Below are 70,940 nucleotides of genomic sequence, written 5' to 3'. Positions count from 1 at the left end.
CTATTTCATCATGAATTTTCACTTTTGCATGCTTTTTCTTCACTTTTTCAATATATTCTTGCCTTGGTAAGCCTGAAATCACTCGACAAACACATCAAGGCATTGAATGGAATTAAAGTGAATTAAATTTAGCAAATTAAGGGTCTAAAAAGCATGCTTTCACTCTTAAGCATAGTTTAGGAGAAATTCACAAAACCATGCTAATTCAATGAATAAATATAGGAAAAGTTAATAAAATCCACTCAATTCAACACAAGATAAACCATAAAATTGTAGTTTATCAATCTCTCCAAACTTAAACAAAGCTTGTCCTCATGCTAAACATCAAGAAAGATACAAGAAAGGGGTATCAACATTTATTCAATGCAAACTATCTATATACAATCTATATACATGCATGCAACTATTCTAACTAATATGATCTAGTTATCTACATGTATCTACTTAGTCAAAATAAGTCAATTTTCGAGAATACATGTATAAACAACCAATGGCTAAAAGCATTAACAACCAAGTCAATTTCACAATTGAATTGAGTCATATAAAAGAATTTACAAACTTGCAAGATAAGAAATAATCATAGGTGAAAACATATAATTGGGCAATCGAACCCCTCACCGGATGTGTATACACTCTAATCGCTCAAGTGTATAGGGTTGTTCACTCAATTCTCATCTAATCATACTTTCTAAGGTTTGTTCTTCATCTAACAATCAACAATTATTCAATGTATGTATGCAAGTATCATGAGGACTTCTCAAGGTTGTAATGGGGCTAAAGGTAAAAGTAAGGATGTATATGGCTAAGTGAGCTAGAATTTGAATCTTTGATTAATCTAAGCTCTTACCAAACATATATAACAACCTATACAATTCTAATATCAAGCCTAGCTACCCATTATCTCACTTTTCACACACACTTATACATTCAATTCAATTCAATTCAATTTACATCCATATGCATTGTTCTTATTACTTTTCTTTGGGGCCTTTGTCTCCTTTTTATTATTTTTTTAAATATGAAAATATACACAATTGTCAATGCATATGGTTTACACAATTGGTGCATAAGTATGTCTTTAATTTCCAAGATGTTCAATACAAATACAAATACAAACCATACCTTTATCAACCAATGTTCCCAATTTTTCTCACACTTAAACATTACACATTCTCACTAGCCTAAACTAATCAAAGATTCAAATTAAAGACATTTATTGATTTTTCAAATCAGGCTGTTAATGTGCTAAATTAAGAACAAAAGAAAATTAATAAGGCTCAAAGTGGGCTGACAAAGGAAGATAAAAGGGTAAGGGTATTTGGGGTAAGTGAGCTATAACGAAACAAGGGCCTCAATCAAGTAAATGCATATATATACTAAATAATGGACATAGAGAATCAAACAAATCAAAGATTACGATCATAGAAAGAGAATGACACACAAGAATGAAAATAGTGGTTCATATAATGTAACCACACATTGAGGCTCAAAACTTCACAAGGTTGTGTGTTCTTAACTCAAAAATCATGTTCCACAATGTATAATTCAAGTAAGTTTCCATGAAAAATATTAACTCAAATCAATCTGAATGTTTATGCCCTATATAAAAAGGAGTTTTCTTAGAAATTTTATTAATTTAACTAAGTTTATTCTATATATGTAATGTGATTGGAAGAAAATCATCAAAAATCCTAATTTCATTTCCTAATTTTCAATCAAACCAATTCATCATGTATATAAGAAATTCAACTTGGTTCAATTATGCGCATTGTCCAATCACAACTAATCAACTACAACTATACCATGTATATACATGATAAAGAAATAAAAGACAAACATAAAGACCAGAATTCAAACTGAATAAAAAGATAAATTATAATTGAAAATAGAAATAAAAAGTATAGATTGAAATTGAATATAAAGATAATCACTCTACTTTCTACCTAATTTCTTGACGCAACAAGAAATGGACTCCTCAACCTAACTTATCAACGCCATAGTTTGGTAATTGAATCGAAGGGACTCCTCAACCTTCTACCCAATTCCCCAATGCAACAAGAGAGGGACTCCTCAACCTCAATTGTCCACACCATGGTTTCATCACGAAACCAAAAAAGGGGGATTTTAAAACCTCTAAATCATTCTATACTACGACTACAATAGCTAAGGAGGTATTTATAACCTCTTATTAGGTTTAAAAAAAGAAAACCCTAAAGCCTATAAACATAAGGCCCAATCTAATAATTAAATAAACAAAATTAAAATATATCATATTAAATTAAAATATTCTAAAAATGTAAACTAATATCTTCTAAATAATACTTGAACTCTTAATATCTCGAACATTTGAAGCACGTATCAATACATTAGCCAACATAAAAGAAGATAAAAAGTATGTAAAACTAAAATAGGAATCAACATTATGTAAAAGCAAAAATTAGAAGGTGCATTGACCCTTCGACGCAAGTTGTGACCAGGCACTTAAACTCCCCAGATTCTCCCGATGAGATGAGAATTGATTATGAATACATGCATAGACTCTTGGGGATGCGCGCTTAGGGACTATCCATGGTTCACTACCGGACATGTTGAGTTGGCTTGATAACCGAAAGATGAGACTCGTCAACCATAGGACATGCATTCATCATTTGCATATGTTTGATTTGCTTAGGTTTGCTTATTTGTATTGGTTTGCCTATATATGCCATATTATGTGATTATATGCTAGTTGCCTTACTTGAATCTACTTATGTATTACTTGTTTGCATTGTTTGTGTTTGTACAATTGAGAGGTCCCTCATGTTAGTGTTGGTTGATGCTGAGGGCTAGTGCTGGTTCTGATTATGGTTCTGTTTCATTGGAGAATTGAGAAAGAATGAGAATTTTTTACTTAGACTTAGAAATCCCTTATGATAGTTGTCAAGTTATGGATTAGAGAGAATTTAAGATGGATATAATGTTGTGTGGATAATTAAGATTGCATAGTGAGTTTGTGTTGCCTTATACAGTATTTATTTGGCACTTTTACTGTATTGGGAACCCATGGGTCGGGAATTCTCATTCCGTATATATCTCTTATTTTTTAGATGCAGGTCCATGCGCTCAGCAGTAAGCTGTACTTCATCTGAGAGATGGAGAATATCATTAGACTCCTGTTTTTCATTTTGTTTAGAATCTCTCCATGCTATTTTGGAAAACTTATATGTATGTATTTATTCCTTTTAAAAACTTGCCTATAGAGGTCTTTATCTATATGTTGGGAGAGATAGAAAAATACTATTGTCAAACTTATTTTAATTCTGTAACCCTAGCCGGCCTAAACTTTGCAGGTCACGACTAGTGGCTATTTACTAATGTTATATACTTATATCCTGTCTTTATCTTATTCTTCTTTATTACTTCATCTTAATCCTTGCTTTCCGAATGCTCTTTATCTTTTGTTTATCGATACGTGAGTGTTCTGATTCGCGATTTTATTTTACTCTTTTTCAGTCTTCTCGTATAATAACCCTTCAATTATATATATTATACAAAATAAAGCAAAATATAAAACTCGAGCTATCCTCCGCTTTGTCACCATCCGCCAACTCACCGAGGTGGGTTGCGACCTGCGTCTGAAAAACAATAACAACATATGGTATGAGAACCGGGGGTTCTCAGTATGGTGACAGTGCCCAATAGATAAGATATAAGGTTCCGGGAAGTCAAAGGTAATCCTAGATCTTCAAACCATATAAAATTCAACTTATAATAAAATCTTAAACCATAAAGGGTTATCTAACTTAAGGATTTTCTACTCTACAGAACACTGTTGTCCCACAGCCTTCGCCAACCTATCCTCCATGCGATCCCATTGCCACCGCCTAGCTACCAAGCCTCGTCAATCCCAGCAGAAAACAAATAATGCAAGTAAAACACAAGTAATAACATATACCACAAGTAATCCAATTAGAATGTAAACATGTTGTACAAGAATGCATATGATGAATGCCTATCCTATTGGCCGTGATATCACTTGTCGGGTCAACTGCCAACTTGACACATCCCCTCGGGATGTCACCTTTCTGTCATGAATATATAATTGTGCCCTGAGATATAATGCCCTAACACACTCTTACGAGATATAGTGTTCGAGCACACTCTTGTGACCAGAAAGGATGCGAGTGGAAAATACTGCCTCAAACCTCACATCTCAATGTAAGCAGGATTAACCACCGTCCCTACACCGGCGCCGCAATATCGACAAGCGGGATTAACCACCGTCCTCGCCAGGCACACAACGACTTACCAATCATAGTACAAAAGAATATGTATCTAATTCAGTGATCACTTCTTATAAATCGCAAGTCCTTTAACTTTCATTTCGTTAGTGTCAACAACCTCAATCTTTTATTTTTCTCAATTTATTACCAACGCAACACTCCACCAATCCACTCAAATTTCATCCACAAAAATTTCCATATCTAAGTCACCGTCTCTAATCTCCTAATAGAAATATATCCAACTAAGTCCACTAAAGGTACTCTCCCTTGTCCCAAAGTCTAAATACTAGCTAAGGGATCCTAAACAGCAGTTACAGAGGTTTACTAAGCTAGAGGAATACTTTAAAACTCAAAAATCACATTTTCAACACATGTGTATGCATGCCCGTTTTCCATATGCATGAGTGTTAAAACAACAATGTCGCGTGATAAACTACTATTTTATGATTTATATTGTGTTTAATTGAGTGGTTTTTATCAAGCCATTACCTGGTTATTCATATGAATTGCATGATTTTATAATTCCTTCCTAGTATTGTTTGTGGTTGAAAACTTGCTTCCTAGAAACCTTTAATTAGTATATTTTTACTCTCCTTTATACCATTCGTACCGTGATCCGTGTGTTAAGTGTTTCAGGCTTCACAGGACAGGAATGGCTATGAGAATGGAGAGGAAGCTTGCAAAATTGGAAGGAATACAATAAACCAAGGAGATGACCAGCGAACACTGACGCGATCGCATGGCTCATGCGAGCGCGCGAAATGAAGAAATTGTAGCGACGCGAATGCGTGCCTGACGCAAACGCATGGATTGGATTCTGCACGAATGACGCGAACGCGTGGACGACGCGAACGCGTGACAAGAAAAATCGCTGAATGATGCGAACGCGTGGACGACGCGTACGCATGACCTGCACGATCTGCAGAAATTACAGAATACGCTGAAAACAATTTCGGGCCGCGTTTTAATCCAGTTTTCAGCCTAGAAACACAGACTAAAGCCAGGGAACATACAGAGACCCAACATGCATCGACACACATTCAGATACATTGATATGAGGATTACTTTTAGTTTTAGATATGAATCTAGATTAGGTTTACATTGATAGGTTATGCTTTTGCTTTGGGGATTTTGGGTGCTGAAGAGTCATTATCTCCGTTGAAGACATCACTTTAGTTTGTTTCCTTATTCCTTTACTCTTTTCAAGTTGATCATTGACCCTATTCAATTAAGTATGTTGCATTTTGAATTTATTAATATATAGAGTTACTTTTATTTTTAATTAATTTTAAATCTCTATTTTATTTTATTTAATTATGTCTTCTTATATTTTTATGAGTATTAAATCCATGTCAATGGAGTAGATTTTCTACTTGACATGGGAGTTGATTAAAAGGAGACACTTGAGTTGGAATGCTCAAGTGCTTAGTTAAATTGGGCGTTGTTGGCTAATTCTGTATCTACTAACGCTAGACCTTCCCAAGGAAGAGGACTAGGATTTGTAGATAAGAGTTAGCTCAATCACTTGACTTTCCTTTATTTATTAAGGGTTAACTAAGTGAAAACAACCACCTCTTTACACTACACTAGAGAAGATTCCAACAAGGATAGAACTTCTAATTAATCATTCCCCCCAGTCTAGGCCTTTTAATATTAATAATTATTTTTAGTTTATTTTCATTGCCTTAATTTACAATTATTTTAATTACTCATTATCCAACTCAGACTTTCTGGAAAATTTCTAATTAATAAATTAGCACTGTTTCCTGCAACTCGTTGGGAGACGACCTGGGACTCACACTCTCAGTATTTTTATTTCTAAAATTTGTGACAACTTTTCTAAATTGACGAGGCGGATCTTAGCTGGTTAAGAACTATACTCACAATGTATTCCATGTTTTGATTTCTTAATTAGCTGACTTCTGCCTGCCGTTCAATTTTTGGCGCCGTTACCGGGGATTTGTAATAGTGTGCTAAATTATTAATTAGTATACATATTTTTATTTTTATTTGCATATTTTATTTTTATTTCTGTTACCATGAGCTATATGTCTTTCTCATTGAATGACGCGTTCATTGCCTGATCCGAGCTTAGCCGCTTTTGATCTTGAAATTGAAAGAACTCTTTCACATATTAGGCGAGCTCGACGTCGGTTAGCCTCTGAGGGTGGTGAAGTGATTGTTATCGATTCACCAGTCTCATCTGAGGGCGAATCTGAACCGCCATCTGAGAGCGAGACAAGCTCATTTACTACTAATTCAGTTGATTCACGTGCAGGTAACATGGCAGAACCTGGGAGAATTACTCTCCAGACAGCCTATTCTACTGTTAGGCGTAATGGTGCAGATGAAACTTCTATTCTGTTAACTGCCTTCCCGTTTTCTCTTGAGGGAAAGGCAAAGGAGTGGTACTACTCCCAACCTGAAGCGACTGTTACCAACTGGGATACACTCAGGAGAGAATTTTTGGAAAAATACTTTCCAGCTGAAGTCACAGATAGACTAAGGAAAGAAATCTCCTGCATTGTTCAAGGAGACTCAGAGACTCTCTATGAATACTGGGAGCATTTTAAGAACCTTCTAGACGCATGCCCCCATTACATGATTGACAGACTAGTGTTGATCAGCTACTTCACTCAAGGCATGAACCCCCAGGATAAGACTACACTGGATGGTGCTAGTAATGGTTCTATGAAAAAGTACAGGACCGCAGATGAAGCATGGCAACTGATCAGCGACTTAGCTGAGTCCACTAGGAATCACAGGCAGAGGCACCGCCACTCAAAAGCTGTTGCAGAGGTTTTCTCGAGCATTGAGACTATTGCTCTTAACCAGAGTATATGTGAAATGACCAACCTACTGAAACAGATGCAGTTAAATCAACAACAAGCACAACAAGCTCAGCCTCTCCCACCACAACAAAGCCAACAGTTGGTTCCACAAAGAGTATGCAGGATCTGTGCTGATTATAGTCATTATACTGATGAATGTCCGCAACTCCAACAGGAAGACAACACTGTGGCAGCCACTCACAACTTCTATGACCGCCCGAATCAAGGATACAATCAATAAGGTGGCAACTACAACTAAGGTGGCAACTATAACCATGGATGGCAGGATAACTCCAACCAAGATTGGAGAGATAATTCTAACCATGGCTGGAGGGATAACTATAACAGAGGAGGCAGAGATAACAATGAAAACCAGAGGTGGAATAACAACAACAGACAGCAGAATCAGAACCAGCCTTACAGAGCACCTCACCTAAGACAATCTCAAGGATTCTAGCACAACCAACAACAGGTTCCTCAGATCACTTATTCCAATTCCTCATCAAATGACGAGATGCTCCGTTCTCTTGCACAAGGGCAGCAAAACATGCAGACGCAGCTGAACTCTACTTTAAATAGTCTGACTGCCACTTTACAAGCTCTCGTCTCCCAGTTAGATTCATCACCAAATTCTACCAATCAACCTTCAAGCTCCAGTGGAATTCCTTCTTAACCCCTACCTAATCCAAAAGGTGGCATCAATACCATCATTTTAAGGTCTAAAACCACATTGCAGGAGAGGAACCAAGAGGAGCCAAGCTCACCAGAACACGTCCCAGCTGAGGATGTGGTGGAAGTGGAAGATGCTGAAGAGGAACAGGACGTACAAGACACGGTAGAAGAAGAAGAAGTTCAACCACAGAATGAAGCACCAAAGGATGCAGAAGCTGCAAGTAGCAACCTTCATATCCCATTCCCACAACTTGCAAGGAAGCCCAGAAAGTAGATGGAACTTGATCCCAAAATAGTAGAAATATTCAAAAAGGTCGAGGTAACTGTCCCTCTTTTTTATGTTATTCAGCATGTACCTAAATATGCAAAGTTTCTCAAAGATTTGTGCATACATAAAGATAAAATTAATGAATTAGAAACTATTCCTTTAGGTAGTTCTATATCTGCTTTAATGGGAGGTATACCTGAAAAATGTAGTAATCCAGGTCCATGTATGGTTAACTGTACCATTGGAGGTGTGATATTTTTTGACTGTATATGTGATTTAGGAGCGTGTGTTAGTATAATGCCATTTTCTATATATGATACCTTGAGGCTCCCTCCTTTAAAAAGGTCGGCAGCTCATTTTGTGCTAGCAGATAAAAGCATTATTACAGTAGTTGGAATTGTTGAAGATGTATTAGTGAGCATTAAGGGGCTCACATTTCCTATTGACTTCTATATCCTGGAAATGCCCCCTAATGACTCAGGAAAACCATCATCAATCCTGCTTGGAAGACCATTCCTGAAAACTTCGAAGTTCAAGCTGGATGCATTCTCAGGAACTTACTCCTTTGAGATAGATGGCAGAGTAGTAAAATTCAGTTTAAATGAAGCTATGAAGTACCCTCCGGAAGATCATTCTATCTTCCAGTGCGACATCATTGATGAAACTGTAGCTGAGGTTCACCAAGAAGAAATGAAAGAGAAGTACATGGAGCAAGGTCCAAGTGTGGGGACACTTTCTGAAAATAATGAGAACACTTTACCATTATCACCAGCCTCGGATGATCCAGAGCCTAGCTATGAGCAGAAATTAGAATTAAAGCCCCTCCCTCCACACCTCAAGTATGCTTACCTTGAGGACAAGCAGAAGTTCCCAGTTACCATTGCAAGGGAACTCACTTCCCAACAAGAAGAGCAACTGCTCATGTGCTGAGAAAACACAAGAAAGTAATTGGATGGAGCTTGGCGGATATATTAGGCATCAACCCTCAAGTTTGTGAGCACAGAATATTCTTAGAAGATGGAGCAAGGCCTGTCCGTCAGCCTCAAAGAAGATTGAATCCCACCATCTTAGAAGTTGTCAAGAAAGAAGTAACCAGACTACTTGAAGCAGATATCATTTACCCCATCTCAGACAGTGAATGGGTCAGCCCAGTACAAGTGGTGCCTAAGAAGTCTGGAGTCACAACAATAAAGAATGAGCATGGACAACTCCTGACAACTAGAGTGCAGAATTCATGGAGAGTTTGCATTGACTATAGGCGTCTCAACCAAGCCACTCGCAAGGATCATTACCCCTTGCCATTCATTGATCAAATGCTTGATCGCCTGTCAGGTAAATCCCATTATTGCTTTTTAGATGGCTATACAGGATACTTTCAAATTCATATAGCTCCTGAAGATCAGGAGAAGACCACTTTTACATATCCCTTTGGAACATATGCTTATAAAAGAATGCCTTTTGGCTTGTGTAATGCACCTGCTACTTTCCAAAGATGCATGATGAGTATCTTTTCAGATCTTATTGAGAACTATATGAAAGTTTTTATGGATGATTTTAGCGTATATGGTGATTCATTTAGCCTTTGCTTGGATAGTTTATCTAGAGTATTAGACAGGTGTGTTAGTACAAACCTTGTATTAAATATTGAAAAATGTCACTTTATGGTAAAACAAGGAATTGTACTAGGACATGTTGTGTCTAATACTGGCATTTCTGTAGACCCAGCAAAGGTGGATGTTATTTCTAGTTTACCTTACCCTTCCTCCGTGAGGGAAGTCCGTTCGTTCCTTGGCCATGCAGGTTTTTACAGGAGATTCATTAAGGACTTCAGTAAGGTAGCATTGCCTTTATCCAGATTGCTACAGAAAGATATTGAGTTCAAGTTCAGTGTGGATTGTATGCAAGCATTTCATAAGCTGAAAATCGCCCTGACTCAAGCTCCAATTGTGAGAGGACCAGACTGGAGCCAGCCATTTGAAATTATGTGTGATGCTTCCAACTATGCAGTAGGAGCGATGCTGTCTCAGTGCAAAGGTAAGGATCCTTTTGTAATTGCTTATGCATCTAAGACTTTAGATCCTTCTCAATCTAACTATACTACTACTGAAAAAGAGCTTCTAGCTATCGTTTTTGCTCTGGATAAATTCTGAGCCTATTTACTTGGTACTAAGGTAGTAGTGTACTCAGATCATGCAGCTCTAAAATATTTACTAGCTAAAAAGGAGTCCAAACCAAGGCTAATACGTTGGACACTGCTGCTGCAAGAATTTGATCTAGAAATTAAGGATAGGAGTGGTAACGAGAATTTAGTAGCAGACCACTTGAGTCGCCTTGAGCACATTAAGGATGACTTCACTCCTATAAATGATAATTTCCCATTTGATAGCTTACATGCAGTATCTGAAGTAGTTCCTTGGTATGCACCTGTAGCTAATTATCTAGTTAGCCACACTTTTCCTCCAAATTTTACTAAGCATCAAAGAGACAAGCTGAAAAGCGAGTCTAAATATTACATATGGGATGACCCATATTTATGGAGGTGTGGTGCTGACCAGGTAATTAGACGGTGTGTGCCTCAATCAAAATTTCAGTCCATTTTAGAGGCCTGCCACTCATCTGAGAGTGGAGGACATTTTGGCCCTCAAAGAACAGCTAGAAAAATTATAGACTGTGGATTCTGGTGGCCTACTCTTTTTAAAGACGCTGCTGAATTTTGTAAATCTTGTTCCCCTTGCCAAAGGTTTGGTAATATATCCAAGAGGGATGAGATGCCTCAACAGATTATGCTTTTCTGTGAAATTTTTTATGTTTAGGGCATTGACTTCATGGGTCCATCTCCAAATTCTAATGGTTACTTTTATATATTGTTAGCCGTAGATTATGTTTCCAAATGGGTGGAAGCAATTCCCACACGTACTGATGATGCTAACACTATTGTTTTCTTTGTTAGAAACCATATTATTTGCCGCTTTGGATCACCACGAGCAATCGTGAGTGATCAAGGCACCCACTTTTGTAATAGGAGACTAACAGGATTATTGAAGAAGCATGGGATAATTCATAAAGTAGCAACAGCTTACCATCCCCAGACCAATGGGCAAGCAGAAGTCTCTAACAGAGAAATTAAGCGTATTCTGGAGAAGATAGTAAAACCTCATCGGAAGGACTGGAGTGCCAGACTACAAGATGCACTCTGGGCATATAGAACAGCGTACAAAACACCCATTCGGATGAGCCCCTTCCGCTTAGTATACGGAAACGCTTGCCACCTTCCAGTAGAGGTGGAACACAAGGCTTTTTGGGCTGTGAGGGAGTGCAACATGAATTATGAAAAATCTGGTACTGAAAGGAAGCTGCAACTAGCAGAATTGGAGAATCTTCGCCTAGAAGCATATGACAACTCCAGGAGATACAAAGAAAAGATGAAGGCTATCCATGACAAGCACATAAAAATGAGAGAATTCAGACTAGGGGAATTAGTTCTTCTTTATAACTCCAGACTGAGGCTTATGCCAGGTAAACTGAGATCAAGATGGGAAGGTCCCTATAGAGTAGAAAAGGTAGAGTCATACAAAGTTTTCCACCTGCGTCATCCTAGTAGCTCCAAATTTCTAAAGGTCAATGGACATTGCCTAAAGCTTTATCATGGTGAGAAGATGAATGATCATAAAGAACTAGAGGTTTTCCTCTTGGAAGACCCACCAACAGAAGCATAATGAGCCTAAGAAGCGTCCAACTTAAGGACGTAAAAGCAAAGTGCTAGGTGGGAGATAACCCACCATGGTATGATCGTTCCGTTTCAGTCTTAGATTTATTTTACTTTATTTCTATTTTCATGGTGTTAATGACCCTTCTTATAATTTCTGCATATAGCCTGCATTTTGCATTTGCATTCTGCATATTTATATATAAAAAAAACCCACGCGTCCCTGACGTGTCTGCGTCATAGTTGCGTTAGGAAGAAAAGAGAATTGAATAAAAAGTCACAGGAAAGTGTGGCTAGAGGCGTGCATTAGGCACAAACATGCCCACGCAACCGCGTCGATGACGCGGCCGCGTCATTTTGGAAAATAGCCTCCCACGCGTCCGCGTCACCCACGCGAACGCGTGCCCCTAAAAATCGACGTAAAAGAGGTGTATGGCAGCAAGTTACGATAGAGTGGGGCTGGAATGATGCTAGATGCACCAGCCCTATCACGCGACCGCGTGCCCCACGCGTCCGCGTCATTTTCCAACAACATATAGCCATTCACGCGATTGCGTCACCCACGCGAACGCGTCACCCTAAATTTTGGCAAAATGAGTTTGAAACAGAGAGTCACGCGAACGCGAGGCTGCTCTCGGGCCACTAGCACAAATCAAGTCACGCGTCCGCATCACATGCGGCGCACAGCTTATCCAAATCAGCCAAATATCTTATCTTTTCTTCCCCAAATCCTAATTTTTCTTTTTCCTTTCTTATTTCTTTCTTCTCCCTTCTTCCTTCTTTATTCTTTCTCAATTTTTTTTTACTTTCTCCTATTTTTCACACCCATTATCAAGGTTCTTTTCTTCTTCCCTTTTTACTTTTCTATTATTATTATTTCTATTTTTATTTATGTCTTCTTCTTCTTTTCCTTTTACTTTCATTATATATGTTTTTCTTTTTCTTTCTTTTTCTCTTTATTCCTTTACTTAGTGTTAGAAATTTATTTGGGTCATTATATTCTATATTTTTCTTGTGGATTATTAAAGAATTGTTTGACAATTAATACTACTCCTTAAAGGGTTGCTTGCATGTTCTATTTTACATTTTCAAAAACATATTTACCATGCATGCTAAGTGTTTGTGAAAAAGCCCATATGGCATTGCACATTATTTTTAATTATTCTATTCTACTACTTTAATGCCTGTTTTTCACAAAACCCCTTTCATATATCATTAATTAAATATAATTATCAATACAAACAGATTATTAGTTTGAAAGGCTTGGTAATCTAACTTGGACATTAAATGCTTGATCTATGCTACTCATGCCTTTGCTAGCATGCCAATAAACATCTTGCATTTAATTGCCATCACATGCACTTGCTATGTTACCTTTGATGAACTTTTCACATGTAGTCTAGACCATGTGTTAACGACATCCTTCTTTACCGTGCATTGATTATCACCCATAATATTTGCTCCCTTGCTCGAACCCTTAGCTTTACATATTACTTTCTTTTTTTCCTTTTTCAGGATGGCCACCAAGAAAGGTAAAGAGAAAGCTACTCCCAAACCACCAGCAAGGAGAGGAACAAAAAGAGCATTAATGGCATAACCATCTTCAACAGCGGTAAAACCCTCAACAAAACGAATCAAGATGATCATTAAGGTCGAGGAAAAAGAAAAAGCTTTTCCAGCAAAGAACACTGCGCGGTTCACTAACCGCTACTGTGAGCAGATGTTCCCCATCCTGGCAGAGAGAAATTATAACAATGAGTACATTCTCATCCTCCCAACCAACATTGCTGAATTTGTTGAGCCCCGCATTGAGCGAAGACAGTGGAGATTCCTACGGAGACAGCCACGGCAGGTTAATCTTTCATGGGTAGTCGAATTCTACTCCAATTTTCACATGCCAACCATGCAGTCTGTCTATGTCCGTCAGAAGCAAGTCCCCATAACTGAAGAGGCCATTCAACAAGCTTTAGATCTTCCCTCTGCTCCAAAAGGATTGGACGCATTCCAAGAAGCCTCACTCAAGCGCCGGACATACCAATTTGACTGGGACGCCGTTCTTAGAGTTATAGCACAACCTGGCAGTAGATGGATCTACAAATACCATCATTCCCGACCTAAGGGCATATCGGCTTCAGCACTCACCTTGGAGGCTCGAGTATGGGCACAGATCATGTCCCATTACGTCTTTCCGAGCACTCACAAATCCTCCTTCACTGCAGACATGGCTGTTTTATTCTGGTGTATCCTTACAGACCAGCACATCAATTTACCAAGACACATTCAAGCTGCTCTAGGACACGTACAAATTACGGGCAACCTACCTTTCTCCGCCTTGGTTTCAGATCTAGTCTCAGCAGTCGGAGTCTCCTATAGAGCTGGGGATACCAAGGCCATGATTCCACGAGATGATCAATACGTCCCTAACGGGAAGTATATCAGACCTCCAGCAGCCACTATCAACCAGAGCACAGAACCAGCAGAAGATATTCCTTCTTCTTCCACATCACAAGCACCTTCAACAAACCAACTGCTCCATCAGATACTTGAGAGGCTAGACCGGCTGGACCAGAAAGGAAAGCAAAGAGAGCGCCGTAACAAGTGCAGATTTACATACCTCAAGGAGCTACTTGTTGGTAACCACCCACCTACAGAAGACCCAGACACCCCGGACTCCACCTCATTTACCAGCACAGGGAGCCATGACGGTCCCAATGGTGGAGATACTGCTACTAGCCCCCCTTTGTTCCTGACAGATGGCACCGAGGACGGTGCAAAGCTTTAAGTGTAGGAAGGTCAGTCAGTACCTGACTTCCGGAGGTAATTTCTTTTCCTTAAAACACCAATAAAATAGGATATTTAGTTAGTTTTTCTTTTGTAAAATAGGATAAATTGCATAATAATAGGTTAATTGCATGCATGTTCTACTTGATTGAAAAATAATAAGTTTCTTTTAAGGCCCTATTTTTGAAAAATTTCACTAATTTAAATCAAAACTTTTTGTGTTAAAATTGTTAGAAGTTGTATTTGGAACATAGTTAAAAGCTAGAACACACAACCCATAAGACTTGAGCCTAATAACATGGTTACATTATTTAACCATAAATTTTTTATTCTTGTGTGTTTACTTCTCTATTATTGTAACTTTTATTTTGTTTCATCCTATATGTCCAATGTTTAATGTGTTATATGCATGCATATGATTGAGGCCATTACTTGTTTAGCTCACTTATCCCAAATAAGCCTACCCTTTCAATAACCTTTGTTAACCACATTATTTAACCAATTTGTTCTATATTTTACCACATTACTAGCCTTAAGCGGAAAAATAATTAAATATCCCAATTGAATCTTTGGTTAGCTTAAGATAGAAATTGTGTGTTAATTGAGTATGGAAAACTATGGGAACATGGGTTAATAAGGGAATGTGTCATGATAAAATAATGGGAAATTGGGTACCTACTCATGTAAAATAGAAAAATTAAAAATCCATGTGCATTGATATGTTATTTATAAAAAAAATTTTCAAAAATGTTCAATAAATATTTAAATAAATAAGGGGACAAAATTAAACCAATTCTAAGTTAAGTAAAGCTCCAATGCATATGTGATACAAGTTAAGAGAAAAAGTTAATACATGAGTATGGAATGTGAAAGTGGGAATTTTGGGTAGCTAAGCTTGAATTTAAAGCATATATAAAAGTATGTATGTTAGGTGAAAGCTTGGGTTAGTCAAAGATTCAATTTATAAGCTCACTTAGCCATATGCATACCCTTACCCTTACCTACCTTAACCCCATTACAACCTTGAAAAGACCTCATGATGTTTGCATTGGTACATTAAATATTGTTGATTGGTTAGGTGAAGAACAAAATTTAGAAAGCATGATTAGAGAAGAGTAGAGTGATTACCCTATACACTTGAGAGACTAGAGTGCACATACACCATCAGTGAGGGTGCAATGCTTAATTCTATGTTCCCTGCTTTCATGAGCTGTCTTCTTACAATGTTACCTGTTTTTACTATATAATTTGAATTAGTGGAATTTGATTTATGTTTGTCTTGAAGAGCTTATTTACTTTTAACCAAGTAGACAAGAATCATATAGTTGCATTCATATATATAGGTTGCATTGCATTGCATGAGTCCTACATTTCCCTACTCATTTATTTTATCTCCTTAAACTAAGCATGAGGACATGCTAATGTTTAAGTGTGGGGAGGTTGATAAACCACTATTTTATGATTTATATTGTGTTTAATTGAGTGGTTTTTATCAAGCCATTACCTACTTATTCATATGAATTGCATGATTTTATAATTCCTTCCTAGTATTGTTTGTGGTTGAAAACTTGCTTCCTAGAAACCTTTAATTAGTATATTTTAACTCTCTTTTATACCATTCGATACCGTGATCCATGTGTTAAGTGTTTCAGGCTTCACAGAACAGGAATGGCTCAGAGAATGGAGAGGAAGCTTGCAAAATTAGAAGGAACACAAGAAACCAAGGAGATGACCAGCGAACACTGACGCGATCGCATGGCTCATGCGAGCGTGCGAAATGAAGAAATCGCAGCGAAGCGAACGCGTGCCTGACGCAAACGCGTGGATTGGATTCTGCACGAATGACGCGAACGCGTAAACGACGCGAACGCATGACAAAGAAAATCGCTAAATGACGTGAACGCGTGGACGACGCGTACGCGTAACCTGCGCGATCTGCAGAAATTACAAAATACGCTGAAAACGATTTCGGGCCGCGTTTTAATCCAGTTTACGGCCCAGAAACACAAACTAAAGCCAGGGAACATGCAGAGACTCAACACGCATCGACACACATTCAGATACATTGATATGAGGATTACTTTTAGATTTAGATCTGAATCTAGATTAGCTTTACATTGATAGTTTATGCTTTTGCTTTAGATTTTGGGTGCTGAAGAGTCATTATCTCCGTTGAAGACATCACTTTAGTTTGTTTCCTTATTGCTTTACTCTTTTCAAGTTGATCATTGACCCTATTCAATTAAGTATGTTGCATTTTGAATTTATTAATATATAGAGTTATTTTTATTTTTAATTAATTTTAAATCTCTATTTTATTTTATTTAATTATGTCTTCTTATATTTTTATGAGTATTAAATCCATGTCAATGGAGTAGATTTTCTACTTGATATGGGGGTTGATTAAAAGGAGACACTTGAGTTGGAATGTTAAATTGGACATTGTTGGCTAATTCTGTATCTACTAACGCTAGACCTTCCCAAGGGAGAGGACTAGGATTTGCGGATAAGAGTTAGCTCAATCACTTGACTTTCCTTTATTTAGTAAGGGTTAACTAAGTGAAAACAACCACCTCTTTACACTATACTAGAGAAGATTCCAACAAGGATAGAACTTCTAATTAATCATTCCCCCAGTCAAGGCCTTTTAATATTAATAATTATTTTTAGTTTATTTTCATTGCCTTAATTTACAATTATTTTATTTACTCATTATCCAACTCAAACTTTCTGGAAATTTTCTGATTAATAAATTAGCACTCTTTCCTGCAACTCGTTGGGAGACGACCTGGGACTCATACTCTCAGTATTTTTATTTCTAAAATTTGTGACAACTTTTCTAAATTGACGAGACGGATCTTAGCTGGTTAAGAACTATACTCACGACGTATTCCATGTTTTGATTTCTTAATTAGCCGACTTCTGCCTGCCGTTCATCGCGTCCGCAAGCTACGTCTGCATACACGAGCACTTGAAACAGAAATAGGGTCCCGAACGTCGGTCACCACTCAAGAATCCACCGAACGTCCATCTCTTCTGTGCCGCTACGCCAGAGATCCCGTTCTTCTTAGATCGTTGATTCCTGCTTAGTTGCTGCAGTTCTCTTATTCGTTTGTCTCAACCTCTGCTACTCTGCTTGCCTTCTATCGGGTTGCATTCAATTTGCTTTTGTTCTCCATGGCATTCTTCCCTGTGCTAATGTGTTGATTTATTTAGGGGTAAACATTTATGTTTAGTTTTTAATTTAGGGTTCCAATATCATTTTTGATTTGTTGATTCTTTCCTTTTTGAATGCAGAATTAATTCTAGTCCATTTTTTTATTTTTAAATTTTTTAAATGCAGATTTGGTTTTTTATTCTTTTCAAATTTTAAAACTTTTCTTTGTTTTTGCAATCGAAAATATCCACTATCCAATTCGATCATATTCGCAACTTTACAGATCGAATCAGATTCGAATTCAAAAGTGCAGATCCTGGATCCGATCCGATATTTTATCGTGCGGATCGAATCGAAATTATAGCCATATCTGATCTAATTCTGATCTAATTCATGTGCAGCCCTAATTAAAATGTCTCCATATAACCTCAGTCACAAATTCAGACAGTGAAAACAACCACTAATTTAATTATCAGGTTAAACTGTGAACACTACGCCTTTTTGGTGCGGCCCTTCCGCAGACTCTACATTTACGCGGTATGCTAGTGCACCGGAATGTCTTATTATTGTAGTCAGCTCAGTTTCAGATATTCGTTTAGGATTAGTTAAACTATCCGAAATTGATACTAGTATACAGATAAGAATTTATCATATTTTTTTTATTTATTTCCTTTTTGGTCTAGAGGTTATATGAAAATAAGTGGAAGGCTCACTTTCAATACAACACAATCCATACCCAAAAGACAGGCAATCAATATCTTAAGAAAAAAGTGAAATAATGGTATGTAACTAAATTCCTAACTATTAGTTTTAGCGGTATACATTTAAGAGAATGAAATTATAGAATTATTATGTATTGCTTACATGCATATGACTCAAACAACCCGCATTGGAGAAGGAAATGAAAAAGATATGCGTCAAATTAACTTCTACTGCTAAGTTCTAATGAGTATACTTTAACATGGTGTAGTAGTCAGCAGTCAAAGTTACATATAGCATTCGGTAGCAACTGCTCAAGTTTGGGAATACAAACATCAAAATTTCGCTGTACATTGATCAATAATACAAGCTGCTAACCTTGCAGGGATGCAAACTCATTCGTTTTCCAATAAAGGCTTGTTGCACGGATTAAGGACCCCAGCCAGAGATCAGTGTCACAATATCCTGCCCTTTTTCAATCGGTTAAGGCCTGTCATGTACATGGATGACATGTTGTCAAGAAACTCTAATGCTCATGCTTTCAGGCTCAAAGACCGTTCAATTTCTTCAAGCGACCGCCCCTTGGTTTCTACGATGAAGTAATAGGCAAATGCTGCAGCTACCAAAGAAACTGCTCCAAAGCTGGCATATACTGGTGCAACTCCGAATTTCTCCACCAACTCAAGGAAGAATAAGCCCACTACAAAGTTGCACGCCTGAATATGAAGCATTAAATACTAAATTGAACACACCATGATGAAAAAGAATGGCTGGTATATAAATCAACTTACTGTATTCTTCGGTAGTTATGAAAACAACTTTGATAAAGACAAAGCAACAAAAAAGTGAGATAAAACAGCTTCCAATAATACAGGCAAAGCAACAAAATATTTTATTACCCACCCAATGGGTAGAAAAACTGACCCCCATGATCTTCCCCCTAGTCCTTGTGCTGCTAAGCTCCGGAATAATTATTCCTGTCACAGGACCAGCTCCAATTGCAAAAGAGAATATATACCTGTGAAATTGGATAGAGGGAAAATGCATGATTCATTTTCCAAAACCTCAGAAAATATCAAACTCTGGAAACCTCAGGAATCAAATCTTGGTGTCATCATCTGTGGTCAATTTTGAATGGTGAAACAATTATACTGACAAAATGTTTTTCTGTTGTTTTCTTTTATGATAAAAAAAATATTGATATGTTATTTCACAACATTATTCAGTGAGTAAAAATAATAAGCTATTCCAAATCCAAAGGCAACCTTAATACGGATACCATTTTGGCCAGAAAATACATAGAACCGTGACTTTGTAAACAATACATGGCAAAGGTACTATTTAGCTAGAACAGCTCATAATAAAAAGCAACTATAAATTTTTCACACTTTTGGTTATATGCAGCACATGCATGCTGCTTTAAAATTACTTGAGTTAATACATCCAAACATAATTTATTCCAAAGTAGCTTTTATTCCCTTTCTTTTCAAACTTATTATCCAAATATCCATGGTTAACTATTCCAATCATACCGAATTATTTAGCCATAGTCTAACCAAGTTTAAAACACCCATTTCTACAAATAAGTAAACACAAGCTAGCGGAAATATTTATTCGATAAACTATTATATCAGCAGCAAGTGAATTCATACATGATAGTTCCCAGTATTGATAAGTTGTTGCTTAGCAGCTCATCCAATGGAAATACGACAGCAAAAGCCACAAGAAACATAGAAATTGCCTACAGAGAAGCATATTTGAAAATCGTTGGTAAAACAGTCAAAATGCTGGTCTGAGCTAGGTACAAGACAAAAAGCAATTGATTTGTGCGCCTATGCACACACGTGAATGGTTGTGCTATTGTTACATATTGTACACTCTCACCATCCCCAGGTAGCTTCCTATTAGAAGTTTCTGTCTTCCTTCCCTATCAACCAAGTATAAAGCACAGAGTGCACCTGAAAGAAACAAATAGGTCACAGCAATTGGAATTTGATACCTAGGGATCGTTATGTCTAAGTATTCTGTTTGGTTCAAAATAAAAGTAGAAACTGAAATAAATGAAACGACTAAATTACCCTATTAATTAAAAAGGAAAAAAAAAAAAGCCCAACTCCCTAACCAACTCTGCAGACATTCCTTTCCCATTTCCCATCTGTCTCACTATTGTTATCATATTTGATTTCTTGAATTTGCTCTGTTGTTCTCCTCTTTATTTGCTCTATTGTTTTATGGTGCCTTCTTGAATTTGTTTCTATACTTGGTTGTAAGGGCTACTAGAGAAGAGCAAATTGGTTGCTATTGATGCTGGAAACAAGGGCTACCCTCAAAATAAGGTATGTAACTTGATGATTATGATATCTTTGACATAAAATTTCTGATGCATTGATGATGACACTGATCTTAGGTAGTTAACATCGTGGTTAGCTTTGCATAAAGTCACAATTTGACTAGTTGTTTTCAACTGTGAGGGGTTTTGAGGTTTTCAGATTTGATGAGTTATTGTGGTGTCTGATCCTTTTTACTGGTTCTTTAAAGAACAAATTTCACAAGCTAGTTGAACTTTAATGGATAATTACCACTTTAATTTTGTGATATCTCTCTACCTTCATTCTGTTTCTTTGAAGGGATGAAAAGTAAGTTATTATGTCTTAGATTTTCAATAGAGGTACTTATCAAGTAATAGATAGAGGGAAATAATGAACTAATTCGGTGTGTCGATGAAATCAAAGGGGAGAAAATGAAGGTTAGAGGGTGATTGAGTTTTGGGGCACATAAGTTTGTGCTAAGAGTTATTTTTTACACCATGGCGGCAGCGATGGGACAGAGGCTTCAGCAAGGTCTGCATGATGGTGGTGCTTCAGCATTTGAGAAGAGAAACAACGAATGAGAAAAAGCCCTAATTAGTTTTGAACAAAAACTTGGAATTTTAAACTTTGAATGAGGGTATTCTTTGAAGAAATTATTAGTAAAATTTCAGTCGCCATCCCAAAAAATTGCAGTCCCCACTTTCTTGAGGTACTAAAGGGACTGAAATTTTAGTTCTAGTCTCAAGCCAACAAACATAGTAGTGAGTCTCATTCCCTCGGTCTCAATCTCAATACCTCAAAACAAACACAGCCTAAGAGAAATCAAGTTTGTGAATGCAAAAGAATGCAGTGTAGACTGTTCACCTGCAAAGTTAGTAAGTCCAACGAATAAGCTTGCCAAAGCACTGCTTTGAATTCCAACATCTTGGAACGTCAATGATGAAAAGTATAGAACTCCATTTATTCCAGCAAACTGCTGAAGTGTAAAAAGAGTCCCTCCAATAAAGGCAACTGCATTGTTACATGATAATATCACGAATTTCATTCACAATTCAAGTAATGACAGCAAGTAATGACTATCAACGTATACTTATATATCAAGAGGGGGAAGGTCTACTTCATGCAATGCATAAGTCAAAGCTGATAAACTGATGTCGTAGTTAAGTTAAAATACTCATGGATCCATATATTTGGTATAATCAAACATATATTCTTTGCTGGACGTATCACTAGGAAGAGATAGAGAAACAGGTTTTATAGGTCAAGTCAACCAATTTGACCGGCTACTTTTGTCCTGTTCAGTTTCTATTATTCAACAAGAAAAAAAAGTCTAATCCACTGGTTTGAGCAGGTTGGGGAGAGTTTGTTTGTTTTTATATCATATCCCTCACTCACACTTCACCTCACTGGGCCAAAGCTTAAAAGATTGCCACCAGGTCACACCGTCACAAATGTATAGTAGCCCATTTCTATCTCTCATTCTCACTGCGAGGACTAATGTGTTTAACTTTTGTATTGCAAAAGATTCATTTCTACCCCCTCAATCTTGTAATGAATGCTTCACATAAACACTACAATATCAAGCCGAAGTTAACCTTTTCATTTCTCTCTCAACCAGTGTCTACACACTCTCTGATTTACTATTAAAAGAGATTTTACTAATATATATATATATATATATATACACTTTTAGGATCCGGTATTATTTATTGTTTATCTTTATTTATTTTCAGATAGTATTTATCTATTTTACGGGAGGCTGACTAATGATCATTATATATTTTAGGACACCCTAAAACTTTTTTCCCTCCATCAGTTACAAATGTTTCATATTCCAAACATAGTAATGAACACCTCCCTCCCGCCTGTGAGTATTCTGTGAATCTCTTTAGCACCAAATCCCTAGGTCCAACAGCTCTTGGAAACCTAAAGCTTCACCTGATTCTCCATTTTTTTTTTTTCAGTTTCTCATGCCCCTGTACTAATTTTTTGCAAAATCATTTGTGTCATATGGTGCCACACAATTCCAGACAATGACCTATATGCCTATGGAACATATGTCTCTCCTAGCCAGATACTCAATCTCGGTTAGGGAAAAGATTAAATTTCCACGCACAGAATAGCCAAGACCACCTTCATACAACCTCTAGAATGTGGCTCCTCCAGGATCTCTGACCATCTACTGTCCAAATCACTGCCATCACTCATGCTGACAGACTGAAATTCTTCAATTGCATTCTCTACTTCAGATGCACCCCAAAGCTCCCGTATTACTGTTTTAGCTTCATCCATTCTCCCAGCCTGACCAGAAATATTATAGCTTTGTAAAGAGTGTACAAGCTTATAAATTGTCACATAGAGAGATCACAAAGTCCTACCTTACAAAGCCACCGTGGACTCTCGATAGCAAACTGCATACCAAGTGCAACAACAAAACCAGGGACACTCGCAATATACAACATTGTCCTCCACCTGAAATATATATTTATCAATGGCATATAGGCATTATTCGAAAATAAGTTCCAGTTTCTAAAGAATGTAAGATACAGAAAAAGCAAGAATCATTATCAGAGTAAACCAGAGAGGACCAAAAGCCAGCTCCCATATGAATTCATGAAAAGGTTTTATTTCAGTGAATATTTTAAAAATGTATTCATATTAGTTTTAAGCATTTTAAGTTCTAAGTGCAAAAAATTGAAATCAAGACATCCCTAAGGCCATCACTACCAGAGTGCTTCAATTTTCATCCCTCTGATCTAGGTTGTCAAGGATAGGTTCTTTGAAAGTCTAATAGGAAAAGCTCTTCCGGTAACCTAGGTTGCTAAGAATAGGTTTCTTAGAGGTCTAGTAGGAAAAACCCATTTTATCTATCTTTTTTCCGCTATGTCTTTGGGCATGCCTTTTACTGAATAATCCTTATCTATTGTGATAAAACCCCTAAGCCCCAATCTATTTCTTATCATCTGGTATCCACGTCGTAGGTAAATTCTTATTTATCTACACATTCCATGGGTCTTGTTTAGTCTCTTTGTTTTTTCTCTTTAATTTCTGTAAATTCACGTTAGAGTTAAAAAAAAAACGAAAAAAATTCTTATTTATTTTGGTTTTCCAATTATTCTATTTTTAGGTCATTGTCTGCACAAAAAAAAGTCGCAAAAAAAATTAAATTATGAAGAAAATTATGAGGAACCAGTTTGTGCCATCATCATACCACAATGAATTTTTTTGAAGATTTTGTAAGTTGCAACAAGGTTCACAATCAGTGATGGAGAACCACAAGGAGTTTTTATATTTGATGGACAAGGCTAATATTAAAAGGAGTCCTGAGGTTCTTATGGAATGATTTTTGTTTGGATTACGTGAAGAACTTGCAGATAAAGTCCAACGTTACCGTTACGCAACCATGGAGGATTTGGTCAAATTGGCCATTGACAGGGAGCAGATGCAACAAATGATAGATCGCCATAAGAAGAGAATTTCTTCTACGCCTATCTTTCATTCTTCTTCAAAGCCAGAGATGGAAGAATTTGTTGAGTATGCTGTAGAGGGTGATGTGTCCTTGGAAGATTCAAAAGTGTAGAATTTCTCAACTGGGTTCTTGGGATGTAAGGAATTTAAAAATCCAGAGAGAAGAAACAGAGAAAGAAAGTGAGTGTTTGAGTGAAAAGGATCAATGTTTAATTGAAAGCGAGAGTTTTGAGAGAAAATATGAGAATAGTGAGAGGAGTCAATGAGTGACAAAGAAACTGAGAGCAATAAACACACTTGTGAGAGACATCTAGAAAGTTCTAGCTTAGACAAGAGTACATTAGTATCATTGAATTCCATGGAATCCTTAGTTTCTCATACATCTAACCACGAAATTCTTAGTGTTTTTATATCAATTTTCCCAGGCTTTGTAGATTCACTGATCAATTATGGAGGCATTAATATGGATGAAAAGAAAGGAAGACAAATTGCACACTTTGGACAAGATGGTGAAAGTATGGTTGGAAATATTGAACTTGCACACATGAAGGACATGGTCACAATTCAATGGGTAGAGAAGAGCCATCAAACCATGGTATTTAAACCCAGAGATTGGGTTTGGATTCCTTGGAGGGACGAAGAGCATCTCATTCAAAATTCGAGGACGAATCTTTTTGAAGAGGAAAGATGGTATTTTTGTCATCTTAGAGCTAAGGGACAGAATGATAATCTTGTCATATTCAAGGATCTAAATTCTAGAAGAATTGTGCCATGCCAGTCTTAGATATTAAGAAGACCAAGAGTCCGTCTCAAAAATAGTGGTGCTAAAAGGGCAACAATTCATAAGGCCCATTGAGCTAAAGCAAGACAACAAGAAGCCCAATAAAGTTTTTCAAATTCAATGGAAGGCATAATTTATTAATTTTCGAATTTTAGTCATTTATTTTTAATTTGTTTTGCTATTAGAGTTTGTTCGAAGATTTGATTTACTCTTGATTTGTTTAGTAGTATTTTTAGGGATTTTAAATTTAAATCAAATCTGATCTAATCTAATAAGATCAAATTTGATTTAAATCAGTTATCATATCTTTAGGATTTTAAAATTTAAATCAAATCTGATCTAATCCAATAAGATCAAATCTGATTTAAATTAGTTATCTTATCTTTAGGATATTTAATTTAAGTTATCTTATCTTTTAGTTAGTTTGTTAGGGGCCTATTTAAACCTTTGGTGAGACAATTTACACAACTTTCATGAATAAAATTTCCTTAGTACTTTATGCACGTTTTTTTAGTGTGATTAAGTGAGGTGAATGATTTGTTTCGGCTTGTTGCATGGAGAAAATTGAGTGATTCAATTTTTATCTCTCTGATCTAGGTTGCTAAGAACATATTTCTTAGATGTCTAATAGGAAAAACCCCTTTTATCTATCTTTTATGTTTTTGCGGTGTCTTTGGGTATGCCCTTTACTGAATAATCCTTATCTATTGTGATAAAACTTCTAAACCCCAATCTATTTCTTATCAAAAAAATTGCAGTGGACAGATTACCAATAAAAGTACAAGATGAAAATACATAGAACTGAATTTCAGTCCTAACACACCTCAGCAGTAAGGAAGATCAAGGGCAGAATGGGAAAATAACTCCTTTTCAATTTTCATATAGGAGCAGAGGTAAGAAAATAATGGAACGAGGTTATAAATAGAAAAGAGTGGGGTAACTAGAGAGTAAGAACGAAGTAGAGTAAGAATTAAGGAGAGAATTGGCCTCCCAAATGGCAAATATCATTTTTATCATTTGCTATACACTCATACACACTTACATAATATAATTCTTCACTGATTTGGGATATATCACACTGATACTCCCTTCTCTGTGATTTCATATTCTTGTCTCTTCCTATTCTCTTCTATTACTCCCTACCGCATCCATATATTGCTGCTACTTAATTCTGTTCTGCTTCCTAAATATCTCTGGGAGTCTTACAAAACCAAGCCATTTTCCAACTAGTTGTGGTGAACAGAATTTAGAAGGCCTAACTAATTATTCATGAAATAAAAATGTGAAATTGAGAAAAGTTATGAGTTAAATACTAATTTAGTTTTTAAAACAAAAAAAGTAGACAAGAAACTCACCAATGTGGATCATTCTCAGAAGAAATTCCAAGAAATAATGAAGCAATAATGCCAACACAAGTGCCGATTTGACATAAAGAGCCTAGTGCCCCCCTGTATCTTGTCGGAGCAACCTACGACACATTGAACAGACATATGAATGAAACCGACTTATTATTTTTGTCTTACTCTTTTTGTCAACATTATGCATTTTGGTCCCTTAACTTACCAAAATTTTCGGTTTGGTCCTATACCTTTTCTTTCTATCCTTTTTCTGCCCTCTTATGTTTCATATAATTAACAATTTAGTCCCAGTTAACTAATTACATCACACAACAGACAGAAAATATTGACATGGCAAAATCATCCACATGTGTCCTACATGAATACCATTTGTGCCATGCCAACATCTTTTTGTCAACGCGTTGATCAACAGAAGATAACACAACAAATGGAGGCAACATTGCTAAACAAGACAATGTCAGTGATGTGGTCAGTAGTTGGAGGGAGGCAGTAATGGGAAGTCACTGATAGTGCTGGGACCTGTGAAGTGAGGACAGCAGATAAGGTTGCGGAACAACACAAGGTTTGTCGAAAAACTTATCAGGATAGTGATCCAGGTGTTGGAAAGAGTGGCTTTTCAAGTGTTTTGAAATATTATCAAGTTGTTTTGAATATTGTAGATTTGTTGCACGACTTTGTTTTTGGTACAAATCGCTTATTTTGAGACATGATTATTTCTTGATCGGATTTCATGCAACTCGTTTAGTTCGAGTTGTTTTGCAGCTTAATGACTTGTTTTAATACAAATCATTTTTCAAATTTATAGTACAGATTTCCTACTACTTGTTTTGATACAAATCGTTTATTTTAAAACTCGTAATTATTTCTGAGTATAACCTCGTCTAGCTCGTTCAATACGAGTAGTTTTAAGGTTTTGTGATTTGTTTCATTTCAAATCATTTAATTAAAACGTGGCTATTTTTTTATCTGATTTCATACAACTAGTTTAAATCCGAGCTGTTTTTAGGACTTTATAACTTGTTTTACAACTTTGTTTTACTTTGAGTCATTTTTAAGTATCAGATCATCTTTATAGCTATCGGAATTCGTTGCTTTATCCATCGTGCCCGCTCGAGGTCGAGCTTTATGAAGTTGGACTCAAGCAATCAAGCGGATCGGATTATCAAATGAAGCTTTTCAATAATTTGTTCAACTCGTTCATTCCGAGTTTTTTATAGATGACTTGTTTTTTATACAAGTCACTCTTTCGAAGCACAACTCGTTATATATCAATTTATTTTGCGCGATTTGTTTTAATGCAAATTGCTTATATGGTTATTTTTTCCTCGATTTCGTTCAACTCATGACCTTGAATTATTTTAAATCATCAAGCCAGATTATAACCATTGGACACCAATTTGAACCTCGTCGCTTTATCCGAGCGACCAATAAAAAGGTCGGCTCGTGATTTTTGCACTTTGTCGAGCATAAAATGGCACCTTAAGTGAAGGGATTATATGCGTATTTCCTTCCCTTTCTATTTTTTACAAGGTGGTTATCCTTGTGTGTGATACAATTCATTTCACCCGAGCTGTTGGAGGTTTGTTTTTACGTTTCGATTTTGTTCAAAACATTTACAATCAATTCTTTCCTTTCCAACTTGTTTCTGTACGAGTCGTTTGGTTGAAGAGTTGTTTTTCTTGTCATTTTTGTTTTTACCCTTTTAATTTTTTACAACTCATTTTATATCGAGTTGTTTCAATTTTGCTTTAGAGATTCATTTGATACAAATCACTTTTTAATGCTTTGCTTTAATGATTTGTTTTTATACAAATCACTTTTAAAGCTTTTCTCTTAGATTGACACTTGTGCTCGATACAAGTTGGTTGAAAATATGGATAATTGGCACAACTCGTTTAAACCGAGTTGTCCTTATATTGTAGATGCTGGAACAAGTTTTCTTTGGACAACTTGTTTTTGTGAAGTTGTTCCATTTTATACGACTAAGTTGTCATCTTTGAGGTCGGATACTTTGTAGTAACCCTTTTCCAAGACTTCAGTGATCTTGTAGGGTCCTATCCAGTTTGCTGTCAGCTTTCCTTCGCCCAACCTCTGTAGCCCGATATTTTTCTTATCAAGATGAGGTTGTTTGTGGCAATCTCGTAGCCATCCTTTGCCTCAAAATCTCTTTTCTTATCCGAGTTTGCTATTGAATTTCTGAAAGAAGGTCGAGCTCTTCTTTTTTAGCTTGAATGTTACCAACCTCATTGGAAATTTTCTCAAAGCTTCTTCTCTTATCTGAGTTTGCTCTCAGATTTCTCGAACGAGGTCAAGTTCTTGTGTGTTCCGACTTCATTGTAGAATGTTGCCCTTGGTTTTTCTTTATTTATGTCAATGGGAATCATGGCTTCTGTGCCATATGCATGTCGAAAGGGAGAATTTTCAGTGGTGGTTTGAGTTGTTCCATATGCTTATAGTATTTGTGTGAGCTCTGAAAAGTCGATCAGTGGAAACCAGCTTGTAACACCTTTTTGCCAGTGACTTGCCCCCAGATGAATTCCATAAATTTCACTTTGGGTTTCATCTAAAACCTTTTGTATTCGAAGTCGGGAGGTGTTGAGATCCACTTTTATAGAGAATATTACAAACTAAGGTGTAGCGTTGAGCTTCTTTCATTAATCTCCTTGCCTCCCTTTACTCTAGAGGAAGGATATCGAACTTGATATATTCAACATTTGGAGTCACCCGTCTCTAAATTATGAGAATGTCGTTCTTGTCGACTTCTTTTGATACTGAAGGTGACTATAGTGTTTCTTAGATCATGATTTTATTATTGTCTTAGACTTTGTACTGGCTAGTTTGGAGATTTACTGTTGAAGTAGACAGGCACAGCTAGGTAGGAGATGAGCTTTACTCTTGCCACAAGAATTTTATGAATTCTTGGAAGGCTTGTTCACATTCTGAGTTCACATGCCCCTTTTATAGTACAGTTTTCTCCTCTTATTTTCTTGCTACTTCTTGATTTTGTTAGGTCCAAGTATTAATGGTTCACTGAATCCTACTATAACCTCTATTGGATAAGACTTGTTAGGCGATTTCTTTCTCCCACCCCCGTTTGCTATTGGAGTATATTCTTCGTGTGATAATTTATTGTTTCCGTTATATACTTCCTCTTGACAGGTTGACTTTCTTCTGATTTTTCCCTTCCTCTTCATGACTTTGATGTCTCTTTCATAAAAGTGATTATACCACAAAACTTACATTTATGTTGTGTCCAATTTCACTATCATTGTTTGGTTGTATGATTGTATTTTTTGTGCCAACAAATCCATTGAACAAATTCCTTTTACAAGACTTTTCATAATTTCTTTAGGGCTTCTTTGGACACCATTCTCGAAAAAGATCTTTTAAATGATATCTTTTTAAAAAAATCTTTTATAAAAGTAAAAATAATTTTATATTTGGATCTCATGCAAAAATATTTTTTTATCTATCAATTATGTTTGAATAAAATAAGATAAAAATACTTTTTTTTATTCATTTATTATATGAAAAACATCTTTTTTTTAAAGAAAAAAGATATAAATTGTAACTTCTCACAAAAGATATTTTTATATTTTTCTAGTACTTTTACTATTACTATTAAAAAATTGCCAAACACACTAAAAAATAAAAAAGATCTTTTTTCTATGTAAAAAGATCTTTTCTTATTGATTTAATGGCGCCCAAACAAACAGCTAATCAGATCAGTTGTTTCTTCTGCTAAAGACCTAGAGTAGTATCGGTCTTGTTTCCTCCTTTCTTTTTCACATTTTCTTTTGCCAATTAAATTTTCTTTTAGTTAAACATTCTTTTCTTCAGTTGGCTTAAGACAATGCTTTGTTTTCTTTTGTTTTGGTTGTGTGTGCTTTCTTTTTTAATGACATTCATCTTTATTGGAGTGAGCATCAAATTCTACAACAGAATTATTTTTTTTTCATATTCATTGGCAGTGATGCAATTTGTGAGCAACCAACGAAAGATGCACCCAAATACGGTCTCATATCCCTTTTATTTGAATCTCCTTAGACTCCACTTTGGGAGTCGGGCTCGTGGGTTTGGTTTTAACCGGTGGTTGAGACGCAACCAGAGCATGAGAACCCAGATTCGGAATAGAGCGATCAGTCCGTAATTCACAATTGCTTTGTTGTTCAACCTGAAGAGGTAATCGGGAACCTTCAAGATCATGGAGGAGGCTTCAGAGCGACCTCGCTCGAGGGCTTCAAGATCATGGAGGCACTAATGTTGAGGGCGTCAAGGAACTAGCTCTTGCATTTAATGGAGCCATTGAGGAGGGAGCTAATGCTACCGGCTCGGGAGGTGGTGTTGATGGAAGAGGATTCAGGAAAGGAGAAGAGGCAGGGACGAGCGGATTTGTGGCTTTCATTATGTGCGACGCGGTCATACCCATCCTGTTCTCCATGTCTGGCGAAGGTAACAAAAACATCGGAGAGGAGAGAGGGAGAAGCTGTGATGATGGCAAGGAAGGTTGCAAGAACACCGGCAAAGAAAGTAGCCGAAGAGCAATGTTTTCCATTCTTTCTTCACTGATTCAGTATGACCATTTTATTTATTTATTTATTTATTTTCATAAAATTTGTGCACTTAGGAATATGCAACTGTTCCATTACCATGAGTAGGTATCTGTGGTTGATTTTTCTGTCTGGTGTGTAGATCGGCACTGGAAGTAAAAATCTTTAGAGTGGATCACCACTTTTTTTTTTTGGACGATGCTGATGAATTTGCGGTTTCCAATCCACCATGGTTGGTGCGGTCATCATCATATCGAGAAGGTGCATTGGGGGCTGGTGTGTTAGCCGCGGCTACGGGTGCATTTATTTAGTATATTTAATCCAATTTAACTGTAGAAGCAAAATCATCATCCCCATTTGATATCGTCTGTCCATTGGGAGAAGTTTTTACGGGTTTTCTGGTATTCATAGAAACTGTATTCCAGCCTCTTTAATATGCTTGCATCCTATTCATGTCGAATGGTTGTCTGACCATCTTGTTGATCATCTGCCATTATCAAGTGTTGAGCTTCAGATCCCCGGCAATGGCACCAATGTTCCGTCAGTTACCTGGAACGGTGATTTGGGCCTGAACGTGAAGTCTAGACTCCTTCTGAGGCAGCGTCCGACTTGTGCTGGTGCCGAAGTGCCACCGTTCGAGTTCCTCGTGAGGAGGTGGGGATGACTCTGATACTTAAGTTAGCAAGGACTTTAGGCAGGTTTTTAGTAAATTGGGACTTGAATATACCTGAGAAGTGTCGGTGTATTTATAGCAGATTAGATAACCACCTTTTAAAGTAATTCCACCTTTGAAAATGGATAACCGTTCCCTTTGTTGGAGAAGTTGTTAAGATTTTCCTTCTAGATAAATAGGAGATATCTTAGGAGTCAATTACTTAATTAGATAAGTGGGACCAAACTGATGTCACTGTGTCCTACCTCTATGAGGTCGGGTAAGAGTAGATTGGAACGATGTCTGTAGGTTAAGCTTTATTCGTTTTGAACTTGGCTAAATTGTGGGCTAGTGCATGAACAGATGGTAATGCTGATACTGGTTAAGATTATGGACCTAAATAGGAGAGAGTAAATAGAGACTGAAAATATATGAATAATTACTCTGATTGAATACGGTGTGCTGTATGGAAGGAACACTAACCTCTATTTAATAAACAGGGAACCCCTAATTCTAATCAAATAAAGAAAAAATAATGAAAACATGGCAAATATCAGAACTTATTCCAAAAAATACTACTGGAGGAGAGGCAAGAAGAAAATAATCGAATGAGGTCTAAGGAGTGAGGGGAACCGAATTTTAGGGAGTTTGTTAGACGTGAGAGGTTATATATAGAACAAGAGGAGCAATTGGAGGTTAGGAAGAATGTAGAGTAAGAATAAAGAGAGAATTGGCCTCTCAAATGTCGAATATCAGTTCTATTATTTCTAATACACTTATACACACATAATATAGTTATTCTCTGATTTAGGAGATATCATAGTGATACTTCCTTCTATGTGATTTCATATTCTTCTTTATTCCTATTCTCTTCTATTACACTCTACTGCATTCATATATTGCGGCTACTTAATTCTGTTCTGCTTTCTAAATATCTCTGGGAGACTTACACTGTTTCTTAAAAAACGTAGTTGAACACTTGATTGGAGTCTAAAAATCACATTGATACATAATAACAATTAAACGAACAAGCCAATAAGCATTTGGTTTCTGCATGAGCGAAGAAAATGTTCCTTCAAATGGGTCTCACTATCAAATAAGTGATGATATTAGAAAGAAATTATTGCATCATTCATAGCTTTTCCTTCTATTAGCTAAGGTCCTCTTATCTCTCTGTACTCTTCTCTTCTCATTAATAAGCATCTGCTGTGTACCAAGCCAATTTAGAAATTAAGGATCTAATCGTAATTGAGTGAAATATGGACTTGGGTGGGTTTTGTAACTAACTTGCCTAGCTGGAAAATGAGTAAGAGTGGGCATTGTTATAAGAGAGAGGTGGGAACTATAAAAGGCTGTGGGAAGTAGTGAGAAGACATGGAAAAAGAGGGAAAAAGATAGGATCACACTCTAGGAGAGAATCAGGTGTCTTGAATACCTTCCTTTTACTTGATAATGATTACAAATACTGGGAAATTGGGTGATATCTAATATCACTCCGTCTCCCTTGTCTTCTATTACTATTTCTTTCTTCTACTTATTCTAGATGCCAGGTTCTTACAGAATCACTAATGGAAAATACAGGACCTAGTATATGGTGTTGACATGAGCTAAATCAACCTAGTATCATTAGAAAGCAAGAAAACGGTTTCCAAAGCTATATAGTTGATATCAACAAGTACCTCAGATATGTATATGGGAACAAGAACTGTATTCACGCCGATACCAAGACCAACCAGAAATCTTCCTCCAAGTATATCATTCAACGAGTGGGCTTTTGCACTGGAAATAAATCAGAATATGTAAGTTCTGACCATTTTGTAGAAAAGCAACAAAAGTGTTAAATCATAGCATTTGCCTTCTGATCAATATAAGTAATGATGAATCACAAGGAATCACAAAATAGTGAGCAATCATCTAATACATAACAAAATCATATTTTAAAAGAAAGGATATGAACAGAAAATTCATTAACTACAATAGAGAAATATTATGAAATTCCCTGTTACCTAACAAAATTTAAGTATCAGAAACATAGTTTACAATCATTAACAGGAGCAAAAGCCATCACCTTAATAAAAGGACAAGAGAGAACAAAAAGAAGGTAAACCCTGTTAAATAAGTTCCCAAGGAATAGAATGAGTAGCTATATGACAGAAGCAAGTTGTTTGTTCCTTTTAAGCTAGTTTAGCAGGTTTAGGAGCAGTAGGGCTAGGCCTAGCTGCTACCTATAAATACTAGGGATTGGTTAGTTTTTAGTCAGTTGGAAAAATCTGTTCATTTTGTTAGTTCAGGAGAGGGAAATTCTCTCCAGAGTTGGTTAGATCCAACAGTGTACTTCAATAACGGGATTGTGATTCACAATCCCTAGTATATCAATAAAATCCCTAATTCTACTAGATCTTAGTTCCTATCAACTGGTATCAGAAGTCCATGGATCCTGGTACTTGTGGTGAATGGTGCAACCACGATCGCACAAAATGGAAGGGAGATTGGATGCGATAGAATCACGTTTTGACCGATTTGAAGACGTGTCGCACGCTACAGGAGATGCTTCAGAGGATCGATGCATGAGTGGATTCCATGGATCAGGGTGCTCTAATCTGCCATGACCGGAGTTCTCCGGCATCGCACCAGGCCGCCAGCGGCTAGCAAGGAAGCAGAACCGCGCCGGAGCAGTGGAGAAAACTAGAACTCCCAATATTTTGCGGTGAGGACACGATGACCTGGATCAAACATATGGAGCAGTTCTTCTTGCTCAGTGCGGTGCCGGAAGAGGAGTGGCTCGCGGTGACGACATTCGTCAAGGAAGGCCGCACGTTCACATGGTTCCGGTGGTGGGACGCGACCGCGCCGACGCTGCAGTGGCAGTCCCTTCGCGTGGCGTTACTACGTCACTTATAGCCTGAGCGGATGCAGAGTCCCTATCAATCACTGCTGAAGCTGCAACAAACCAGCACCATGAAGGACTCTACTGACCAGTTTGTGCTGCACGCACGTCCGCTGCAAGGTCTGGCTCCAGAATTATTGATTGACGTGTTCTTGAATGGATTGAAGCTGGAAGTGAGTAAGGAATGCAGGCTGTTCTCGTTCCAGACTGTGGATGAGTTGATGGAGTTGGTGCAGAAGGTGGAGAATCGTAACATGGCACTGCGGGCTGCTCCTAGCCACAGTGTGGGTACGCCTATGACACAAAACTTCGTTACTAACAAGGCGGTACTCGTACCGGTGGCGACGGGTCCGGCAAGCAAGGGTGCGGAGTCAGGGGTGGAGCCGCCAAAACGGCCGAGGGATGCGTGACCTTAGCAATCAATGGGTTGTACAAAGCTAAACGAGCACGAGGCGAATGCCTTTTCTGCGATAAACCATACTCAGCAGAGCATGTGTGCAAGAACAAGGAATTCAAATTGCTGGTTATGGAACCTGAGACTGAGGAGGAGGGTTGGTCGGAGTACAAAGCCATCCCGGAGTGGAGCAATTGGAGCTCCTTTCCAGAGATCCACCTTGAGGACAAGGTGGTTGTCCAGGGGGGAGTAATGATAGAAGCAAGTTGTTTGTTCCTTTTAAGCTAGCTTAGCAGGTTTAGGAGCAGTAGGGCTAGGCCTAGCTGCTGCCTATAAATACTAGGGAATAGTTAGTTTTTAGTCAGATAGAAAAATATGTTCAGTTTGTTAGTTCAGGAGAGAGTTGGTTAGATCCAACAGTGTATTTCAATAAGGGGATTGTGATTCACAATTCCTAGTTCATCAATAAAATCCCTAATTCTGCTAGATCTCAGTTCCTATCACTATATTAGCAGTTAGTTCCTATCGATTTGGCTCAAAATCATACTTCAAACTATGTGATGCCCTAAAGAAGCATCATATAAAGGAAATTTCCAATGTAATGTTCTTAGATACCAAAGTGATAGAAATTGTAATGGGAAGCTCAATAAGCAAGACTAAATAGTGATATTCATTCAACTAGCCGAAGAGAAAAAGGGATCTTTCAAATAGTATTACTGGCAATAAGTTTACAAACCACTATATTCCACTAGGATAATGCATGAACATTACTTTCTAAAGTAACTCCCGGATAGGTATGAGGTGATCGAAGGACTTTAAAGGTTGCTTTGTTAGGAACCTACAGTTTGTTAGTTTAAATAAAGGTTAAAAGTGGGAATGGACATAGAGAGGATTAGAGAGTAGTGGGAAGCTGCACACTGTAACCAACTCTGCAGAGTTAGCATAGGCCATAGGCAGCAAGATGAGAGACTATCTGTATGAGTGTGTGCGAGAGAATACATTCCAGCATTAGTTTTAAATAGGCTTAGGAGAATAAGAGCTGCTATAGTTCTCTAACTTGCGTTTCTTTCTATTTTTGCAATTCCTACACTGTTATTTTCTACCTAATTCGATACAAATATCAGACTTTGGTGTGTGAACATACACATAATTCTTCTTTTATCTCTGCCTATTTTCTATGATTTCTACCATGCTTTTAAGATTAGAGATTATCCCAAAGAAACCCTAAATGGTAAATGTTAACAAAAAATCTATATCTAGCTCGAAGAAAAGAAAAACTACATAATTAGAAAATTGAGGGAAAAGATAAAAAAGAAGAGGAACAAACCTCTCCACACCAATCTTAATTAAGTTCTTGACAGCCAATTGTAAATATAGCTCACTACTAAATGACAAAGCTCATCAACAACATAATTCCAGCATATTATCTTAGCTAAAAGAAAAGTACAAGCCTTTTATTGGACTCACTTTTCTGTCTACAATCTAGGCTACAATGGAGTGTGGAGAGATGAAAAACAATAAAAACAAATCAGGGAAATGACAAAAAATAAAACAGCAATAGCAAAAGGATAGATAAAAGAAAAGAGAAGTCCTATCATACAAATGAACTGTTTGCAACCAAAGGTTTTAAGTGCACACTATTAGATGCCCATAGTCGCACATCGAGTAGCATGAGATGTTTTATATTGTACTTAAGAAGAGTGGTTCTTCCCCTTAATAGCTAGCTCTTAAGATATGGTTCCTACTTCCCTCAGGTACTTAAAACACTCATGGTAAATTATGATCTTTACTGGCATATCATATCCTTTTGGGATATGGGTCACTTCAGATATGAATAAGTAAGATATCAAAGTAGGCTTTTGGCTTTGACTAACACCTTTTAACTGTTTTTAAATACTTGGAACCATATTGCATGCAAACTTTCTACCCAGTGATTCGATCGAATTTGAATCAAATTAAAACCAGTTAGCTTTTGAAGTGTGCACCATTTGTTGGAAGAAACTGCAGGTCTCAAAATTCACAGAAATGAATCAATTATGGAAATAATATTATCCAAAACTTTTGATGCCCTAATAGACAGTTATGAAGTTAAGAGGATTCCTTTTCAAATTTCTAACATGAAAACTTGATAACCTCTATATATGCAAGAATAAACAGATGCTGCAGTTAAATTTCATGAACCATGTTATTATGTTACCTTGTTATAGCCCCAAGAATTAAGGGTATGGTATCAATCTGAAATGTGAGCCGACAACCAAGTTTATCTGCCAAAGGACCAGCACTTAAGCTCCCAATAAATGCACCAGCAATAAAAATACTGACAACAAGTCCCTCAAGAAATGAGTTTCCATCAAAGCCAAGCTCTCGAGCAACAGAAACAATAGGGCCATTCATTACTCTGCAAAACATGTGATTTTTATTAATTCATATATAGCTAGAACCAAAAAAAAAAAAAAAAAACCTAAATCATTGCATATTTCTTAAAAGTCAAATTTACTTGTGCTATGGTATATCAGATCAAGAATCACAGATAATGGAACACAATATTGGGTTTCACTTTACAAGATCAAGGAGAAATACTGCACCTACCCTATCGAACTTAGTCTTCAACTATAACAATTTTAAGCCTTTAATCTCATTCTGTTATTCTAAATATATTGAAGTACACCCAATCCATGAATTGTCATCTTATTAAGAGAACACATCTCATATATCATAGTAAAATTCTTTTAAATGATATAACAAAACTTAATGAAACAATAACTTAGAAACTTTGAATACCAACATTTGACCAAATTAAACCGCTTTATTTATAAGTTAAAATCTTGATTATTAGATCCTATGTCATGTAACTATCACTTCAACACTACCGAAACAGTTATACCTCAATTCCCGAACAGAAAAGAACAGCAACTTTCAGTTTCACACAGCTATTGTGAAACTTCTTCTCCCTCTACCAACACCTAACTTAGTAGAAAATAATTAGAAGTTAAAAGCAGAGAATTATGAAGAGAAACTGACCCAATATGATACCCAAATATAAAATTGGACATGGAAGCAACGAGAACATGAGGAAAAGCAGGCAACCACCCGTAATCAAATCCCCCGCCGCCACCCCTTTTATTATCAGATGAAGAAAGCTTTCTACCTTCATCTGCAGCATTAGTATTTTGAAGCTCAGCAAACAGATACAATATAATAATCTCACAGGGGAAAGGAGAAAAAAAAGAAACAAAATTTCAAGACCTTCGGGAGTAGTTGCGGAATCCGGCAACTGATCCTTGAGGGCAGAAACTCTGAGTCTGGGTCTGGAATGACCAAACGAGCATTTGAGGGCACCATAATGAAGCTTTTGCGTTCTTTTTGCTTTAGGCAAGTAAAGGTTTGGAATGGAAACAGGAGCAGAAACGATCGCTGCTGAAACGGGCCACATTGGATATCGTCTAAACACCACAGCTTTTTTTTTTTTATTACCACCCGACCACACGTTCGAATTCTTCTCTTTTATTTTTTATTTTTTTGGTGACTACTGACTAGGTTGGATTCTTTCGTTCATGATCAATATACTGAAGGCTTGGTTCTAGGGATGTCAAAAATCCCCAGGAGGCGGGGATCTCCGCGGGACTACTTCGAATGGGGTTTCGTTAGTGGAAAATTTTTTCTGATAGGGATGGAGAGTAAAATTTGTCTGAGACAGGCGCGGAGACTCGAGTGAGGATCTCCGCTCCATCCCCGATAATTTTTCGAATGTTTAAAATTTCTTAAATAACCTTACTTTATTTTTAATATAGGTGGATTTTTTAGTAATTTTACCAATTAAAAAAATCCTAATCCTATTATTCAGTCTTCTCTACTCACTGTGTTGTATAATTTTGATTTTCTCTCCTTTTATGTATCTAAAGCAATTAGACATATAGGATTTATAATTTTAAAATAGTTAGGGTTTGATTTTGAAATAATTGCTTGATTTTCTCTCCTTCTATGTATCTAAAGCAATTATGATTTCTCTTGCTAAGTATGCTAACCATCAAAGAATACTTGATGTTAAAGACCATATCTTATTGCTTTTTTTTTAGAATGAAAGTTGTATTTTAAGATTTTATTTTATGGATTATAATTTGTTATGTTGTATTTCTGGACTTATAATCTTGGATAAGATTTTTTTTTTTTGGTTTGCACCAGGGTATCCATCAGGCCGGAAGCCCAATGACTAATCCCTCGGGTACTGCAGAGGCACACAAAGTGGGCGACCCTCCCAAACAAGCAAGCTCCATTCCCATCCTCCAGTGAGTATCGAACCCGGGAGAGATGGTTAAGGGACACAGACCCTCATCCATCTGTGCCAACTTGCGTTGGTATAATCTTGGATAAGATATGTTTGTGTGTTTGTAATAGTATTTTGTAGTTTATTTTTTTTTTTTTGATATTTTTTACTATAATTTTCATATGAATGTTAAATATAAGGGGATGAGAATGGAGCCCCACGGAAAACATGGGGAACGCGGAGAATGGGGATGGGGACAATTATTCTCCTATGGTGGATCGGGGCGGGGATGGGGATTAATTTTGGGGGCGGGGACGAGGAGATCCCTGCTCCCCGTCCCCACCCCATTGACATCCCTACTTAGTTCAGTGGTTGGATATGTTTTTAAGAACAACAATTTTTTTTTATTTTTTAAAAGATTTTATAAGAAAGTAACAATAAATTTATATTTAAATATTTTTTATTATTATGTAAAAACTATTTTTTTAAGAAAAAAGATGTAAATTGTAGTTTTTTATAAAAAAATTATTTTTTTAGTGTTTTTATTTTTATTACTAGAAATTTATCAAATACGCTAAAAAATAAAAGGGTCATGCTACACATCCATGTAATTTTGTATCCAAATCCATCTAAGTTGGCCCAACACAAAAAAACTTAATACTATTAAATGAAACGTGAAATACACGCGCCTAACACATACGAAACGACCGCTCTTGCCCAATGCTTCTTCTCTTCTTCTTCTTCTCTTCTCTCCCGCTCTTCTTTTTCTTCTTCTTCTTCTCACACTCGTTTACGCACGGAGCATCCTCTTCTTCTTCGCCTTCTTTTTCGCGTTCCTCCTCCTCCTCCTCATTCTCCTCCTTATTTTTTACGTTCCTTCTTCTTCACGTATTTTCTCCTTATCGTCATTCTTTTGTTGTTGTTACTACTGTATTTTTTTTGTCTTTTCCTCATTCTCTCTCGGGTGAAGAAGTAGTAGAAGGTGAGGAGGAAGAGTTTTGATTGTGCATAACAGAAATAAACCAAATACATCATTATGGTGAAACAATTCTATAGTACTGAGTGAACGAAATATAATACATTATATAAAATCAAATTCAAATAGTTTTCTGCATAATGAACCGAACACAGTATTCAAGGTAAAATAATTGTATAGTATTGAGTGAACGAAACATAATCCATTATATAAATTCAAATTCAAACAGCTCTCTGCATAATGAACCGAAAACGTCATTATGGTGAAACAATTCTATAGTACTGAGTGAACAAAACAATATTCCATTATATAAAATTAAATTCAAACAGCTTTCTGCATGATGAACCGAAACACATACTCACGGTGAAACAATTATGTAGTACTCAGTGAACGAAACATAATCCATTATACAAAATCAAATTCAAAACACCTCTATCTACAATTTAGATATTATCAATTCAATTCAATTCAGATTCAGAACACCTCCGTCTATTCAATTCAATTCAAATAAAATTAGCAATTGCATTCCATTGAATTCGATTCAAAATTGAATAATCCAAATTGCTCTCATTCAACTGATTTGATGTTGATTCATTCATTGTTTCAATTTAAAAGTCCAGATCGAAAAAGAAAACAAAGAAGAAGAAGAATGACAAAACTTATTACGTTGAAGTCAATCCAGATCTATAACGAAGAATGCGAGTAGAGAAAAAGAAGAAGAACAAGAAAGAAAACGCGAACAGAAGAGAACGACGAAGCCTATAACGCGAGCAGAGAAGAAGGTTTACGTTGAGCAAAAGTCATAGAAAATTTATGTTATATATGGTACGTGAATCACAAATGATTTGGAGATTAAAAAAGCGCGTATAACAAAAAGGACTTGGATAACATCCATGTATTTTTTACATGGATGTGAAGCATTATTGAAAATAAAAATGAAAAGAATTTTTTTTTTTACTAACTTAACAACACCAAACAAACATTAGAAAATTAGAACGGCAGAATAGTTGGTCGATTGATCGAGTATTTCATTATCAATGTGCATGTAATACAGTAATATTAAGAGTCAGCTTAAATAAACAACTTAATTAAGTTCTTTTAAAGAAAGAGTTTAAAAAATAAGAATTTATATTAAAAGTAGTTTATAAATAAATTATTTTATACTTGATTTTTTAGCCACAGAAGTAGTTATTTTAAAGTTGTAATTTTGGATAAATGACTCAAAAAATACAAATTTTTTTTATATAAGAGAATGAATATTAAAGTAACGACGATGACAAATACCTTCCAATATTAAATGTTGATTTTATATAATTTAATCAATAAGATTATATGAAAAGATACATAAAAAATATACCAAGCTATATAAAGACAAAACCACATGATACAAAAAAAAAAAACTAAAACTGGAACAATAATACCATATATACCACACATAATAAAGTACAAATTTAATAATAAAAAATAGAACAATAGAGTGATAAAAAAATACCTGACAAAAATATATGCGTACAGATAAAATATTATATGAAAATAGAGGCAGAAGAAGAAGGCTAATATTTTCAATAAAAATAAAAAAATATTTTTTTACAGAATTAAAAAAAATGAATAGTACAATGGTGTCTCTTATTTTGCTGTGAACAAAAATATTTCTTTGATAATTAGAAATAACAAAATAGTGTTTAGAAAAAAAGAAATATTTTTTATTTTTTTTAAAAGTTCTTAGAATAATTTTTTAAAAAATTAAAAATATATTTTAAAAATTGTACCAAATATATTAATTTGACTTCTCATAATTCAAGAGTCACAAAAAATAAGATTTGGCACTTTTCAATCGAGCTCTAAATCAAGAGTGCATGCTAATGTAACAAAAAAGTAGTAACCAGTTGAAGATTTATTTTAATAAATAATTAGATATTTATTTAACAAAATATGTTATTTTATTTTTATTAATTTGTTAAATAAATTTAAATAATTTTCTTTTTTTATACAAAACTTTTTCATCAAATTTAAATATTTTCTGTTTTAAAGATTATTTCTTAGAATTATAGACGGTTGAAATGTTAATCTCAAATGTGGCATTATTTAATTTAGGATCTAATTTTTGATAGTACAGAAATTAAACTCCTTGGACCATCCGATTTCTGTTTCAACAAAATTAAAAAATTTTAAGTACATAAATTGGACCCTTCGATTTTAGTTCTTTCCACAATTTTAAAAAACACTAAAAATTACAATATTAAAGTATATCATTTAACTCACTTTTGTATAAAAAAATAACCCATAAAAGTATCCAAATAAAAAATATTATCGGTTATCATCTATTTATATATAAATACATGTATTGCTTAATTCATTTTAAATATATATTTTATATTTTAATATATATTTTATACGAATAACTGATTTAATAACTTACTTTTTATGTACACCTAACATAATTGAGACTAAGTTACTAATTTTAGAAAGTTGCTTCAGTTTTTTTCACTTAGATGGAGATTTTGCTCATCTAATAATAAAAAAACAAAATATAAATTACTACTATGCCAACGAACTTTAGAATATATATTTTAATTGTTAATATTTTTTTCTAAATTACTCTTACAGATTAATTTCGGTTCTTTTAATCAAATTTTTAAAATGTATATATTACACAAATAATTATCTAACAAATTTTATTATAAAATAATTAAGTCCAAAAATATCATTATAAAAAAATAAATTTTTCTCAAAATAATAGAAGTACCCATCTATATGATAGAAATAATATTAAAGACTTATGAAAAATAAAAATTTATTAAAAATTATCCAATTCAAAATTTTTTAAAGTATAATTTGAGTGTTTTCTAAAAAATAAGTAAAGTTAAGTTTGTATCAATACATTTAAAAGTTTTCAATTGACCATATAATGTATTAAAATTTATAATACCTAAAAATATATAAAATATTTTTTATTTTTTTAAATAAAGCACATAAAGTAATTGTTACTATAGAAACTTTACAAAAAGTTATTATTAAATCTAAAGTTTAATTATTTTTAATACTAAAATTATACTTGTTTTTAAATTAGAATAATTGTAATATCCCTTCCAGCAAAACATCTTGCTTAAATCATGGTATTTTTACTAAAAAGAATATTATGTAGCATTTTCTAATATTAACTACTTAATATTGAGTCTTTATGTCAATATTGCGTTTCAGTTTTAAAAAAATTACAAAAGATTTTTTTTATTTATTAAAATCATATATTAAATATCTCCAAGTAATAATAATCACATAAATACTAATAATAATAAATCTTGTATAAGTAAAATTAAATAATCTGCGGGTTCCCCAATCATTGATGGTTCTAAAACTGCTAAACCTACGTTACAGGCAATAGTACCTAGAATAACTACGGGAAAAATATATAAAAGATCGTTTGGCCATGTGGGTTTTCATAATAATTATGACTCATTCTTTTAGCCAATTTCGCTCTTAATACAGGATTATTCAAGTCAGGTTTTTTTTGTTATTGGGATAAGTGAATTCTTATTGATCCATCCTCCGAAAGAACCAGACATGATAATTTTTTATCATCCGGCTCAAGCATCAATCAAACGAACCGAGTATACCTATAGAAAAGTTTATATGTAAAAAAATGGACTGGATTCTGTTTTACAGAGTTACACAACTATCTATTGTGAAAAACTCATTTCTTATTTGTAAATGCTAAATACCCAAATAGGCTTTCTTAAATTAATAGTACTTTCTAGGTCATCAACTCAAATACAACACCTACCTTTCTGTATAAAATAGAATCTTAAGCTACAAGAGTGAAAGGACTTTATGAAAGCAACTTGATTTATAAACAAGTTTCACTATTCGTCCACAGCTTCGTATTCAGTCTTCAAGCCTGTGACACTAAAAGGGATAGAAATTTTGGGGTGAGAATGCCATGAAAGTAAAGAATAAGATGCAAATAGTTAATTTAGTTCATCAATATTTACTTTCATTAATTCTATAGAACTCTTTGAAATTATATTAGAAAAATTGATTATCAGCTCTAAGTTATATTTCTTTAAAATTCTTTTTGGTTAAAAAATTGACCTCCAATATAGAAGCAAAATGCATACACAAGCATATCAAACAATAAAAATTAACAAACAATGCACACATCAATCAAACAGCAAAATAATGTAAATAAAGCAACATAGTACAAGCACACACAAGCAAGTCATTCAAATGCATATGATGAATGTCTAGTCCTAGAGCAAGTATTGAGCTTATTTGTCAGTTACATACCCGCTCTCGACACTACCGAACAGCTGGCCCGGGTGTGGCTTTCCAGTTAGCATACCTACTGTAGACCTATTGTCTTATAGTGCGGCTCTCTCTAGCTGATGTACGCATTCATATCCTTAGCAAGCAACATCTGTCTTACAGGTGTGGCATTCTAGTTGTGTATGATTTGATATTCTCTGTAAGTGACCCTAGGTCTTAGCTTACAGGTGCAGCCCTCTGTGCCTATGTATCCCTGGAAAGTGTTCTCAGTGGTCGCACCATTACATATTAACTAGAAAAAATCAAAATAATACCTTGGCCGATTCCCATACAAGCTCAAAGCACAAAAAAGCCCTTTCCACACAAGCTTTCAAGCCTCCAACAAGCAATCAAATACAGCCACCACTTGAGCTCAATCTCCAAGCATTTCAATCAATAATTCCACTCCACATAACATCAATTCAAGCTAGCTATCATACAAATTACCATAAATCAAACCTAGGGTTTGTAATTACATCAAACCACAAGGGTTTCGAAGTGAGTTACCTTTTCTACTGTGGATTGGGACAAAATCTAACAATTTTTTAATGTCAGTTGACATCTAAACAACCAAAATCACAAAACTTACTCAATTACCATAGCCAAAATTCGAAACTATTATAGAAGAGAAAACTGGACCAGAATTGAAAGTTCTTTACCACTTTATTTGGATAAAATCGAACAGCTTGGTGAGAGCTTCGCTTAGCAACAAATGCCATGCGAATTAGAGCTCTGTAGATCAAGTTATGAGCTTGTGAAAAAGAAGATGAATAGTGCCACCTTCTCTTCTTCGTATTCAATTCAGCAGCTGTGTTTTGTGTTGTTATGTGGTGAATGAGCTGAAATAGCCTCACTAATGGTCTTATATATGTTGGCTTGGGCCCAACTTGGGCCCAGTCCAACCGCTTAACGTTCTTGGTTCGTTTGGCCCAACTTTGGGCCAAAATATTTAGAATTAGCGTCCAGTTTTTAATTCTAAATATTTTTCTAAAGATTTCTATTGTTTTTTTTTTCTCATATGCAGTAGCGAACAGAGTTAAACCAGTATTGCTGGCTAAATTTCTGGTACGCGCTTTTACGCATTATTTTTTTGCAGAAAATTACATTTTTTCACTCGGAAAAATTCGCTAAATCTAAATCTCACATTTAAATTTTCAAATTAATATTTCTAAATTTTTCAACTTATTCAGACAATTAAATTATTGTTTTATTCTAATTAAGCGACTAATAAATGTTTGGTTCGTACAGGAAGAGTGCCCTGTCACTTTCTCACTAAAGGTAGTACTATTCGGGAGTATGCCCGGCCACCCTTAACGATCAGAGAGACTATGATGCAATAAGAAAGAGAATCCTCAACTTAACTCTTTCATACTATAGTTAGAAATTAAACCGAAGGAAATCCTCAACTTTCTATCCAATTTTCCGATGCAACAAGAGAGAGAATCCTTAACCTCACTAGTTCACTGCAACACTGAGAAAGCGGGACTAAACCATCATCCTTGCTAGGTGCAGGTGTCTCATCAGTGACGTAAGTGGGATAAAACTCACATCCTTGCCAATCAATTATCATACAACTTTTACAATCATAGTCAATCACAATTTAATCTTAACTAATCTCATAAGGTATAATTCATTATAACCCCATTTGTTATTAAAACAATTAATATCATCAATCCATGAGTGGGACAAAGCCATGGTCCTCACCGTGGGCGGGACGAACCACCATCCCTACAATATTTATATCTTATATTAACAAGTCTTTATTGGGGAATGATTCAATAAAAATCATTATAAACACCCCCAACATATTCAAAGCCTTTAAAATGGTTATTAGACTCCATATGGAGGTTATAGAGGGGTACAGGCTTGCCAGAAAGGCTTCACAATTCAAAATTAGCATTTCATGAAATTCAGGGGGAATGGTGCATACGCAGGCATCGTGTGTACGCGAAGAACCCAGCATGGACTCACAAAACTGATGCGTATGCAGGCATCATGCATACGCACGAATCTACCATCATGCGTATGCAGGGTGGGTGCATACGCGCAGAACCTGGCACTGCTAGTTAAAGATTCTTGAAAGATGCGCATACATCATGCGTAGGGGTGTTCGCGATGTGGTTTGGTTCGGTTTTTTAAGGAAAAGCCATCCAATCCAATTTTATATTAATAATGCGGTTTGATTTGGTTCGATTTTTTATTAAAACCATCAGAACCAAACCAAACTAATTAAACTCGGTTTGGTTCGATTCGTTTGTTCGGTTTTTAAATTGATTTGAAAACATATCCTATTCTAATCATCAAATCATATCTAGGGGACTATGAATCAAAATCCCAGATACCAGAACAGGAAAAAATCAAAACAATCTAATTCCCAAATACCAGAACAGAAAAAAATCAAAACAGAATCTAATCAAAACCCTAAATAAGAAATAAGAACCTAAAACAAATAATGATAAAAAATTATAATAAAAAATCATAATACAACATATAATCAGAATTAAGAAATAATCGGATCCAAAACTCTAGACAAAAACTCATCAGGAAGAATTAGAAAAGAACCAAATATCAGAAAAAGAATTAGAGTAAATAAGCAAAAAATATAACGAAAAAACAAATAAAAGTTTAGCAAAGTTTCCAGATGCAGGGGAGGACGAGAGAGACATTAGACAGTGAGACGGAGATGACGGGGCTAGAAATGGAGATACGACGATTCATCAGTGGCTACGAGGGAGATGGCTACGTCACTGCTTTAATGAGGGAGGCAAATGGGCGGACGAACAACACGGCTTCAACGAGGGAGGCGAATGGGAGGACGAACAACACGGCTTCAACGACAACAAACCAAAAACTAGAGACGAAGGCCCAGATGGCTGGAGCACGACGGTGCTGCGATTGCCGGAGACGGAAGGTGCGAGAAGAGGGGCTCGCTCAGTCGCTCAAATTCTCGGGTTCTAAGAATGAAATCGACAACGCTGAGCGATGCAGAGAGACTGAGAACGACGGTGCTGAGAAACTCAGAACGATGGTGAGTGTTGGACGGCAACGGCAAAGAGGAGTAGAGGTGTGGGTCTGTGACTCAAAGAGGAGAGTGTAGCGTCAATGAGCGTGAGTGAGGCAGTGTGCAGTGTGAGAGAGAGAGAGAGAGAGAGAGAGAGAGAGAGAGAGAGAGAGAGAGAGAGAGAATATCTCTAAACACAATCAATTTGCCAATTCTTTGATCTAATTGTCATGAGAAGAGGTTAAGTGCATTCTCTTATCCATAAGCCACACAAATCCTCAAGACCTCAATTCCTCCCAAATGGTGTTGATAAAGAGAATTGTGAGGGATAGAGCTTCGATTCTAATTCCTATGATTCCTTTTTCGAGGCTCACATAGGAATTCAACAGACCCAAACCCCCTTCCGGAGTGAGTGGATCACAACAAACATGGAAGTTGTCCCTTAGCTACAACAAGCAGATTGAGAAGAAGAAGAATTTCTTTCAATCATGTGAATTGTATAGAGCTCCTCCCCCTAATGATGTGGGGTTTAGTTGATCATCGCTCTAAGAATAATTGAGGAAATTGAAATTACATGAAAGTAAATCAAACTAAATACAAGCTCAAATGTAAAATTGCAGAAAGGAAGAAGTGAAAGGAATTTAAATTGTATGAAAGTAAATGAAGCTCAATACAAACTAAAATGTAAAATTGCAAAAAAAGAAAAGTGTATCTAAACTATGCTACGCTTTCTGGAGTCTCTAATCCTCCAGGATATAAGAGAGCTCTGGAGTTTCTAATCCTCCAGCCTACTTTCTAACTTCAAAATTCTTCATATAGATACTCTTCTTCTCATCTTCAAAATGGGTCTTCAAGTACTTGGATGTGGGCTTTTGGCCTTGATTGAAGCAAGTTAGGAGTGGCTCTTTATGACGTTGACATTGGCGTTAACTCACTAACGTTCAAAAGTTTGCATGGGTGCCATTGAAGTTGGAATTGGCCTTGGCGTTAGTGACCAACGTTAGTGTACTAATGGTGGCACTAACGTTGCATGAATAAGCTGCTGGGAGTGTTGCCACTAGCGTTGGCACCAACATTGGTGCACCGGCGTTTTTTATGTCACGCGTACGCGTTGCCGACGCGTACGCGTGACCCAGCGTTTGTGTGTCAACGCTAGTGTTAGTGCACAACTTTGGCTCACCAACGCTCCTCCCACGCATGCGCGTCACCCACGCGTATGCGTGGCTTGTCAATTTCCACACTCACACGTACGCGTCACCCACGCGTGCGCGTCGCAGCCAATTTTTCCAATGCATTCCTCTTGAAATTGTCAAAGACGTTGGTGTGCAATGTTTGTGGCAACGTTGGTGAGTCACCCATGGGCCACCAACATTGCTTGTTAAGCCTTGGAATGTTGGAGGGCAACGTTGGTAAGCCAACTTTAGCCACCAACGTTGCCTTCTCTGCTTCTTCTTTGCCCTTCTCTTCCTTCCCCATACCTATCATCAACCAAACAAAATGCATCAAAGTATTGCCATAATCACAAGATAATGCATCATTCATTGCATCAAGTAATTCTTGCATAAATCTCATGAAAATGCACATAATTAACAATGTTTGATTGAATCAAGACATGCATACATTTCTCATCCAAATGCTTACTTATTGCCTAAGAAATGCATGAAAACGAAGTAAAAACTAATGAAAAAGGCTTGTGAAACTAGCCTAAGATGCCTAGGCATCAATTTCATGGCTCCAAAAAGTGGAAAACCCACTTCAAGAAGCAAGAAAGAAGACAACCAAACAGTTATTACAAACCTCTCAAATTCTACACAAAGCAGCATGAAGAAAATTATTACAAAATAATGTGCAAGAGGACAGTGATCCCGGAAGCCAAATTCGAATTAAGAGAAGATGAGTACCCGGAGATCCAAGAGCAGATTCGAAAGAGAGGCTGGGAGATCCTGGCCGACCCTGAGATCAATGTTGGAAAAATAATGATCCATGAATTCTACGCAAATTTGTGGATGATAGATAAGCAAAAGAAAGATGGACAAGGATTCCATACTTTTCGGACAATGGTCCAAGGAAAGACTCTCTATTTTCATCTTGACAAGGTGAGAGAGATCTTTAAGTTGCCTCCACAAAGGGATGATCCAGAATCCTTTAATAGGAGGGTGTTGGCTAATCCAAAATTGGATCAGATTCTAGAAGACATATGTCTGTGATGAGCAGATATTTTATACGCTTTTTGACATCATTTTCATATAATTTTTAGCATGTTTTGTTTAGTTTTTATTAAGTTTTTAATTAGGTTTTAGAGTTAAATTCACATTTTTAGATTCTACTTCGAGTTTTTGTGTTTTTATGCAATTTCAGGTATTTTCTAGCTGAAATTGAGGAGCTGGAGCAAAAGTCTGATTCAGAGACAGAGAAAGCACTGCAGATGCTGTTTGGATCTTACCTCGCACTCAGAAGAGATTTTATAGAGCTACAGAAGTCCAAATGGAGTGTCTCACCGGCTATGGAAAGCTGACTTCCAGAGCTTTCCAGCAATGTATAATAGTCCATACTTTGCTTCAGATTAGAAGGCCCAAAACTGGTGTCCAACGCCAGTTCCCTGCCCCCTTCCAGGCGTCCACTGCCCAAAGAACAGATACCAGCATCCAAACGCTCAGAGAGGACCCCCTAGCCAGCGTTCAACACCCTAGAGGTCCCCTAGCACGTGGATCTCATCAAAGCTCAGCCCAAACACTCACCAAGTGGGCCCCAGAAGTGAATTTTAGCACTAAATAGATTGTTTTACCCTTACTAGTCCTCTGTTTAGTATTTAAGAGTTATTTTACACAATGTCTTCAGACTTTTACAGAGGACACACACCATATTTGAATTCACCATTGTATTTTCCATCTGAGTTTCTAAACCTCCTAGGTTGAGGGGAGGAGCCTTGCTGAGTCCTATGAATTAATAAAAGTATTACTGTTTCTCTTCGATCCGTGTTTGATTAATTCTAAGATGTATATTCGTTCTTCAACATGGTGAATAGGATGATCAGTGACAATTAGCTCTGTTCATCATACTAAGATGAACGTGCCTGACAAACACCCGCGTCTACTTGGGTTCGTGTGAATACTTCAGTGGAAAGCACGAACCACTAGCTTGATTATACATCTCTCAGACGGCTAATCCACGACTTCGTTGGGGACTTCTTGAGACACCAGTTTAGCCAATTTACAGGGAGATTAGGGTCTCTGTGGTAGAGGCTAAAATCCAAAGATACAACATTCTCTGATCCGGAAGATCTGACCTTGTCTGTGGTGCTTTGAGTAGGATCATTAAGGAGAATGGACTGTACGGGCTTCACCCTATAGCAGACTAGATCCACACTAACCCTGGGGTTCAGATCTGAAGGAGTATTGACGACCTCTCAATAAAGGCGTTGATCACATACAGCCTACCATTGAAGAAATCACTCATAAGCAAAGAAGACAGTAATACCAAAGTTAATTCAGAAAGGTAAAGCAACTCCAATCCTCAACTATATTCCTATTACTGATTCCATTTAATTCATAAAGTATTAGCACCCTATTATATCAAACCTTTTTCACTCTATCAATCCAACAACCTTCTGATTCACTTGACTAAGACCTGCAAGATAACCATAGCTTGCTTCAACCACAATCCTCGTGGGATCGACCCTGACTCGCTTAGGTATTACTTGGACGACCCAATGCACTTGTTGGTACAGCTGTACGAAAGTGTGGGGATTCGTGCACCAAGTTTTTGGCGCCGTTGTCGAAGATTGTTCGAGTTTGGACAACTAACGGGTTGTCTTGCTCCCTAGATCAGGTAATTTTTATTTTGTTTGAGCCTTTTATTTTTTTCTTCTTCTTCAATTTTCGAAAAAAATTAAAAACCTTTTTCAAAAATATTTGTGTTTTCTTTGTTTAATCATTGTTCTTGGTTTGAGTCTTACCTGTTTCCTATTTTTCAACTCCAAAAATTTTAAAACTTTTTCCAAAAATCTTTTTCAAAATTTTTATTTTCAAAAATCCTTAGCTTTCTGTTTGAGTCTTTTGTTTGTGTTCTTGTTGAGTTTTTCGAAGATCTTGAGTCCTTTTTCTAAAATTTTTTTAAAATTAATGTCTTTTTGTTTGAGTCCTATTTTAATCTTTAAGTTTGGTGTCTTCTTGTGTCTTTTCTTTTAATTTTCGAGAATTTTATGTTTAGTTTTCAAAAATTTTAAGTTTGGTGTTCTTTGTGTGTTCTTGTATTCTTTAAATTTCTTGAGTCTTGTTCTTTGTGTTCTTGTTAGTTTTCAAAGTGTTCTTGTTTTTCTTTTGTGTTTTGATCTTAAAATTTTTAAGTTTGGTGTCCCATTGTGTTTTTCCTTCAAAATTTTGAAAACTTGGGTGCTAGATCTAAAAATTTTAAGTTTTGTGTCTTTTATCTGTTTTTCTCTCTCCTCATTAAATTCAAAAATAAAAAAATATATTTTCTATCTTATCTTTTACTTAATTTTTGAAAAATAACAAAAAAAATCAGATTTTAATTTAAAAAATAATATCTTTTCTTATCTTTTCAAAATTCAAATTTTAAAATCAAATCTTTTTCAAAATTAAATTTCAAATCTTATCTTTTTCAAATCTTTTTAAAACTTTCATCTTATCTTTTCTAATTTCAATTTTAAAATTAAATATTTTTCAAATCTTTTTAATTCTTTTCTTATCTTGTTGACTATTTCAAATATTTTTAAAAATCAAATCTTTTTTAACCTCCTATCTTATCTTAATTTTAAATCTTTCTTAATTAATTACTCATCTTCTCTCTCTTCTTTTTCAAAACTTCCTAACTAACTCTTCTCTCTCAATGTTCGAAAACTATCTTCTTCTTCTCTCTCTTCTATTTTCGAAAATTCATTAACAAATTTTCAATTCTTTTTAAATTATTAACCTTAATTTTCGAAAATTAATAAATAAAATAAAAACTAAAATTTTTTATTCTTATTTATCTTTTCTATTTCTAATTCTTCTCCTACTTACTTTTATTTATTCGAACTCTACTCTTCTCTCATCTTCCATCTTCACTCTTCTTTCTTCCTCTTCTTTCTTCACATCTCACTGGGAGTTGATAAACCCCGATTTTGTGGTTTATCTTGTGCTTATTTTGGGGGATTTTATCAACATTTCTCACACTTATTCGCAAGAAATGTATGGTTTTGTGTTCACTTCCCAATATTGCTCCATAATGAAAAACATGCTTATTTTGCCTTAAAATTGCCATATTTTAATCCTCTTCTATTGCCATTTGATGCCGTGATATATTTGTTGAGTAATTTCAGGAGTTATAGTGTAGGAATGACTTAGAAGAGAGGGAGAAAGCATGTACAAAAAGGGAGGAACATGAAGAATTGAGATCTTGGAAAAAGCAGCATCGCCGCGCCCGCGCACGCGTGGATGAGGTTGGCTGGAAGCGGCGCGCAAGGATGGATGCATCCGCACGGATCAGAAGATTTCTATCGACACGCACGCACGCTTGGCGCACACGTGTGGATCGCAAAAGCAATCGGCGCGCACGCACGCATGGCGCGCACGCGTGGGAAGCTGCACGTGACCTCATTAAGGAAAATCGTACCTGGCGATTTCTGAGGCTCATGAGGCCCAATTCCAAGCTGTTTCTACATGGAAAAGACCCAAGGATGCTAGGGGGAAAGGGGGGATCAATCATTTTACACTAGGACATAATTTTTAGCTAGTTTTTGGTTCTTGGGTGATTCTAGAGAGAGAAACCCTTGTTCCTCTCTAGATCTAGTTTTAATTTGATCTTTCTTTGTTGATTTATGAATTGGATCTTGTTAATTGCTAGTTTTAATTGTTCAATTTGAATTCCTTGCTACAATTTTGCTTATATCTTGTGATAGTTTATGAATCCTTGTTACTTGTCATTTTATACCCATTTCATGAATGTTGTGATTCTTGACTTGTTGATGTTACATTGATGATTTCTATGTTTAGTCTTGTTATTTTGATGATTGTATGTTGATAATTGTTAGTGGGTATTTGTAGATTCCAATTTAATTGCTATTTTGAACATGTCTTTTGTTAATGCTTACCATATGTTCGATGAATTATTTACTTTGATTATGGAATAGTCTTCTTTACTCTTGGCCTAGGTCAAGAGAATTGGGTAAACTTGAGTCATTGGGTCTAATGGATTTGATGATTTGGGAGCCCTTGGTGGTCAATTTGATACTCATTGACGCCAACCCACTACTAATCTAATTAGTAGGTAGGTTGGGACTTATGGGTTGATGTGATCAAAGCCATTTGACATACTTCAAGTCTAGGAGTAGATATCACGTACTTAAGACTTTGAGGATAGACTTAATGAGCTTGGTTCCTTATAATTGTCAAGATATGGTTGTTAGACAAGGATGGTGATCCCAATTCCCATGCCTAGCCAAGAGTTGCTTTTATTATTCATATTTGAAAACCAACTTTCTCAATTATTTGCTTTAGTTATAGTTACTTGTTTGGTTTATAATAGAATTAAGTGGAATGTTACTTATTCATTGGAATTGCTCATGTTTTGCTTAGTTAATTGAATTAGTTTGTTGCAATTTAAGATTACTTGCTTGTTAAGATTCCCATTTATTTTCATGCTCATAACTCACAACCCCGGATTTCTAACTAATGTTGAAGCATATGTTTGCCCATTCCTTGTGAGACGACCCGTGGTTTGAATACTTCGGTTATTTCTATTGGGGTTGAACTTGTGACAACCAAATCCCTCTTCTAAATTTGACACCCGAGGATTGTTGTTGGTAGAGCTATACTTGCAACGCAATTTTATTGAAGAAAATCTTTACCAATACACCCTTGGGGACAATCGGGCCAAATTTTTGGTGCCGTTGCTGGGGAATGGTTGCAACATGTGCCTTGATATTGGTTATATGAATATGTGAATATTGTAGATATTTTACTTCTTCCAATACTTAGCTATAGTTTAGATTTCTTTTGCATTTGTGCTATGACTTTCAAGTTTGATGACTCGGTCTCAACCGAATTCTAGCTTAGCCAATTTTGATCCCGAGATTTAAAGAACTTTGTTACACACTCGGCAAGCTAGACGGCGGTTGGACTATACACCTAGTACTTCGTCCTCTCTTGAGGAAAATACCGAATCACTAGACGTCACCGAGAGTGACTTGGAGTCCGCTACTTCCTATTCTTCTGTTGACACTACTAATATATCTTTGCATCCTACAGGTGAGCCACACATGGCGGAGCCACGCCGGATCACTTTGCATGAGCAAGGAGCTCCGGATATCATACTTCAACCGTTGCAAGCAAGGTATCCTAACCTTGATCCGAACTTTGAGTTGAAGAGTAGCTTGATAAATCTACTTCCTAAGTATCATGGGTTGCCGGGTCAAGACCCCATCCGACATTTGAAAGATTTTCAAGTTGCTTGTTCTACGGCTCGAAGGAGCTGATGAGGTAGCTATCATGGTTTTTGCCTTCCCTTTCTCTCTTGAAGCGCAAGCAAAGACATGGTTCTATTCGCTACCGGATGAGATTGTGACTAATTGGGATTTCTTGAGAAGAGAGTTTCTTGATAAGTTCTTCCCACCGGAGAAGACCGACTACATCCGGAAAGAGATTTCGGGTATAATGCAAAGAGACCAAGAGAGTTTGTACGAATATTGGTCTCAGTTCAAGAGGCTATTGGATTCATGTCCACATCACGGAATGACCACTCACTTGCTCATTAGCTACTTTACCGGAGGTCTTTGTGCGGAAGATAGAAGATTGCTCACCGCTTCTAGTGGCGGTTCCCTTTCGAAAAGCAAGACGGAGGGAGAAGCTTGGAATTTGATAAAGGATGTTGCCGAAGCTACACAACACACAAGGGTGAGAAGTAATCCTCTCAAGGGTGTGGTAGAACCATCCCCTTCCGAATCAAGTCTAACCAAAGCACTTGGGGATATGACAACCATCCTTACACAAATCCAAAGGGATCAAAAGGAATACTACTCCATCCAAGCCGTCCAAGCCCTACCTCCGGTTGCTCAACTTGAAGGCCCTCCTAGGATTTGTGATTTGTGCTCTAGCACCACACATTACACCGACTAATGCCATCAAATTCAAGAGGAACATGATCTTGTGGTAGCCAATGTGAATTACAACAACCATCCACCCTACCCTCCTCAAGGTCAAAACAATTACCATCAAGGTGGTAATCAACATCAAGGGTGGAGAGATAATGCACAAGGAAGCAATCAAAACCAAAGGTGGAACAACTCTTCTTCTCATCACAACAACAACCAATCTTCATCCCAATATCACCATAACAACACTAACTACCAAGCCAACCAAGGCCACTCCAACCAAAACCAAAACACCAAATACCAAGCACCACACCATAGACAACAAAACCAAAATCAAACCCCTCCATCTTTCAACAATCAAGTTGATGAGCTTAGAGCCGCCATGGAAAAATGAGATGAGAGCAACAAGGCTCAATTCGAGGCCTTGAATACTCAATTGGCCAACCTCACCAACATGCTTTCAAAGATGAACATGTCAAGCCAACCACCAACCCCCAATAACAACACCAACCAACCCTCAAGTTCCTCTAACCTTCCATCCCAACCCCAACCAAACCCAAGAGGCGGTCTCAACGCTATCACTCTACGGTCGGGGACTACATTAGAGGAGATACCTCCAAGGGTCATGGGAGAAATTCATGAGGAAGAGGTAGTTGTTGAAGCTCCACATGAAGAAGAGGTGGTAGACAAAAGGCATGAGGAAGAAGGAGTAATCCTCAAGGAACCCAAGAGGAAAGCTATAGTGGATGAGTCCATTCCTATTCCATTCCCTTCCATGGTGAAGAAGGCAAAGAAAACACCGGAGTTTGATTTGAACATGCTTCAAATGTTCAAAAAGGTTGAGGTAACCATACCACTCCTTGATGCTACTCAACAAATTCCAAAGTATGCAAAATTTTTGAAAGACTTGTGTACACACAAGGATAGGATAGGAGAATTGGAGACATTATCCTTGGGTAGTTCAATTTCTTCCTTGATGGAACCTATTCCAAGAAAATGTGGTGACCCTAGACCGTGCTTAGTGTCTTGTTGTATTGGTGGACACACTTTTCATGATTGTATGTGTGACTTGGGAGCTTGTGTAAGCATCATGCCACTTTCTATCTATGTGCGGTTGAATTTAGCTCCATTGAAGAAGTCGGTGGCGAAGTTTGCCTTAGCCGATAAAAGTGTGATCACAGTGATGGGGATAGCGGAAGATGTACTCGTGGCAATTAAGGACTTGGTTTTTCCGGTTGACTTTTACATCCTTGAAATGCCTCCAGCAGAAAATAGAAGCTCATCCTCCGTTCTACTTGGTAGAACCTTCCTCAAAACCTCCAAATTCAAGTTAGATGCCTTCACCGGTATATATTCCTTTGGGGTTGGAGACAAGATTATCAAGTTCAATTTAGAGGAAGCCATGAAACACCCTCCCGAAGAACATTCCGTGCTCCGATGTGATGTGATTGATGAAGTGGTAGCGAAAGTGCAAGAAGAAGACCATGACAAGTTGTGCCACCCCATTGTTGAGGAGACGGATGACCAAGAAGATGAACATGAGGAAGTTGTCAAGAATGAGTCCCATGAGCTTGATGAAAAGGAACCTCATCTTGAGACAAAAAGTGAACTGAAGCCCATTCCATCTCATTTGAAGTATGCTTTCTTAGAGGATAACCAAAGGTTTCCGGTCATTATTCCTAGCGAGCTCTCAAGTGAAGAAGAGGGAAAGCTCCTAGATGTTCTAAGAAAGTACAAGAAAGCAATAGGATGGAGCTTAGCGGATATTATGGGAATTGACCCCCGCAAGTGCATGCATAGGATATTTCTCTAAGATCTAATCCGGTTAGGCAACCGCAAAGGAGGCTCAACCCAACCATCCTCGATGTAGTGAAGAAAGAGGTCACCCGATTACTGGATGCGGATATCATATACCCAATCTCCGACAGTGAGTGGGTGAGCCCAGTTCAGGTTGTCCCCAAGAAGTCGGGCATCACAACGGTCAAGAAGGACGATGGTGAATTGGTTACTAAAAGAGTACAAAATGCGTGGCGAGTATGTATTGACTACAGAAGATTGAACGCCGCTACACGGAAGGACCATTACCCCTTACCCTTCATCGATCAGATGCTAGACCGCTTGGCAGGTAAATCTCACTACTGCTTTCTTGATGGATTTACTGGCTACTTCCAGATACATATTGCTCCTGAAGATCAGGAGAAGACCACGTTCACTTGTCCGTTTGGCACCTTTACCTATAAAAGGATGCCATTTGGAATATGTAACGCACCCGCTACTTTTCAGCGGTGCATGACGAGTGTCTTCTCCGATCTAATGGAGAATTGTCTGGAAGTCTTTATGGACGACTTCAGCGTTTATGGTACTTCGTTTGATTATTGTTTAGAGAGCTTGGCCAAGGTCCTCGCTAGATGTGTTGACACTAACCTTGTCTTAAATTTTGAAAAATGTCACTTTATGGTACAACAAGGCATAGTGTTAGGACATGTAGTATCTCATGAAGGCATTTCTGTAGACCCGGCCAAGGTCGATGTTATCACCACTTTGCCTCACCCCTCATCCGTGAGGGAGGTCCGCTCATTTTTGGGACATGCAGGATTTTATAGGCGCTTTATCAAGGACTTCGGCAAGATTGCTTTGCCATTGTCGCGCCTACTCCAAAAAGATGTGGATTTTGAGTTTGATAGTGAATGTGTAAAAGCTTTTGAAGAGCTAAGGAGAGTTCTTACCACGGCACCAATTGTGCGAGGCCCCAATTGGACGTTGCCATTTGAGATAATGTGCGATGCGTCAAACCATGCTGTAGGTGCCGCACTTGCACAGCGCGATGGTAAACTCCCTTATGTCATTGCTTACTCTTCTAAGACACTAGATGCAGCACAATCCAACTATACCACTACTAAAAAAGAACTCCTAGCTATTGTTCATGCTTTGGATAAATTCAGATCTTATTTGCTAGGTTCAAAGATAGTGGTATACACAGATCATGCAGCTTTAAAGTACTTATTGACAAAGAATGAGTCAAAGCCTAGACTCATACGTTGGATCTTGCTTTTGCAAGAATTTGACATTGACATTAGGGACCGGAGTGGATCTCAAAACCTGGTTGCAGATCATTTAAGCCGCATTGAGAATTTAAAAATTGATCCATTTCCAATCAATGACTCATTCCCATTGGATAGTTTGCATGCTGTGTCGGATAGCTTTCCTTGGTTTGCCCCAATGGCGAACTACTTGGTTGCGAAAATCTTCCCTCCCAACTTTTCGAAAAACCAAAGGGACAAGTTGAGGAGTGATTCCAAATACTATATTTGGGATGACCCTCACTTATGGAAGAGGGGCATGGACCAAGTAATTCGAAGATGTGTCCCGGAGTCTGAATTCCAACCAATTCTTGAAGCTTGTCATTCGTCCGAATGTGGTGGCCACTTTGGCCCACAAAGGACCACTAAAAAAGTGTTGGATTGTGGATTCTGGCGGCCAACCTTATTCAAGGATGCTAACCGATTATATGTGTCTTGCCATCAGTGTCAGAAGTCAGGAAACGCATCCCAAAAGGATGAAATGCCTCAACAACCTATGTTGTTCTGTGAGATATTTGATGTATGGGGCATTGACTTTATGGGACCGTTTCCCAACTCTAGTGAGTATCTGTATATTCTGTTAGCGGTTGACTACGTGTCAAAGTGGGTAGAGGCCATACCTACCCGCCTTGACGATGCCAATGCCGTTGTGTCTTTCATTAGGAATCACATTGTATGCCGTTATGGGTCGCCACGAGCAATCGTGAGCGACCAAGGATCTCACTTTTGTAACAGGAAGGTAGAAGCATTGCTCAAGCGCTATAGAGTGTCACATAAGGTTGCTACTGCTTATCATCCGTAAACAAATGGACAAGCGAAAGTATCCAACCAGGAAATCAAGAGAATCTTGGAGAAAGTGGTCAATCCGCAAAGAAAGGATTGGAGCCTCTGGTTAGGAGATGCACTATGGGCATATAGAACGGCCTACAAGACTCCGATAGGGATGAGTCCTTTCCGGATCGTCTATGGTAAGGCATGCCACCTCCAGGTGGAGATTGAGCATCGAGCCTATTGGGCGGTAAAGCAGTGCAACATGAATTTAGCCAAGGTGGGTGAAGTTAGGAAGTTACAACTAGAGGAGCTTGAGTGTTTGAGGAACGAGTCATATGAGAATGCCCGAATCTACAAGGAAAAGACTAAAGCATTCCATGACCATCACATCCGGAAGAAGGACTTTCAAGAAGGTGATGAGGTCCTCCTCTACAACTCAAGGCTCCGATTTATGCCTGGCAAGCTCCGCTCTAGATGGGAAAGACCTTTCAAGGTGAAGGAGATGAAGCCCTACGGAGTGGTGGAATTGTTTGATCCCAAGAGTGAAGCAACTTTCAAAGTGAATGGACATAGAGTGAAGAAGTACCATGGGTGCAAGCCCCCAAAAGAGCTAGAGGTGTACATATTGGAGGATGCACCAAGAAGAGAGGAAGCTTAACAAAAGGACCGTCCAACTTAAGGACGTTAAAGAAAAGTGCTTGGTGGGAGGCACCCCACCGTGGTAAGATCTTCCTTGTTTATACCATCTTGTTTGCATTCTTTAGTTTCTTGTGAATTTTGTGATCTTTTGATGATTGATTGAATGCATAGAAATGTTAGCTTTGTTGATTTTGTTGGATAGGTAGAATGTTCATATAAATAGGATGTGAAAAAGATAAAGAAAACAAAAATTTTTCTTTGAAGTAGGGCACCGACGCGCCAGCACACAGTGCGCGCGCGCTGGTGGTGAAATTCCATTCTTGGGCCAAATACCCGAGAGTGATACCCACTTTGTGCCCAACTCGTGCCAAGCACCCACGCGTTCGCCTACATGCCGCCTGCGCGCACCCTTGCAATTTAACCATCGACGCCAGCGCATGGTGCGCGCGCGCGCCGATGGAGATATGTGGATTCTTTGGTACAAAACCAGAGAGTTGTGCCACAATTGGGCGAACCTTGTGCCAAAACTAACGCGTCTGCGCGTTGTGTGCGTCCGCGCCAGTTGCGAAATACCTCAAGCACGCGTCCGCGCAAGGTGCGCGTCCGCGCGTCTACCTCAATGATTCACTCTGGTACAAAAACCAGAGACTTGAGCCAACTTTGTTCCATTTCTGTGCCTGAGGCACAACTTCCCTCGCGTGCGCATGCCATTGACGCGCACGCGTCCTCTGCTAGCACCCTCACTGACGCGCCAGCGCACTTTGCGCACGCGCACCGGTTGCACAAGTCAGTTTAATACCCTCGCGCCTTGCCCTGTTTTTCTTTATCTCAACCCCTTTTCTTTCTTAGTTTCTTTTCCTTCTTCCTCCATCATTTCCCTCCTCTTCTTCTTCTTCCTCCATAATCCACCACCACTGTCTCCGGCCACTCACCGGCGACAACCACCTTTTCCGGTGTCACTACACTTCTCCTATTTTCTTTTTCATCTTCACAAAAGAAGATTCAACCTTGTTCCTTCATACTTTTCAAGGTTTCACTTCTTTTACTTCTCTTCTTTATTTTCTCTTGCATTATTTCTTCTAGTTTGATGCTTCTTATTGCTTTACTTAGTTTCTCTTTCACTTGCATGATGATGTTTCTTACTTCTTGTTTGCTTACTTTTCCTTTTTCCTTATTCCTCCATGAATGTTGAAGTTGAGCTTAATTTGCATTAATAGATCTTTTGTCATTCTTTTTCTTATCTTTGCCATTGTGTGATGTTTATGTGATGATTGATGTTCAATTTTGGGCTTTGATTTGGTTTAGTATCTCATAATTGCTCATTGCTTGATTATTGCACGCCAAGTGTTCGAGGAAATGCACACATACCATTTTGGTTCATTTTAGTCGAAGATTTTCAAATTGGTGCTCCCTCCTCATTCACTTGCTTTCTCTTAAATGCATTGAGTCTAATTTGTGTGCCTCAAGTTCATACTTGCCAATTCGATATTGATTGAACATGACTTGCTCTTTATTATGGATGCTTGAGATCACTCTTCTCATGCCATTGCATGCTTTACTTCCTCTTGCATCCCATGCCAAGTGTTATGACCCTTGCTTTTACATTCACCATGGGCACTACAGGTCACTTGCATGTTTTTGTCAAATTGATTATTGGGTTTAATGTTTTCCTTCCTTCCCTTCCTTTTTAGGATGGCCACCAAGAAAGGCAAGGAGATAGCTTCGAGGAAATCGGCCGCAAAAAAGGCACCCCAAAGGTCAAACTCTAAGGCGCGCTCTTCATTAGGAGCCAAACCCCTATCTAAGAAAGGGAAGACACCCGCTCCTATTGATGTGAATGAAAAGGGCAAATCGGTGAAAGATTCTTCAAGGTTTTCCAACCGCTTTTGTGAACTTATGTTCCCCTCTATAGCCGTAAGGAACTATCATCCTGAGCATCTACTCGCTCCGCTGGACAACGTTGCTTCTTATATTTTTCCCCGCATTGAACAGCGAGGATGGGAGTTTCTCTTGAGGAAACCAAGGGAAATCAACCTCTCTTGGGTGAAAAAATTCTACACTAACTACCATCTTTCCTCTCTTCAATCGGTATACATGCGCCGGAAGCAAGTCTCAGTTTCAGAAGAGGCTATTCAACAAGTGCTTAATGTCCTACCAGTACCAAGTGACATGGATGGCTACCAAGACGTCTTACGTCAGTGAGAGAAGTTTGGATTCAGTTGGGACTCGATCCTTCGAGTCATTGCTGAACCAGAGGCATTTTGGATCCATGGTCGACTGTGGATGAGGCCCAAGAGCATTGACGCTCGCTTTCTCACTGTGGAAGCTAGAGCTTGGGCCCAGATCCTATCTCATTATGTGCTACCTAGCACCCACAAGTCGTCCCTCACGGCAGACCTCGCCTTGCTTATTTGGTGTGTTCTCACGGAGAAGCCGGTGAACATCTTGCTTCTTGTCAAGCAAGCGATGGGTCAAGTTCACGACCGGGGTAATTTGCCATTTCCAGCATTGGTATCTGACTTAGTTGCTGCTGCGGATGTTTCTTAGGAAGCCAAGGATAAAAAGATTGTAGTTCCAGCTAAGGGCGATGTAGTCCCAAGCGGAAAATACCTACACCTTCCCATGAACAAACTAAGCCTCGACATGGCCCTGCCACTTCTTTTTCCTTCTAGCTCATCATCACCACCACTGAGATCCACACATCAAAGGATAGAAGATCTTCACCGGAAGCTTGATAGATATGAGCGGCGCAACCACCGCCGATACACTTACATCAAGAAGCTTTTGGGTTGTGTTACCCCTAGCATAGAGGAACCCAAAATATTCACATCCACCTCAAACCCAAGTGATGGGAGCTCTGATGAAGGGGATGGTGAAGGTTCCGGTCCCGACCATCGCTTGCGTATTATTCGTAGCACGGAGGACCGTTCTAATTTCTAAAGTGTGGGGAGGTCGTTCGACCGATCTCCATGGGTAACAATCTCTTCCCTTCAATACCCATGGATTTATCTTTTGCTTAGAAGTTAGTATATTGCATGTGTAGTTAGTTTTGCTTGTAAATACCCTTTGCATGATAGTTAGTTTCTATAGAGTTACTTGGTCAAAACAATAACTTCCTTTTCAAGAAACTGTGTTTTCGGTGACCTACCAAAATTCTAAAAAATTTTTGCAGTGAACTTGCTTTAAGAATGTATTTGGAACATAGTGATTGAGCTAAGAACACAAGCATGAAAGTTTTGAGCCTATTGCATGGTTACATCTTCTAACCATTATTTCCATTCTTATGTGCATATCTCTCTCTATGATTGCGATCCTTGCTTTGTCTGATTCTATATGTCCATTGCTTTGTGTATGAATGCATTTACATGATTGAGGCCATCATTTCAATAGTCACTTTTCCCAAATGGCCTTAACCCTTTCATCTACCATTGCTAACCCATTTTGAGCCTATGATGAACCTTCTTTGTTCTTGAAAAGAGCACATCAACAACCCTAAGTGAAAAACCATGAATGTCCCTAAGTTTGAATCCTTGATTAGCTTAGGTAAGTTAGGATGTGTATCATTCAAATAGGAGGGTATACTTGGGAAATTCGGGTAGATATATAGGTGTGTAATTGTAGTGTAATTGAAAACTCTAGAATTTGGGAACATAATCATGTGTTGAATGATTAAACTGTATGCATTGAAACTTTTGTTTACAAAGAAACCCCAAGAAAAGGGGATAATAAAAAAAAAGAGAAGAGAAAAGAAAAGAGAGAAAGCAATGAAAGGGGACAAAGATGCCCCAAGATAAAGCAACAAAAAAAAAAAAACAATGCATATGGGTGTGAATTGAAAAGAATGCATGAGTATGCAAAAAGAGTAAAACTCAAGGGTAGCTAGGTAATGTATTGTAGTTGTATAGGTTGTTCTATGTGTCTAGTGGATCCTAGGTTGATCAAGGACTCAAATTTTAAGCCCACTTGGTCATATACATCCTTACCTTCACCCTAGCCCCGTTACAACCCATGAATAAGACCTCATGATACTTGTAAGCATGCATTGAGTAATTGTCGATTGTTAGATGAAAGACAAATCTTGGGAAGCATGATTAGGAGAAGATTGAGTGACGAACCCTATACACTTGAGCGAATAGAGCAGATACACTTCCGGTGAGGGTTCGATGCTCAATGCTTGTTCCCGGCTTTCACAAGCGTTTGCTTAGCAAGTCATATGCACTCCTTAGTGATATTCAATTTGGTAGGATTCATGAATTACATACTATTTTCACCCTATATGCTCACACGTATTCTTGGAGGATAGATTCACTCTTGACCAAGTAGGTAGATGATTTTACATTAGTTGCATGCATCCACTTAGGTAGTTTGCATTTCATAAACCCTTTCTCATCATGATCTTTGGTCTTTTTATTTTAAGCATGAGGACATGCTTGGTTTAAGTGAGGGGAGATTTGATAAACCCCGATTTTGTGGTTTATCTTGTGCTTATTTTGGGGGATTTTATCAACATTTCTCACACTTATTCGCAAGAAATGCATGGTTTTGTGTTCACTTCCCAATATTGCTCCATGATGGAAACCATGCTTATTTTGCCTTAAAATTGCCATATTTTAATCCTCTTCTATTGCCATTCGATGCCGTGATGTATTTGTTGAGTAATTTCAGGAGTTATAGGTTAGGAATGACTTAGAAGAGATGGAGAAAGCATGTACAAAAAGGGAGGAACATGAAGAATTAAGATCTTGGAAAAAGCAGCATCGCCGCGCCCGCGCACTCCACGCGCACGCGTGGATGAGGTTGGCTGGAAGCGGCGCGCAAGGATGGACGCATCCGCGCGGATCAGAAGATTCCTATCGACGCGCACGCACGCTTGGCGCGCACGCGTGGATCGCAAAAGAAATCGGCGCGCACGCACACATGGCGCGCACGCGTGGGAAGTTGCACGTGACCTCATTAAAGGAAATCGTGCCTGGCGATTTCTGAGGCTCATGAGGCCCAATTCCAAGCTGTTTATGCATGGAAAAGACCCAAGGATGCTAGGAGAAAAGGGGGGATTGATCATTTTACACTAGGACATAATTTTTAGCTAGTTTTTGGTTCTTGGGTGATTCTAGAGAGAGAAACCCTTGTTCCTCTCTAGATCTAGTCTTAATTTGATCTTTCCTTGTTGATTTATGAATTGGATCTTGTTAATTGCTAGTTTTAATTGTTCAATTTGTATTCCTTGCTACAATTTTGCTTATATCTTGTGATAGTTTATGAATCCTTGTTACTTGTCATTTTATACCCATTTCATGAATGTTGTGATTCTTGACTTGTTGATGTTACATTGATGATTTCTATGTTTAGTCTTGTTGTTTTGATGATTGTATGTTGATAATTGTTAGTGGGTATTTGTAGATTCCAATTTAATTGCTATTTTGAACATGTCTTTTGTTAATGCTTACCATGTGTTCGACGAATTGTTTACTTTGATTATGGAGTAGTCTTCTTTACTCTTGGCCTAGGTCAAGGGAATTGGGTAAACTTGAGTCATTGGGTCTAATGGATTTGATGATTTGGGAGCCCTTGGTGGTCAATTTGATACTCATTGACGCCAACCCACTACTAATCTAATTAGTAGGTAGGTTGGGACTTATGGGTTGATGTGATAAAAGCCATTTGATGTACTTCAAGTCTAGGAGTAGATATCACGTACTTAAGACTTTGAGGGTAGACTTAATGAGCTTGGTTCCTTATAATTGTCAAGATATGGTTGTTAGACAAGGATGGTGATCCCAATTCCCATGCCTAGCCAAGAGTTGCTTTTATTATTCATATTTGAAAACCAACTTTCTCAATTATTTGCTTTAGTTATAGTTACTTGTTTGGTTTATAATAGAATTAAGTGGAATGTTACTTATTCATTGGAATTGCTCATGTTTTGCTTAGTTAATTGAATTAGTTTGTTGCAATTTAAGATTACTTGCTTGTTAAGATTTCCATTTATTTTCATGCTCATAACTCACTATCCCGGATTTCTAACTAATGTTGAAGCATATGTTTGCCCATTCCTTGTGAGACGACCCGAGGTTTGAATACTTCGGTTATTTCTATTGGGGTTGAACTTGTGACAACCAAATCCCTCTTCTAAATTTGACACACGAGGATTGTTGTTGGTAGAGCTATACTTGCAACGCAATTTTATTGAAGAAAATCTTTACCAATACACCCTTGGGGACAATCGGGTCAGGAGTCTTCTATACTCAAATCAGACATAGAAGCTTCATTTCTTTCTTTTCTTCTTTTCTTGTTTATGACCAGGAATAGGGATAAAGAGCCTCTCTTTAATCTTAATCCTGAACCTGAGAGGACTTTAAGGAGGAGCTTCTTACAACAAATTAAAGCACAACACTCCGAAAAAAACCTTTCATGAAATTTTGAACAAGAAGCTGAAGACATGGCTGAACCTGAAGGAGAAGCAAGAAAGGTTCTTGGTGATTACTCTCCTAATTTCTATGGAGGAAGTATCAATGTACCTCCTATCAGAGCAAGAAGCTTTGAGATTAACCAACAACTAATCGCCCCAGTACTGCAGAAGTTCCAATTTCACGGACACCCACAGAAAGACCCCAGTAAATTCATCTCTAACTTCCTACAGTTCTGTGACACTGCAGACACGAATGGAGTGGACGCTGAATTTCACAAGCTCAAACTGTTCCTATTTGCTCTGAGAGATCGAGCAAAATATTGGTGGTATAATGTACCCAAGGAAAGTGTGAACAATTGGGATAAGGTTGTTAACAAATTCCTGAACATGTTCTCTCCTTCGCAAAGATTGGCTAAGTTAGCAACAGGTGTTCAGACCCCATTCAGGATAGAAGTTCTAGATAGGGAGACTGTAGCCGCACCCCATGCTGAAAGTTATAATGTTCCTAGTGCTATCGATGGTGACCGCCCTCAAGGAGACACTCACACCTACGACCAGTGGACACCTGAGCTGGTTAATACTTCTCCCACTGAGTTGTTTGAGGAGGTACATCCCGGTAGGGCCTTCACAGAAAGCCTGGTGCTCTCTGGGAAGGAGACATTAGAAGAAGGTGAGACAGTTGTCTTAACCAAAGAGGCCGAACCTCAGGAGTCTGCTACTGAGAGACTTAAGGCAATCAAGGACCAGAAGGATCCTGAGAATGCCATTGAGCATGCCCCTACAAAAGAGAAGGAACCTCAAGTTGATTCCCCTCTAGGCGTGCAAGAGAAGCCTGTGATTACCACAGAGCTTGCCCTTGCAGAGGTGAAATAGCCTTAAGAGCCACTTCTCATTAGCATGCAGAGAGAGCTTGAAGATGAGCAACTAACTCATCTCTTAGCAGCCCCCAAGAAGCTGCAACTCAATTTCTCTTTTGTAGAGGTATTGGAGAAGAAAACCCCCTTGATTAAAATCAACTCAATCCCTCCTAAGACCAAACGTAAGTTTGGTGTTTGATGTACACCATCCACTAAGGAGGAAGGCCCTAACAAGAAGACGCCTAGGGGTTGGAAAAAGAACAATATCCACCAGAATAAGATCTTGACCCAGCAGGTCAATATGATTTTCCAGCATCTAACTGGAATGTAAGCTGCAGGTGGCAGTACTCAGGAAGCTTCTTATGAAGTAGAAGCTTATGATCCTGATCAACCCACCATGGAGGAGGTGAATTGTATAGGAGAACCCTATGAAAACACCTACAACCCTCCATGAAGGAATCATCCTAACCTTTCACGGAATGATTAACAGAAACCTCAACAAGGTTTCAATAACAATCAAGGTGGAAGGAACTAGAATAGGTTCAACAACAGGCCACCATTTCCATCTTCTCATGGGAATATAGAAACCTCTAAGTAGAGCCTTTCAGACTTAGTCACTTTGGTTTCCAGCCTCTCTAAGACTACTCATAGTTTCATGAATGAAATAACGTCCTCCATTAGAAATCTGGAGGTACATGTTGGTCAACTGAGCAAGAGGATCCCTGGGATTCCTCCTGACAATCTTCCAAGCAACACTGAGGTGAACCCAAGAGAAGAGTACAAGGCCATTACCATGGAGGTAGAGGCCGAATCTGGAGAGAATGGGAAGGCATTAAATGCTAGTGAAGAAGGTTTCGCTGGGCGTTCAACGCCCACAATGGTAGCAAGCTGGCGCTGAACGCCAGTGAGGAACCCCTCACTGGGCGTTCAACCCCTATCTTTGCAGCAGAGCTGGCTTTAAATACCAGCCAGGGAGCACTGGCTGGGCGTTCAACGCCCAAACATGCAGGCACTCTGGCGCTGAACGCCAATGAGGAACCCCTCACTGGGCGTTTAACGCCCAACCAGGCAAGCATTCTGGTGCTAAACGCTAGTGAAGAACCCCTCACTAGGCATTCAATGCCCACATACCCAGGGAAGCTGGCGTTGAACGCCAGCAAGGACATCCCTGCTAGGCGTTCAATGCCCAAAACACTAGAAGAACTGGCATTTAATGCTAGTAAGGGTGCACAGTAAGGGCATTCAACGCCCCAAGAGCTAACAGAACTGGCGTTGAACGCCAGTAAAAGCACACCTTCTGAGTGGTCAATACCCACTCAAGAAACCTCTATCCCAGAACTCAAGGAAGCCCATGCTCATGTAAAGACCATAGAGGTTTCTTTGCATGCACTCTTGCAGTGCATGAGTTCTGATGAATATTCATCCTTTGATGAGGATGAAGACACTAGGGAAGAACAAGTTGCTCGGTACCTAGGAGCTCTTATAAAGTTGAATGCCAAGTTATTTGGTACAAAGTCCTTGGAGGAAGAACCTCTACTGCTTCCCAAAGAACTCCATGCTTTGGTTTAGCAGAGGCTACCTCACAAGTTTCCAGATCCTGGACGTTTCCTTATCCCTTGCATCATAGGCACCATCACCTTTGAGAAGGATTTGTGTGACCTAGGGTCAAGCATAAATCTCATGCCACTCTCTATAATGGAGAAGCTGGAAATCATTGAGGTACAAGCTGTAAACATCTCATTAGAGATGGCAGACAAGACCATGAAGAAGCCATATGGCTTAGTAGAGGATGTCTTAGTGAAGGTTGAAAACCACTACATCCTTGCAAACTTCATAGTCTTGGACATTGGAGAGGATGAGGATGACTCTCTCATCCTTGGAAGATCTTTCCTAGCCACTGCCAATGCTATCATTGATGTTGCTAAGGGAGAACTGACTCTACAACTAAGGGAGGATCACATCTTGTTCAAGATGCCTCATCCCAATTCTCCCCTAATAAAAGAGAGATAACTGTGCAACACCTAGTGTTGCAACCCTCTCTTTCTGTGCAGAGCTTTACAGAGCCCCCAGACATCAATTCTAAGTTTGGTGTTGGGTAGCCATCAACAAGCTCTAAGTACAAAGGTACTAGGAAGAAAGTACCTAAAGGCTGGAGGAACAAGAAAGTTCCAACTGAAGGCCTCTCAAATGGCATGAGAGTTGTCTTCACTAAGAAACCAGTCATGGAACATACAGTGAGTCGTGTCCTATCTCTAGAGCATGTGGAGCTCATTCATGAGAAGACAGAAAGAAAGTTCACTATAAGGAGTGAAAACATGAGCCCATATTCACCTCCATAAGAAGCTAATCGTCAAGCTAATGATGTTAAAGAAGCGCTTGTTGGGAGGCAACCCAACCTTAATTAATTATTTTTATCTTTATTTTTCTTTTATTTTGTTTTTCTTTCTGTATTTTTAGGGTCATGATCAAATGCATCAGTTAGAACAGAGACATAATTCACAGTAGTGAAAACAGAACATTCTGGATGGAGTGTTATTAATAGTTGGACGCCAGCCAGGGTATCCCTGATGGGGCGTCCAACGCCCCAAATGGGCAACATTGCTGGTGTTGAACGCCAGCCAGGGAGCAGCCCCTGGGCATTCAAACGCCAGTGCAGAGAAGCAGGAAATCTGGATTCCCTAACCTCTCAGGACTAGTGGGTCCCACAGCATCTTTCACATACCCCACTTTCTTTCACACTTCCCCATACACATTTCCCTATAAACCCTAACCCAATCACATCCATACCACCTCCCCACAACCATCATTACTCCCACCAACCCCCATCCACTTCAAATTCAAATATCACCCCCAAAACCCCACCCATGGCCGAACCTAACCCTACCCCATCCTATAAATACCCCTCTTCATAAGCCCCACTGGCCGAGCCCTCTCTCTCCTTCTATCTTCCTCTATTTTCTTCTTCTTTTACTCCATTCTTCTCTTTTCTTTATTTTTGCTCGAGGATGAGCAAAGTTTTAAGTTTGGTGTTGGAAAAGCATAGCTTTTTTTCTTTCCATTACCATTCATGGCACCCAAGGTTGGAGAATCCTCTAGAAAGAGGAAAGGAAAGGCAGTAGCCACCACCTCTGAATCTTGGGAGATGGAGAGATTCATCACCAAAGCTCACCAAGACTACTTCTATGAAGTAGTGGCTGAGAAGAAAGTGATCCTTGAGGTCCCTTTCAGACTCAAGAAGAATGAGTATCCGGAAATCCGAAGAGAGATCCGGAGAAGAGGTTGGGAAGTCCTAACCAATCCCATTCAAGATGTTGGGATTCTAATGGTGCAAGAGTTCTATGCTAATGCATGGGTTACTAAAAACCATAACACTAGTGTGAACCCAAATCCAACAAATTGGAGCACTATGGTGCGAGGGAGAACCTTAGATTTCAGCCCGGAAAGTGTGAGGTTGGCATTCAACTTGCCTTTAATGCAAGGAGACCCTCATCCTTACACTAGAAAAGTAAACTTTGATTAGAGATTAGATCAAGTGCTCTCAGACATCTGTGTGGAAGGAGCACAGTGGAAAAGGGATTCTCAAGGCAAGCCCATTCAACTAAGAAGGCTTGACCTAAAGCCCATAACTAGAGGATGGTTGGAATTCATCCAACATTCCATCATCCCCACTAGCAATCGGTCAGAAGTGACTGTTGACAGAGCTATCATGATCAATTGCATCATGATTGGAAGTGAGGTGAAAGTACATGAGGTGATTCCTCAAGAATTGTACAAGGT

The 70,940-nt window shown here is 37.7% G+C and overlaps 1 protein-coding gene across 6 annotated transcripts; it reads right to left on the bottom strand.

Moving 5' to 3' along the window:
* Positions 1–18,496: 18,496 nt before the first annotated feature.
* Positions 18,497–38,425, bottom strand: LOC112750279 (probable plastidic glucose transporter 1). 6 transcript variants are annotated; one of them, XM_025798922.3, is made up of 12 exons: positions 38,022–38,425; positions 37,797–37,929; positions 36,973–37,173; positions 33,174–33,273; positions 26,290–26,402; positions 23,064–23,157; positions 22,830–22,986; positions 21,550–21,696; positions 20,261–20,334; positions 20,029–20,117; positions 19,280–19,394; positions 18,497–19,092 (listed from the first exon to the last, which is right to left on the bottom strand). In XM_025798922.3, exons 1-12 carry the CDS (start codon positions 38,206–38,208, stop codon positions 18,910–18,912), a joined length of 1,593 nt encoding a protein of 530 aa, XP_025654707.1. In that variant the 5' UTR covers positions 38,209–38,425; the 3' UTR covers positions 18,497–18,909. The 6 variants fall into 6 exon arrangements, with proteins under 6 accessions (XP_025654707.1, XP_025654708.1, XP_072072475.1 ...); XM_025798923.3 differs by having other exon boundaries at positions 19,301–19,394; XM_072216374.1 differs by lacking the exon at positions 21,550–21,696.
* Positions 38,426–70,940: the final 32,515 nt, after the last annotated feature.

Source organism: Arachis hypogaea, chromosome 15, assembly GCF_003086295.3.
Source record: "Arachis hypogaea cultivar Tifrunner chromosome 15, arahy.Tifrunner.gnm2.J5K5, whole genome shotgun sequence".
In the NCBI taxonomy this organism is placed as follows: domain Eukaryota; kingdom Viridiplantae; phylum Streptophyta; class Magnoliopsida; order Fabales; family Fabaceae; genus Arachis; species Arachis hypogaea.
The sequence above is the reverse complement of the archived record's forward strand: the minus strand, read 5'-3'. Positions and strand labels throughout refer to the sequence as shown.

Bases quoted from the DNA above. Each gene is read 5' to 3' on its own strand.
- LOC112750279 (XM_025798922.3), bottom strand. From the start codon at position 38,208: ATGTGGCCCGTTTCAGCAGCGATCGTTTCTGCTCCTGTTTCCATTCCA. The intron at 26,403-33,173 runs GTACTTGTTGAT...AATGTGTCGTAG, and splicing joins TTCCCATATACATATCTGAG to GTTGCTCCGACAAGATACAG. The intron at 23,158-26,289 runs GTGAGTTTCTTG...TATATATTTCAG, and splicing joins TCTGAGAATGATCCACATTG to GTGGAGGACAATGTTGTATA.